The 72,089-nt window shown below is 37.5% G+C and overlaps 2 protein-coding genes across 5 annotated transcripts; both read right to left on the bottom strand.

Moving 5' to 3' along the window:
* Positions 1-42,025: 42,025 nt before the first annotated feature.
* LOC108986892 (UBP1-associated protein 2B-like) lies at positions 42,026-46,057 on the bottom strand. 3 transcript variants are annotated; one of them, XM_018959690.2, is made up of 2 exons: positions 44,472-46,057; positions 42,026-42,371 (listed from the first exon to the last, which is right to left on the bottom strand). In XM_018959690.2, the coding sequence occupies exon 1, from the start codon at positions 45,932-45,934 to the stop codon at positions 44,483-44,485; it is 1,452 nt and encodes a 483-aa protein (XP_018815235.2). In that variant the 5' UTR covers positions 45,935-46,057; the 3' UTR covers positions 42,026-42,371; positions 44,472-44,482. The 3 variants fall into 3 exon arrangements, with proteins under 3 accessions (XP_018815235.2, XP_018815234.2, XP_018815236.2); XM_018959689.2 differs by having other exon boundaries at positions 44,483-46,056; XM_018959691.2 differs by lacking the exon at positions 42,026-42,371 and adding an exon at positions 42,384-43,676 and having other exon boundaries at positions 44,483-46,057.
* A 13,404-nt stretch (positions 46,058-59,461) lies between these two features.
* On the bottom strand, positions 59,462-61,859 carry LOC108979456 (glutathione S-transferase T3-like). 2 transcript variants are annotated; one of them, XR_004799478.1, is made up of 3 exons: positions 61,738-61,859; positions 60,286-60,712; positions 59,462-60,199 (listed from the first exon to the last, which is right to left on the bottom strand). XR_004799478.1 is itself a non-coding variant. In XM_035687104.1 (3 exons), exons 2-3 carry the CDS (start codon positions 60,632-60,634, stop codon positions 59,675-59,677), a joined length of 894 nt encoding a protein of 297 aa, XP_035542997.1. In that variant the 5' UTR covers positions 60,635-60,712; positions 61,738-61,859; the 3' UTR covers positions 59,462-59,674. The 2 variants fall into 2 exon arrangements, 1 of the variants encoding a protein (XP_035542997.1); XM_035687104.1 differs by having other exon boundaries at positions 60,266-60,712.
* Between the last annotated feature and the right edge of the window lie 10,230 nt (positions 61,860-72,089).

Here is a 72,089-nt window from a genome sequence, read left to right as displayed (position 1 = left end):
TCTATTCACAACCACGTCTTATGTCACGTCATATAGCTCAAGACTACTCTCAAGCTACACCATGACCTTATCACATCACCTAACATCTCACTACGTCATTTCTACGCCAACTCCTAACTCATCACGAGTACGGTCCCTCACGTACTCCTGTCACATCGTGACATCTCATCACATTCCTGTTACACCATTTCTACACTAACTCCTCACCCATCATAAGCACGACTACTAGTGGTCATGTCACTTCGTGACATTCCCCAGTCATGCTTCCGTTGCGCACTCTTACACCTGTTCTGCTACTACAAGCATACTCCTAGCCATAAGTCCATCATGGTGACACTTGTCACCTCAAACTACAGGCTATGCCATAACTATTTCGGAATACTGTTCCACAGTTCCCAACACTATTTACCACACTCTATGCTCATCTATCACAAAACCATCCTTATCTCTACGACACGCCACACGGAGTGTTGCTGCCTCTTGGAGTACACTCCATGTATACTCCATTTCCACATACTACGTCACATCACCATTATGGCATACCTGCCATATGGTGCATCACTCCACCACATGGAGTACACTCCGCGTGTACTCCCTTCATACACACCACACCACATCACCATTATAGCATATCCGCCATATGGTGCATCACTCTACTACATGGAGTACATTTCACGTGTACTCCCTTCACATACGCCACATCACCACTACGGCATACCCGCCATATGGTTTTTCCCATTCTTAGCCATATCTTTAACCAATTCATATACTCATTCCTATCATCTCATATTGTAAACCCAACATCACTCTAAACTCCAGTACATCTTTAGAATCTAAACATTAAATCTTAAAAAGATTATCTCTTATAGTCCACAAAGTAAGCTTGTCGGATCTAAACTCTCTAAACCTCAAAATCTCAAAACTCAATCATAAAGTCTGCAAAATTTAAAACCTTAAATATTCACAAAATCAGTTATTATTATTTACAAATCTACACCTCAAATCTGAAGTTTCTTCCTAAACCCACGGATATACATAACTTAAATGTTTTTAGTCTGCAGAACTATCCTTCGGTCAAACTTAGGTCAACTTCAAAAGCTAAACCTTAGATCATTTCCAAGTCATGTCCTGCATTCTACAGAATAAGCCTACAGGATCTAAAACCTGATATGTTATAAAAATCATTTCTTAGAATTTGCAAAATCTAAATCCTCAAATCCCATCAAAATCAATCATAAGGTTTTTAGAATCTCAAACTTAAATATCCACATGATCATCCTTAAATTCCTCAAGTTCCTACACTGAAAATCCTATGAACCCACAGAAATCTAAACCTCCAAGGTTTATAGTATGCATAATTCAAACCTATCGCTGATACCAAATGTAACTCCCCAACCCCGGTTGGCCTGGAGAATTACTACCTGTCACTTAAGAACATGTTTCCCAATACAACTAAAATAAAACTCCAAAATTTTATTAGCAAAACTCAATCTCATGTACTCTAAATAACCACATTGAAAGCTCTACAAAGTCATTACTGCAGCAAAATAAACTAAGGAGTCCAAAATCTCACGGTAGTCATAACAAACCAAACTAATACTTTCATAAGTCTTACTAAACCCAAGCCCAAGATATAATTAAATCTAAAAGAGATTAAAGCTAAAGGACAACAGAATTCCTTCTTCTAACATTCTCTCCTCAGCTTAATCATGCCCACCAATCTAATTTAGGTCCTCAGTTGGACTCTTCACATCATCTGAAAAATATTATGAAGATAGGGGTGAGTTATCAACAACTCAGAAAGTAGAGGACATATGCTAGCGTGCAAACATGAACATTTACAAAGTATAGCATGCAGAACAAAATATTTTCTAGAGTTATCATGCAGAATAGAATATATTTTCAAAAGTAACAGAGCGATGGTTTTAAGACAAGTAAAACTCGTAATACTTTGGCATAACATAAATTGAGTATCATCATCAGATCAAAACAGAGCATCACATAGAGCAGAGACCATGTTTCACCCTCGTGGTAGGGTTGTGCTAACCCCGGTGGCCAAACTAGGCAGAGACATAGGTGAAATCTTTCCTTTATTTTTCTCGGAGCCCCGAGTGTGCACACAGGAAAGACCACAATAAAACCACTTTATTGCCAAAGTGGGTGCACTCAAAGACAGAGAAGTTGATACCAACCCAAACAGAGCAGAGCAAAGCAGAGACTGAGTTAGATACAAATACCAGTACACCATGCCAAAGGTTTTCAGCTGTTATATCAAAATAATACAGAGCACCAAAACAGAATCAGACAGTTTATACACACTGACAACAAAAGCCATAACATCTTTCTAAATAAATGCACAATTTTCCATATTTTCAATATCGCTCCCTTTTTCAGATTTCAGAAACCACATGATAGAATTTAGCTCATGTCTACACAATGCATGTCAGAACATATTTTTCCTTTTTCATAAAGATTTGATGAATAATACAGATAAGCGACCGAGGTTGATCTTTGTTCTTCCCAAGTTTCCATTACATCACAAAATATGCAAGTTTTTATAAGGTCAACCTCATTCTTATTAACTTGTATAAAACCTAATATAGGAACCCCGCTTACCTGGACAACTTAGCTTTTTAGAATTTTCCTCAAAAATGTCGAGTTGAATATAAATCGTCACCTATAAAAAATAATCACATAATTTCCGTAAGTTTTCAATCAAACACAGATTTCGATATTTAAGCCTAAACTTCTAAAATAACCTATTTTAATTTCTCAAAACTTAAAACCCTCATAATCCCAAAATATATCATCACTTCCTAAAAATCACCAATATCCACCATGGCCAACATCAAACTCAAAACACCAATATTTAAACCCGAAACAGCCAACAAATTTCATAGCATAAACCAATCACACAAACAACTTCATCATCCAATCCAACTAACCCCTTACTCCTCGGACTCAGTCCGACGCAACCAACCAATTCACAGTAAATATGAATTAGCGCAAAAATACATTTAAATCTTAAAAGTTCTTTGGGAAAATACTTACAATGCTATAATATAATTTTTGAAAGATCATGGAGGTGCTAGAAGCGGCAACACAACAACAAAACAGTGCCAAATGCACTGTGGCCGTGGGTCTCAAAAATTCACTTTTGAACAGGTGCAAACGAAGACCCGAGATTGATAGGGTAAGACTTAGGGATGTCAGTGAAGCTAGTGGTGGTGGTGGTTGGCCGTGGGTGGCGGCGTAGAGGGCGGTTGAAGGCTAAAATATCCAAAACGGAAATATTGATGGTGGGGCTTCACCAGTGACAGATCGGAGGTGGGGTTGGGTCTATTGGGTTGCTAGGAGGTCGAGGATGATGTGGTGAGAAGATGGTAGCTGGAGGTGGCGCGACGGCGGCGCAAGGAGTGCCGCGGCTTGGTGTGGTGCGTGGAAGCTATCAGAGGCGAGTTAGGGGCTGAAATCACAGGTGGGAGATCACCGGTCGAAGGGGAGGTGAGAGGGAGGGGCGGTGTCGATCACCGCCGGTGCACAGTGGCGGGCTGGGGGACGACGCACGAATGGAGAGAAGAGAGAGGGAGAGACGTGCATGCGAGAGAACCAGGGAGAAGGAAAGAAAAAAGAAAGAAAAAGAAAAGAAAAGATGAAAAGAAAAAGAGAGGAAAGAGAAAATGGAGGGAAAGAAATGAAGTCCAATCCCCACATCTTGGGTCACAAAAATAATCCAACGGAAACGATTTCAAAACAACAAGTAAAATAAAATAATTCAAACGTAGTGATTAAAATGAAAATAAATGATTAAACCCAACAATAAGTTAAATAAATATGAAAAACAATTTAAATGTATTACAATAATCAATTATAAGAAAGCACTTCAAAATAATTTTCACAAAATTAAAATTATAAAAATAAACCCACTAAAAATCCAACAAATTTTAAAACAAGAGAATAAATTTTTAAATTAATAACAAATACTCTTTCAATTATAAATACACTAAAATACGGGTGTTACAACACAGCACAATCCACAACACTTCACAGCGCACTACACAAAATGCCCAACACTTCACTTCATAGCACACCACAACACTGCGAACTCTACAAATACTAACAACATAGTCCACAACCTAATCAACTAATCAACATCTAACATAAATAAATAGGAATAGAGGGTTATACCATTGACGGGATAACCCATGCGTTGCTCACTGATCGTCACAACCGATGATGTCAAAATTGTCATACGTGGCGGCTAACCCACGTACGGTGACTATTTGGGCATTTGGATAGCTAGGTGTGGTCTTGGAAAGGCTCGTGGTGGCCTTGTGATGGTGGCAAGAACCATAGCACGATGGATCTGGATGTGTACAGTGGCGGTCAGCCAAGCGCAGTGGATGTCCATCACGTGCAGTGGCTACCCACCACATAAGGTGGTGGTTTGGACCTAGGGTTCGGCTAAGGGAGGTCAAGGGAGGCTGCTGGTGGTCTTCATGGCGGCTGGGGTGGCAGAGTACGGTGGAGCCGTGGGTTTCCCTTGGAAACCCGTGTGTCTCAAAGCATGGAATTGGAAGGGGAAGGCTTGGCCTATAATGGCTGGCCATGGAGGGACTTAGGGGTTGCTGGTGGAGCTCGTGGTGGCACTAGGGTGGCGCCATGGTGGCCTACGGTGGCGGATTGAGCCTGGGAAGGAGGGAGAGTCTGTGAAAGAGCTTGGAAGAGGGGGAGGACTTGGCTGGCATGGAGGAGCTCGGGGAGGAGCTAAGGCCATCGGTTGCCTTGAAGCCGTGAAAAACCCATAAATGGGTTTCTTGCGTGTGTACGATGGAGGGGGAGAGGGAGTTTCCCATGGCTTGGGTTCCATGGGAGGGGTTCACCGGTGAGAGGGAAGGCTGTTGGTGCCGCCAGAGGACGGTGCACGGCGGCGCAACAGCATCAAGCCCGTTCGGGCTATGCACTGTCGAGGGAGAGAGGAAGAGAGAGCGTGAGAGAGGGAGAACGGTGCGGGGAGGCTCACCGGAGTGAGGTGGTGCCAATGGTAGCAAATGTGAGGCTCATCGGCGCAAGGCGGCGCCGGGCTGGGCAATGTAGCATCGACAATAGAGAGGGAGGAGAGAGAAAGGGCTGGGGAAAAAGTGAGGGAGAAGGAAGAGGGGTCTGGGTATTTAACCCAGTCCCTTCATCTTGGGATCTTCAAAACGATCTAATGATAAGAGATTAAAACACTGATTTGAAAATGCGTAAATATTAACTTAATTAAAAGCACTTAGAGGAATTAAAGTAGAATATTATTTAAACTAACTTTAGTTTATAATATTCCTTCATCATTAATAAAATGATGAAGTCTTATTTAACATATTTAAAAGGATAAAACCATTTAATTAATTAAAGTTTTCAACATAATTTAAATCTCATAATATTTTAAATAACTGAAATCATTTTAATAATAATATTAAAATGATTTCCGACAATTATAATATTTTTGGAGCTCTTCAAGAATATTATAATTGTCGTATTTAAAATCAAGCTTAGTTCAATAACACTGGAAATACTCCTTATAAATATTTCCAGCACATTTAAAACCCTGGGCGTGCCCTAGAAGTCGCAAGATATCTTTTGAAACTCGCCATCGAGGTTCGGCATGGCTAACGAGTCTCGCAGTCGCTAGATAGGCAAACAAATCACATAATCTCTGCCCTCGGGATTGGCTTACGTCATAAAGGAGGAACGTACGTCAGAAAGAAGAAGCGTAAGTAAGAAAGAAGGACCAGGGTGTTACAGAGATATTGACTATTGTCAAATATCTTTTATACAGCAGAACCGTCAGTTACATTCTGAACTGTTCTTGACATTTCCTCTGACCTCTGGTTTTATTGAATGAGAGACCTTTGATCTCGACCGTCCATTTGTCATCTGGACTTGAAGAATGGTAGAGATGGAATGACTAATGGGACAAGGTGTGCACATCTTTGCAACTTGCCTTGGGACCAAACTGTAGTCCTTCTCCATATGAGAATCTCCTATGTGCCATTAGGTCATACTTCTAAGGTCATCCGTATTCCATCTTCCTAGGTGTGTTGTGATGTTCCTAATGGAGCATAGGCCTTGAGTATAACACTTGCTGCCTTCTGAGCTCCTTTGTGTTATCGGAGTGCTCCTAGCTTTGCACTGAGCTACTTTCGTACAATCAGCACACCCTTTGCTCGGCTTGTGTAAGGTAAACCTTCCTTCTTTGTCCTATGCTTTCTCACATCTGTTGGGCTCTCTAGAAAATGTTGCTCGCCTTACTTCTACCCAGGCTGCACATTGCCCTCCTAGCTACCTCTTTGTCTATAGCATTTTGCCCATGTAAAGGGATGCCTTCCCCCGTTTTGGCACAGTCCTTACAACTACACTTAGGGCTACAACCTCTTATGGCTCAACTAGAAGAAATGGTAGGTAGGTAGATGATATTCATGATTAAGCACCATCCATGATTCTGAGTTTTTATTTTTATCTTCATGCTTTGGTTCAGATGTGATTCTCGTAGTTTAAGGTTTATTTCTTTTGAGCATTTTATTGTCTTATGAGGATGATCAGCTAAGTTTTACAACTTGGATTGCGGTAAAAGCTTTCTTTTATCTACATTATTTGCTAGATTTCTATAGATTTCGAATTTCATACCTTGCTTTGTTTTGAGACCAAATTTTGGAAATAGAAAGTTGGATAAATCCTCTTGCTCTTATTATTGTTCTGTTGTTGACATAAGGCACAACAGACCCTTGAATTAATCAAGGTTTCTATTAGCCAAGTGTTATAGTGAGATTGGTTGATGCTTTAGTGAGGATATTTCGTGTTAACAATTGGCACACATACTTTGAGCGTATATTTTTTTTAATCTGTGATTTATTAATACCTTGATTGGGTTAATGAAAAACAAGTAGTGCCCAGAATTCTTGTGGAGTGTAGAAACAAAGGAAGCCTAAAACCGTGACCCAAGTGTTTGTTAAATCATTTCTTTGGAACTGCTATTTTCAGCTTTATATTGAAATCATGTTTGTTACTTGTAGGAATTAGAATTACAGTTTTTCATCGTTTGGAATATTAAATTTTCAGTGACTAGTTCTTTTATGATTTAATACATCTTTCTAAGAATTACAAACCCGAGATCCTCAAATCTCAACCATATATTCCATTTTCATTAAATATTTCTTTGTGAATATATTAACATCCATTTTGCTCATTGTTTATACATACAAAAAAAATACAAAAATGAATTTTACACGTCATTTTACTTCTTCACACTTCTCATACATCATCATACTTTCCAATTAATTTTCACAAATACTTTGATAAACATTTGTCTATGTGGAATACAATCCTGGACTTATCCTTGATACAACTTGACACTTCTACACTTGGAAGCACATTTGAGAACACGTCAAGTTTTTGAATTCTAATGAATTCTGGTTGTTGAGTGTTGCTTGACCCTGCATGAATTGTTGAAGTGTCACACTCAGCTACTAAATTGTATCTTCAAGTCCCTTTTTAGGTGCTTGAGCTAGTTGTGCATTGACTTGACAAATAATCAAAATACTCAAATGCTTCTTCTGGTTCTTTGTTAAAGAACTCACCATTACACATGGTCTCAACAAATTGTCTCATTTTTTGTTGTAAACTCTCATAGAAAAAACTTATGACACTCCAATTCTCATATCCATGATGAGGATATACATTTAATAAGTCCTTAAAATGTTCCCAGCAGTGATAAAATGTTTATACATCCTTTTAACCAAATTTCATAATTTGTCTTTTTAAGGCATTGGTCCTATGCATTGGGAAGTTTTTTAAAAAAAAAATCAGTTTGCATTTCCTACCAAGTCTCTATAGACCTTGGCTTTAAGGAGTTTAGCCAGGTTTTAGCCTTGTTCTTTAGAGAAAATGGGAACAGTTTTAACCTAATGACTTCTTCAGTGCATGTTCTATTCATGAAAGTTGAGCAAACTTCTTCAAACTCTTTGATGTGCAAATAGGGGTTTTCTGATTCCATGCCATGAGAATGTGGCAGCAATGGAATCATCCTAGGTTTGAAGTTAAAATTATTTGCATTCAAAGGTTGAATGATACAAGAGGGTGGACTAGTCCTAATAGGCTGCAAATATTCTCTAAGTGTCCTATTAGGATTTACCATTTCCGTATCATTTTGATCATTTTCAACCATATTGCTATGAGTGTCAAATGCTGAATTAGGAGAAACAGATACACCCGAAGATGAGGTTGATGATCCAATCCTAGCAAGTCTATATGTGCTATCTCTAGCCCAACAAGACATGCAAATTCAGCAAAATAAAATATAAAAGATAAAAGATAAAATAAAATAAAAGCAAACAAGTAAAATGAGAGGAAAATATATCATCCAAGCTGTGAAGAGGTTCACAAGTCTAAAAACACCCTCTCAAAGTTCATAAAAAATACTTTGATGACACCAATTGTCCCTCAAAAACTTGACGTGTTCTCAAATGTGCTTCCAAGTGTAGAAGTGCCATGTTGTATCAAGGATAAGTCCAGGATCGTATTCCACATAGACAAATGTTTATCAACGTAATTGTGAAAATTAATTAGAAAGTATGATGATGTATGAGAAGTGTGAAGAAGTAAAATGACGTGTAAAATTCATTTTTGTATTTTTTTTGTATGTATAAACAATGAGCAAAATGGATGTTAATATATTCACTAAGAAAGATTTAATGAAAATGTAATATATGGTTGCGCTTTAAGGATCTCAGGTTTGTAATTCTTAGAAAGATGAATTAAATCATAAAAGAAATAGTTGTTGAAAATTTAATATTCCAAATGATGAAAAACTGTAATTCTAATTCTTACAAGTAACAAACAGAATTTTGATATAAAATTGAAAATAATAGTTCCAGAGAAATGATTTAACAAACACTTGGGTCACGGTTTTAGGCTTCCTTTGTTTCTACACTCCACAAGAATTCTGGGCGCTACTTGTCTTTTATTAACCCAATCAAGGTATTAATAATTCAAAGATTAAAAAAAATATACGCTCAAAGTATGTGTGCCAGTTCTTAACACGAAATATCCTCACTAAAGCATCAACCAATCTCACTATAACACTTGGCTAATAGAAACATTGATCAATTCAAGAGTCTGTTGTGCCTTATGTCAACAACAAAACAAGAATAAGAGCAAAATGATCTATCCAACTTTCTATTTCCAAAATTTGGTCTCAAACAAAGCAAGGTATGAAATTTGAAATCTATAGAAATCTAGTAAATAATGTAGATAAAAGAAAGCTTTTACCGTAACCCAAGTTGTAAAACTTAGCCGATCATCCATATAAGACAATAAAATGCTCAAAAGAAATAAACCCTAAACTCCAATAATCGCATATGAACCAAAGCAGGAAAATAAAAATGTAAACTAGCTCCCTTCACCCAGAAATTCCTCTTCCTTTTATACTCAGAATCTTCTCTCCTTCTCTTTCTCCTTGACATGGATCGCAACCACTCCATTGTAATGGCGTTGTGGTCCCCAGCCTCCCGTGAGTTCCTCTCCCAGCTGCAGCACTTAGATGTGAGGCGTGCTCCATATTTACCAAGGGCTTCATCTCTCACATGGAAAAGGTTTTTCATATTCATGGGTTTCAGCTCTTGTACGTAGGTCTCATTGTGATGATTTCTTTCCAACTCTAACTCTTGATAAATCCTGGAACACGTAAATTATATGAGCCTATCTGAATTTAATTAGGGACAAGAAAATCATTTCACATGCCAAACAAAGTTAAATCACATTATATAATTAATACTCATATTTTAACACATAAAGCTCTTTTTAACCCAAATATTTAAGAGTATTAATACCGCATAATTGACCATTTATCACACCCCCAACTAACTTTTTACTAGTCTTTAGCAAATAAAGTGAATGAAATCATACAAACAGGAAGTTACCAGCTACAATTCCAATAAATCTGAAAATCACATGCCATGAAATAAACTTGTTGAGTTTAAGAACACTAGAGATTAATCTGGATTTTTGTATCAACTAGGAGATTTATACACCATTTAGTTAAACAACCAATGGAATTGAATGTAACAAAGTTTTCTTTCCTTCAAGTGCATGGGAATAAGGTTAGAATTCCAAGATTGACTACCAAGAGGCATTAACCATTTCAATCACAGCAACTAATCTGAGATAACCACATGGTCTTACTCTAATTCAAAACCATTGTAATGGCAGCTTTCACTCTATTACACTTTAAAAGACACCTACTCTTTTATTTAGTAAGGACCCCGGTAATAAGTAGCCTTTTCCAATACACAAATGTAAACCATGCATGAAAACCTTCTTTTTTCATTTGTTTTATCCAGATTTGATCCTTGGCTTGTCCATTTTCTCATTTAATACACTTCAGATTTCGTCTTAAGCCATTAGGATATAGGTCATTAGAGTCCCAAATAACCGAACTGTAAATCAACAAATAATGACCCAATGTAGTCTTTCTAAGCATTCTAGACATCTGTTGTGTGTTTTTGCAAAACTTTTAACATATTTCATTTGGTTTAACAACTAAATTAAATGGATAAGTCCCCTTTTTTATCTAAACTCAGATTTCACTACATTGAACATGTTCCATGACCTCAACAAATCATTTTCCAACATGTGAAAATTAGAAACAAGAAATTTTAAGCCAACATATGAGCAAGGCATGCAAAATAGAAAATAATAATAATAATAATTTCTCTGCCCCCAACTAAATTGTAGCATTTTCCTTAATGATGCAAGAGAAATGAAGAATTTATACAAAAAGAGAAATTAAGAAGCAAACCAGCAATAAGAACAAACTATTAAAAGAAAAGTGAAGGAAAAAGATTGCTTCTGAACAACACAATATAACCAACACACACATCTAGCACCCATCACCCTCCAACTAAGTATGCACATTTCCTCAATGTAAATGCAATAAGAACAAGAAAAAGATAAGAGGGAAGGAGAGTACCAGATAAGGGAGATGAGAGATAGAAAATCTGCAAGAGAGAGTCAAAAAGAAAGACAAGAAAAACAGCAATTGAAAGCTAATAGGCAATGGAAATGCAAAATGACACTATGTACAAAAACAAAAAATAAATGAGAACCGAAACAAGGTGGTTATGCAGTAGACCAAGTGGGCAGATCTTGCAAGGGAAGAGTGGAGTCCTCAAGTGAAAAGTGAGCAATGAAAGATTTAAGCCGTTGACCATTTACTTTAAAGGTATTTCTATTTTATGGATTGATTATTTCCACGGCTTCGTGAGGAAAAATAGTTTTCACCACATATGGACCACTCCATCTTGACCGCGGTTTTCCTGGAAACAATGAAGTTAAGAGTTATATAAAAGAACAAACTGATTAGGCTCAAAAGTCTTCCTGAGAATATTCTTATCATGCCAAACCTTCAAGCGTTCTTTGGACAAATTAGAGTTGTCATAAGCATCCCTTCTTAGCTCCTCTAGCTCATCTAGCTGCAATTTTCTCAAATCACCAGCTTGGTCAGAATTAAAATTGAGTTGTTTGATTGCCCAATAGGCTTTATGCTCAATTTCAACAGGCAAATGACAAAATTCTCCATATACAAGCCTATAAGGAGACATGCCAAGGGATGTTTTAAAAGTTGTACGATAAGCCCACAAAGCATCAACCAAACGTAAAGACCAATCTTTCCTATTGGGGTTGACATTTTTTTTTCTAAAATTTGCTTAACTCCCTAATAGCCAAGTCTGCCTGACCATTGGTTTGAGGGTGGTATGGGGTATAAGCTTTTTGGTGGATCCCATATTTAGTCATCAAAGCAAGAAAAGGCCTATTGCAAAAGTGAGTGTTACCATCGCTAATGATGACTTTGTGAATACCAAACCGAGCAAAGGAATTTTCCTTCAAAAATTTCAGCACTGTCTTATGATCATTTGTTTTACAAGGTATTGCTTCAATCCATTTAGAAACATAATCCACAGCAACCAAGATATACAAATAACCAAAAGAAATAGGAAATGGCCCCATGAAATCGATACCCCAACAATCAAAAAGCTAAACCACAAGAATTGGTTGTAAAGGTATCAAGTTACGACTTTTACACAATTTGTACACGACTAATATTAAAATTAATATTTTAATACTTTTGAATAGTTGATTGTCTAAAAATATGTTTGAATTAAAGTGTATCTTTTTTAATGCTAAATGTGTTAAAGTTGATTATACTTTTAAACTTATTATTGTTCTTTAGCTAGTTGCCTACTATATAATAAAATATTAGCGCTATATGTTATATTTGTCGATTGTCATGCGGATTATTTCAGTACAATAGAAATGGTTTTTTACAAGGAAAAAAATCCGTTGCAAAAAGTCTAATTTTCATTGTAAAAGAGTATTTTGCAACAATGAGATGTTATTGCCCTACTCTTGCAAATGCCACGATGGGGAAAGTCTATCCCAATGATTCTTCTTTTTCATTGCAAATAGTCACTCTTAGCCATGAGATTTTATCTTTGGAAATAAATTTATCGTCGTCACGATAATATGTACATTCATTGCAAATAGGATTTTCGTTGCAAATATGTTTATTATCAAGGACATACCTTTCGTTGTAAATAACTATTTGTGAAAAAAAAAAAAAACTATTTGCAGCAAATGTATCTCGCTACAAATAGTTTCACATAAGAGGGAAACAAAAAAAATACAATATCACACATTAGGGGCCACAAGTTTCCACAACTGTTGGATTCTCACATGTTATTATGGGCAGCCATAAACTGTTAAAAGAGCTGAAGCCTGGATTTTTTTGAGTCCTTAAAGCCTAAGGCGAACCAAGGGTGGTGTGTAATTGGTGACTTTAATGAAATTGCAACCAATGATGAGAAGGTGGGGGGAAATCCAAGACAAGAAAAACTGATGGAGAGATTTAGGTCAGCTTTGGAGAAAGGGAATCTTTCTGATCTTGGATGGAGAGGGAACAAGTTCACATGGAGTAATAAACATGAGGATGACACCTTTACAAAAGAAAGGTTGGATAGGGCAGTGGCCAATCCAAGTTGGGCACATCTATATAAAGATTACTGGGTGGAGGTCTTAGCAGGAAGATGTTCAGATCATAGGCCTTTGCTATTGTCTCCGAGTAAGAAAGGTAGAAATAACTGGAGAGGCAAGAAAGTATTTAGATATGAAGCTGGTTGGGCTAAAGATGAAGAATGTGAAGGAGTTATTAGAAGAGAGTGGGTTAGAAGGGAGGAGAAGGGTGAGCAGTCTATGAATTTCATGAATCTGTTGGATAATTGCAGGAAGGCACTTGGGATGTGGAATAACCAGAACAAAGTAAACAGGGTGAAAGTTATTAAAGAGAAAACAGAATACCTTAAGAAGCTACAAGATGATGAAGGGAGGCACAACTCAGCAGAGATTAAAAGGGTGCAAAGAGAGGTTGGGATTTTGTTGGAGAAGGAAGACCTGAAGTGGAAGCAAAGGGCCAAAAGGAATTGGTATGCCTCGGGTGATAGGAATACAAAGTTTTTTCATGCTTGTGCAAATCAGAGAAGAAGAAAAAACAGCATTAGTCAAGTGATGGATGATCAAGGTAGAGCCTTCAGGGGTCAGGTGGAAGTTGATGAAGCTTTCAGATCTTATTTTGAGAGGTTGTTCTCTACCTCAAATCCTAACACAGCTGCTATGGAGAAGTGTCTACAGAATATAGTACCTTGGGTGACAAGTGAGATGAATGAAAGATTAAGTAGACCCTTTAGCAAGTTGGAGATAGAAGTTGTTATCAAAAGTATGGCTCCTTTAAAGTCACCAGGTCCTGATGGTTTTGGTGCTTTTTTCTACCAAAATCATTGGGCAACAGTGGGGGATAAGGTGTGCTTGACAGTCTTAGATCTGCTGAATGGTAAAATCCCTTTCTCTTCAGTTAACCATACGTTTATTGTTTTGATTCCCAAGTCTAAGGATCCTAAGTTGGTTACTAAATATAGGCCTATCAGCCTATGTAATGTAATTTACAAAATGGCTTCCAAAGTGATAGCAAACAGACTCAAAGAAGTGTTGTCAGCAACTATTTCGGCCAATCAAAGTGCCTTTATTCCTGGTAGGATCATAGATGATAATGTTATGGTGGCTTATGAGGTTTTACATTCGATGAAGGTGAGCAAGAAGGGTAAAGAAGGCAGTATGGCTATCAAATTGGATATGTCTAAGGCTTACGATAGAATTGAGTGGCCTTATGTGATTGTTGTTGGCTTGGGTTCTGTGATGAGTGGACAAACTTAATTCTGAAGTGTATTAGCTCAATTTTTTTTTCTGTGTTAATAAATGGTATACCAGGAGATGTGTTATTGCCCTCAAGGGGGCTTAGACAAGGGGATCCTCTATCCCCTTATCTATTCATTTTGTGTGCAGAGGGTTTGAGTTCATTATTCAACAATTCAGATCTTAGGGGGAACACAAAGGGTATCTCAGTAGTTAGGCATGGATTGAGAGTAAATCATCTGCTCTTTGCAGATGATTGCATCCTGTTTGGTAGAGCCTGTGTGGAAGAATGGAGGAAGATGCAGGATTTATTGCTCATATATGAAAAAGCCTCGGGTCAATTTATGAATAAGGATAAGACAGTAGTGTTTTTCAGTTCTAATACTTCTTTGGAAGTTAAAAGGAAGATTCTATTGGAAGGTGGAGCTATCGTGCAAGGCAGTTATGATAAGTACTTGGGTCTACCTACTATGGTAGGTAGATCAAAGTATAACACATTTAGAAGCTTAAAAGAAAGAGTTTGGCAAAAGATTAGCAATTGGAAGAATTTCTTCCTTTCAGGGGTAGGAAAGGAAGTAATGATAAAAGTTGTTCTACAAGCAATTCCCTCTTATACTATGAGTGTCATCATGTTGCCTAAAAGGCTGTGCAAAGAGATCAATGTAATGTTGTCTAGATTTTGGTGGAAAAGTCAGAAGAATTCCAGTGGTATTCTCTGGAGGAGTTGGGAGAGAATGAGCCAGTCAAAAGAGGGTGGAGGTTTGGGTTTTAGAAATATGGCCAGTTTTAACACAGCACTCCTGGCTAAGCAAGCATGGAGAATACTTCAAAACCCATTCTCTATGGCTGCCACCATTTTCAAAGAAAAATATTTTAAAAGTTCTTCTCTGCTGGAAACAAAGTTAGGCAGAGCTCCATCTCAAATATAGAGAAGCATATGGAGGTCTTTGGACCTGCTTAAGGAAGGACTAAGGTGGAGGGTGGGGATGGCCAAAAGATTAATATATGGGGTCAAAGGTGGTTGCCAACACCATCTTCTTTCAGTGTCCAATCTCCTAATCCTTTTCTGAATACTTGTGTTAAAGTTAAGGACCTAATGATTAAGGGAAGGAAGGTATGGAATGAGGGTCTCATAAAATCAATCTTTTCTGAGGAAGAGGTTGATCTGATAAACAGTATCCCTTTAAGTAAGAGGGACGTGGATGATAGAATGATTTGGGGACCTTCTAAGAAAGGTATTTTTAGTGTTAAATCTGCCTACTACTTGGAGGAATCTAGATCAAGAGCCTCAATAGGAGAACCCTCAGAGCAGAAGGGCCTGGGAAAGTTTTGGAAAAGTATATGGGGCCTGAACATTCCTGGCATTACAAAAAAATTTCCTTTGGAAGGCAGGGAATAATCTATTAGCTACTAGGAAAAATTTGATGTCGAAGAGGATTGTGGAAGATGCTAGATGCCCTATATGTTTGCAAGAGGAAGAAACAGTTCTACATGTTCTTTAGCAATGTCCTGCTGCAAATGATGTATGGTCAGGATCTGTCAAATCAGTTCAGAAATGGAGGGTGGGAGAAGGGGATCTACTTGGTTTGCTGGAAGTGCTAGCAGAGAAGCTCTCACTTGCTGATATGGAGGAAATTGCTATAGTTATGAAAGGGTTATGGCTTCGGAGCAACACCTTTGTGTTTGAAAGCAAGCTTCTAAGTAACACATGTGATTAGTGCAGCTAGAGAGAGCTTAGAAGAGTATCAGTCGTCAAATTTGAAGATAACTGAAATTAGACAGCAAGCTAATAGAAGAGGTTTGGTTCAAAGTTGGAGTCCACCTAGTGTGAATTGGTTTAAGGCCAATTGGGATGCAGCTTTAGATGTGAAATCAAGGAAGGTGGGTTTAGGGGTGGTAATCAGGAATGATAGGGGGGAGGTGATGGCAGCTTGTTGTGAGTCGAAAAGCTTTGTGGAACAACCTGCTATAGCTGAGGGCTGGGCATTAAGGAAAGCAATGGAGTTATGTGAGGATCTAAGGTTTAACAAAGTGATAATGGAAGGAGATGCTCAGGTTGTTGTTAATGCAGTGAACAGTCAGATTGAAGACTTATCTTATTTTGGTAGCATTATTGAAGATTTAAAGGTTCAGATGAAGGAGTGGCCTAACTGGTCAGTGAAGTTTGCGAATAGAAATACAAATACAGCAGCACATACTCTTGCTAAAGAAGCATTACACATAGATTTAGAAAAGATATGGATAGAAGATATACCAGTTTGTATCTCAGATTGTTTACTGAGAGATTATTGCAATGTAAACACTGATATTTGAATGAATGAGGAGGTTTTATTTCAAAAAAAAAAAGAAATATGAGGGTAATTAAATCATGAGTTGAAAATCCTATATGAAAATATTAACATTCATATCAAACATCTCAATACAATTCAATTAGGTAGCATAGTCCACAATCAAGCATAATCATGCAATGATTTCACTACTCCTCGGACGTTTTTACCCCTGTTCCTAAAAATTGCTCTGCTAGGGTTCATTGGGATCGCAAGGCTTCATTGACGCTGCTGCTTCGATGAGGCTGCATGGCAGCCACTGATGGCCACGTTTCTGGTCGTCAGTCCTTTGCCGGAATGGCTGTTGTGACTCCACAGCCCCTGCCTGATATACATGTTGCCTCTAGTGTGCTGAAAGACATGGACGGGGAAATATTTTTCCAGTTTTCGAAAGAGGAAATCAATCGTTTGGTTGAACCATTCCATCTCTCCATTGTGCTCAAGTTCCTTCGGCAAAGACCCTCCATGGATGCTATCCGTGCATTTATCCACAGCCGTTGGGGTCTGTCCTCTACCCAGGTGGTTTCTTCCATGAAACTTCCCCGTAATGTTTTTGTAAGGATGAACACGGAGGCTAATTTTGTGAAAGCTCTATCACGTGAGTCATGCGAAGTGAATGGAGTGGCTTATCGTGCATTTCACTAGTCTCCAGTCTTTTACGAAGAGCATGAACCTTCTAACATCCCTATGTGGATCTTACTCCCTAGGTTACCGCCTAACTTCTACCAAGAATCATTCTTAAGAATTTTCTCTACACCTATCGGACGTTTTATACGCAGGGACAATCCCACTTGTTGTGTGACTTGGACGGATGGGGCTAGAATCTGTTTGGAGTTGGATGTGGCCAAAGAACCCATTCCTTATTTCTGGATAGGCACTCCTGGATTGCCAACTAGCCGGAAACAAGAAATCCTATATGAAACGCTACATGCATATTGTGGAAAGTGTAGAGTGCAAGGACATAATGCAAAGACTTGTCGCGTGGGGAAAATCATGCATGGTGAGAAAAAACGTGGCAGTAAGAAAGAAGAGCCAATTTCTGGTGGAAATACAAATGGGAACATGCAGGGTGGTGAGACATCAAAACCTGCAGTCCTTGAGAACAAGGATGGTGAGGTTGATGAACTGCAAGATGTCATTACTGGAAAACAGACTACCAAGGAGTTAATGTCCTCTGTTCAGGCGCTTAATGTTACGGAAGCAGAAATAATAGTTGAGAATGCAGATGGAGTGCTTGCGCCCAGTGATATTACGGATAGGGGGGATCTCGCGCCAAGTGCAGATGCAGGTAATATTTTAACTCCATCTTTTAGTTTCCCGAAGCCCAACCCTATGATATTGGAGGAATCTACTCGGGAAACTGACCTCTATTTGGAAGATATTACTATGCATGAGAATTAGGAATCCATGTTAGATGATGTAGCTTCTGAGCCTGATCCTAAGATTCCCCCGCAAATTCTACCTTAGGACAAAGATTATCACTCAGACGCTGAAGGCAAAACGAATAAAAAAAAAATCAGAGAAAGAAATTTGAGAAGGTGAGAACTTCTCTTCGGGTCCTTACCCGTTCCTCTACTTTGCCTTTATGAGTGAATCCATCATTGTTTGGAATGTCCGAGGCATTGGCACTTCTCGGTGTCATTTAAAAAATTTAGTTTGTAAGTTCACGCCTAAGCTCGTAGCGGTTTTGGAACCGTTCCAAACTCAAGACAAAGCTCTTCGGTTGATGAACTTCTTACATTTTGATTCTTTTATATCTAATGTAGATGATGGTGGTAAAATTTGGATTTTTTGGGATAATGTTCTTGACGTACAAGTGGTGCGGACAAGCTTGTAGTTTATTTCTCTTCGTGTGAATACAGGGTCTTATCAGTTCTTGTGTAATATTATTTATGCTAAGTGCAGCATGTATGAGAGGAAAAGATTGTGGGGGGAACTCAGTTCTCAGTCTATGGGCTCGGAACCTTGTTTATTTGCTAGTGACTTTAATATTATTCGTAATAATTCAGAGAGAACGGGTGGTTGTCCCCGTCCCAATGCCACTATGGAGGATTTCAATGTCTGGATCCATTAGGGTGGTTTGGTTGAAATGAAATCGAAAGGTAAAACTTACTCCTGGTGTAATGGGCAGTCGGGTCTTGCTCGATCTTGGGCAAAATTAGATCGGGTATTCATGGATGTTCCTTTGCTCTCTTCTTTCCCGAATGCTATTTGTTCCTATCTTCCACGCACTACTTCCGATCACTCTCTGATGGTTATTGAATTTAAGATGGATCCTTTCTCTTATGGCCCCTCGCCTTTTTGTTTTCAACAAATGTGGGTGGACCATCCACAGTTTTTACTATGTGTTCGTCAGGTGTGGTCTGCGACTGGTGTTGGTCATGGACTCACTAAATTGGCAATCAAGTTGAAAAATACTAAGGTGGCTTTGAGGGAATGGAATAAGCATATTTTAGGTCGTACCACTATGCATATTACTTCTCTTGAGAGTCACATTGAAGAGCTTGAAAACAAATTACATCTAAGTTGGGATGAATCAATGGAGAGGGACCTTCCTATATCGTCTTCGGAACTAGATATTTGGCTTCACCGTGAAGATACAAGATTGGCTTAGATTTCTAAGTTAAAATGGCAGATGGAAGGTGATCGAAATACGAATTTTTTCCATGCTTGCCTTGCCAATAAATGGCATAAAAGAGTGGTGGAAATGAGGTGTTCGAATGGGATGGTCTTCAATTCGCCGGAGAGTCTTCATCAAGGGGCAGTGGACTTCTTTTCTAATTTTCTGCAAGGCATGCCAAATAGACTATTACCTGATTTGTTGACTCTTATTTCTCCTGTTATTTCAGATTCTGATAGTTCTATTATGTGCTCTATTCCTACAATGAATGAGGTTTTCTTTGCTCTTTCTTCTATCCCGTCTAATAGTGCTCTGGGACCTGATGGATTTGGTTTGGATTTTTTCAAAAGTTGTTGGGAGGCAGTGAAAGAGGATGTCTTGGAAGCCATATCTGAATTTTTTGTTTCTAAACAGCTCCCAAGATTTGTTACAGCCTCCTTTCTTGTCTTAATCCCAAAGGTTGATAATCCTTCTGGGTTTGATAAGTTCATGCCTATTAGTCTATGCTCGGTGTTTTATAAAATATGTTATAAGATCATTGTTATCGCTTGACAGGTCTCCTCTCACGAATAATATCTTGGGAACAATTCGCTTTCGTTCCGGGAAGAAGTATCTTTGAGAATATTAGCATTACGCAAGAAATGATACATTCTATTAATAAGAAGGCCCATGGTGGTAATATCATGATTAAGCTGGATATGGCTAAGGCGTATGATCGAGTGGACTGGTCTTTTCTTATAGAGGTTCTTCGCTGTTTTGGCTTCTCTTCTAATTTTTGTGATCTTATCAGAATATGTATTTCGACTCCATGGTATTCTATTATGATGAATGGTACTACTAAAGGCTTTTTTCAAGGGGGCCGTCGCTTACGTCAGGGCGACCCCCTCTCTCCCTATCTATTTATTATTCTCCAAGAAATTCTCTCTCGACTCATCAAGCAAAGTGTGGAAGCTCATAATTTTGGTCAATTCTCGCAGGCCCAAGGTACGCCTATAATTTCTCATCTTATGTATGATGATGATGTGGTGTCTTTTTCTAATGGTAGCTCTAAAGCCATCAGGGAAATTTTAGCTGTGCTTCATAAATATGCAAGCTAGTCGGGCCAATGCATTAACCATTCTAAATCTGCCATTTATTGCTCTCAAAAAATTCCCTCAACTCGTAAGAGTCTATTATTAAGAATGACTGGATTTTCATAAGGATCTTTCCCTTTCAACTATCTTGGCGTGCCTATTATCTTGGGTCGACTCAAACATGTGTATTTGGACAATATGGTGTCTAAAGTCCAAAAGAAAATATCAGGTTTGAAAATGAAAATTCTTTTGGCTGGTGGTAGACTTATTTTATTGAGGCATGTTCTTTCTAGTATGGCTCTTCATCTATTTGCAGTTCTACAGGTTCCACAAGCCACTATCAAAACTCTTCATCATATGATGGGCACTTTTTTCTAGGGGGAGGTAAATGGTAAGAGTAAGAAAAAATGGGTGGCCTGGAATTCTATCTGTCGTCCAGTGGAAGAAGGCAGCTTGGCATTAAGAAATCTTGATGATATGCAACAAGCCCTTCACACTCGTTTTGCTTGGAATCTCATTCAAGGTAATTCTTTATGGGCCAATTTTTTTAAGGGTAAATATGTGGGTACCAAGCCTTGGACTCTAGTTGACCTAGCTAAGGGTACTAGGTTTTGGAAAATGATTGCTAAAACTCTTCCTGTGGTTTTGGATAACACTAAATGGCGTCTAAAAGAAGGAAATATTTTCTTCTGGTATGATAAATGGCGGGAGAGAGGTCCTTTAGCTAATGAGATCCCTATTGTGGGTAATTCAATCCTTAAAGTTAAAGACTGCAAATTATCTAATAATTGGGACGTGTATTTTATTCTCCAGTTAGTGGGCTTGGATAATCTAGATGGTATTTTAGAGGACATTACCAGGGTTGGACGTGTTGATATGGACAAAAAATGATAATGGACTGTTTTCTACCAAGTCGGCTTGGGATTGTGTTCGTATTAGAGGTGGCACTCTTGAAGGGCATTCTTGGATGTGGCATAAAAGTCTTCCCCTAAAGATGTCCATCAATATGTGGAAAGCTTGGTATATGGTCTTGAGCGTGGATCATCATCTTCGCCACATTGGCATTCCTATTACTTCTCATTGTGACTGTTGTGCTAATGGTCATTATGAAGACCATAATCATGTTTTGTTTGCAGGTGAAATTGCTAGCACTGTTTGGCGTCATTTTGGGGCTAATCTTGGCATTCTGAATGGCCGTAATTGGAAAGATACGGTGTAGACTTCGTTTCGCCGTGCAAAATTATCATCTCAAATTGGCATTATTGTGGGTTTTCTTCCGGTGGTTATTACTTGGCGACTCTGGCGGAGGCGTTGTCTGGCGTGTATGGAGGGACACTTTGAAACTGCCTCTAACATCATTCATTCTTATTTGTCGTGATATGCATGCTGGTTCTCACATCTCTGGTTTTGATTTGTAGGTACTTGAGAGTTTGCAGGTCCAGCCGAGTTTCCCTCCCATTCGGCGTTGCAAAGCTATTAAATGGCAAAGGCCTCCGGCGGGTTGGGTTAAATTGAATACAGATGGTAGTAGTTTGGGTAATCCGGGAGCCTCTGGCGTAGGTGGGATTATTAGAAATGATCATAGTAAGTTAATTCATGTTTTTTCTGCATTCACTGGTACAGGTTCTAATAATCAAGCAGAGCTTTTAGCTCTCCTTCATGGACTCCAGGTTTGTAGGTCTTTATCCCTCAATTATGTAGAAATTAAACTTGATTTTGTGATTGTTATTTCTTGGTGGAGAAGTAAAAGATGTGGGGTTTGGTATTTGGAGGATTTCTGAGAATAAGTTCTTGATATTATGAGTTCCATGACTTGTTCAATTCACCATATTTTCCGGGAAGGAAATCAAGTTGCAGATTGGTTAGCCAAGCATGAGGCTTCTGGTAGTGATTCAGTTCTCTCCCACTTGATGGAGACTCCCCAAGTTTTGCGTGGCCTTATTCACATGGACTACTTCGGGATGCCTTCGCTTCATATTATTTAGTCTCGTTTGTTTTTTGCTTGTGGTTTTGTCGATTTCGTTGTTTATTTTATTTGGTTTGGTTTCTTTTGGCATGTTGGGTTTAGTTTGTACCACAGATGCTTGTTTTGTAACCACGGTTTTCCTCCGCCATAAGTGAGGGTTATTAATAAAATTGGGGAGGGGTCACTATTGGACAAGTGACCCTAACTCTTCTTTAAAAAAAAAGAAAAAAAAAAAAGAAAAGTATAATCATGCAATAAAACTCACCTAAAGTTTATACACATGATAATTAATTAGCTTGTTGTTTTTGCACTTATGATTTCTGTTTCCTTCCACAACGCAATGGTTTAAGGCTGAGAATGGTGTCTCATTGGTGAGGGGCTTCAATAGAGGACTAGAGGAAGAGAGCAAAATTAAGAGGGTTATATAATTTTCGCTATTATGGCTGCTGTTGCAGAAATTCTGCTGCACTGCAGCTTGTGGTGGTTGTTTGAGGCGTAAACTCCTTGCTATAATGGTTGAGGATGCTAAGAATGGTGTTGATTTGGTGGGGCTTAAGAAGAGGTGTTGAGGAAGAGATAAAAAGGCGTTGAAGCTTGCTGTTTTGAGCTTGAAGGGGCCATAAGTTGCTGACCTGATGGCCTGTATAAAACAGAGAAGGAAGAGGGAACAAAGTGATATAAACATGGTCTGAGTAGGTAAGTTGGGGCTGTTTTTGGTTGTTGGCAGTAACAACAATGAAGTGGTTGTGAGTTTGTCTTCCAACACATATCTTATGCCTACTTTCGAACTAATGTAGCTTGAGGAATTATAAAGATCAAATAGAAGCCAAGGAAAAAGAGATAAGATCAGAAATTGATGCAACACCAAGGACTAGAAATTAACTGCTACAGTTTTGTTCAACATACAAGTTTTATCCACACACAACTTACATAACACATACAAGTCACTCCAACCCTCCAATTGAATCAATTTAAGCTCACTAAACAGCCCCTTGACTTCATAAATAACACGCCTATACACCAAGATAGCACATAATATAAATCTGTCCAAATGCGTAGAACCAACACCAAGACACACATTATCACTTGAACTCAACACAAATCCATCACACAAACATATAATAGTCATGGAAAATGCTACTTTGACACCTAAATTTGACACCTCATTTTGACACTTCCTTTATTTTAATTTTTTTTTTACTTAATAGTTAAGGAAGTAACTATTAGTGTATTGATATTTTTTTATATTTTTTAAAAATATTTTAAAATGATAAAAAATATGAATGAAAGAATTGAAAAAAAAATAAAAGTCAATTTGACCTAGCGGTCAATTTGAGCAGTGCTACTCTGCCGCCTAAGTAGCACCGCTCTAATAGTCATATAAACTTTATATTGCATTCAATATGCATAAAATGTAATGCCCCATTCCTGGAAGTCCAGAGAGTTATCTCTTGTAACCTAAATCCAACTTCCATAACATATTTAAATACTCCAATATTTTCAAAAAGTACAAATCCATTTATTCAATCCAAAATATATGTTCCTCTATCAGGACACCAAAAAATACCTCAATGAGATAATTAAAAAAAAAACTCCATAAATATTTCGAAATATCTAGGACTCCAAATATCAGATAACATAAAATCATAAACCTATTAAATACGACTCTCCAATAAACTTGTACCCTCTGGCCCTTATTCATCTATGATCATCAAACCTTACTCTTGACTTCCAGCTGATGCATCAAAATTATTTGAAAAATATTGTGAAAATAAGAGGTGAGTTATCAACAACTCAGTAAGCAGAGAACATATACTAGTATATAAATATGAGCATTTTCAGAATTCAGAATACAAAACAAAATGTTTACTTTCAGAATGCAGAAACAGAAATATTTACTTTTAGAATGCAAATAACAAAACATGTTACAAAAATATCTGAGCGAAACTTTCAGAAAAACATTCTTATTTTAAAAATCTTTTGGCATATCAAAATCTGAGACTTCATCTTCATCAATTAGAGTATCACATCGGGACAGATACCATGTTTAACCCCCATAGTAGGGTTATAAACCACCATTATAACCCGTGAAAGGACCGTATCCACTATGATAATCCATGGTTGGGCTGTATACCAACCCCTGTGGTAGGGTTATAAACCACCATTATAATCCGTGGAAAGGCCATATCCACTATTATCACCTGTGGTTGGACTGTATATCATGTTTAACCCCCGTGGTAGGGTTATAAACCACCATTATAACCCGTGGAAGGGTTGTATCCACTATTATAACTCGTGGTTGGGCCATATACCACTATTATTACCCGTGGCTGGGTCATATCCACTATTATCACTCGTGGTTGGGCCTTATCAGAATAGAACAAAACCTTCGGAATCAGACTTTAATCAGAATACACAATCAGAATCCCATGCCAAGGTTTTTAGATGTCACATCATATCAAAACCAAATACTGAATATCTTCAAATAATTTCACAAGTTCGAAATAAACAAAATCAAACATTTTCAATTATTTCTCAACCAAAAACTTTTAGATTTTCATATTCGATCTTTTTGCAAGATCAGAAATAGAATGCAGAAATTAGCTCATGTCTACACCAGTCATGATAGAAAATACTTTCCCTTATACAACTTTCATGCATATGCAGAACACATATCTGAGGTTATTTTTTTATTTATTTTCAAAACAAACATGTATATTTTCAAAAGCAACCTTGTTTCATTTTATTTTATGCAAAGTCTAGAATAGGAACCCCACTTTCCTGAACTTCCTAGCTTTTTTTTCGAAATTTCCTCAAAAAATGTTGAACAAATATTAATCGTCACCTATAACACAATCACATAAATTTCATAAATTTCCAATCAAACACGTATTTCAATATTTAAGCCTAAGATGCTAAAATAACCTATTTTAATTCCTCAAACACCTAAATTCACGTAATTCTAAAATATCATCACATTTCTAAATTTCATCGATATCAAATAATACTTCCGACTTATACATTAATATAATAATTAATTAGATCCAACAAAAATGAATATCATTTAACAAAAACCTTTATTTTAATATAGTTCAATATAGAAATTGGTATCTTCGGAATATAATTAAACACAGTTTAATTTAAATAAAATACCATTTGCACAAAATATAAAATTTTGAGACTTAAAACAAAGTGCATAAAAATATAACTCTGCCATGAATTTATACTAAGGATAAAAAATTTAATTAAAACTCTTGATAGTTTTATAATTGGAAAGGCAAAATTGTAAAAACACTTAAAAGGAGTATGAGCTTTGCTACGTATAAACTATAAACCATAAACAAAGCCTTGATGGCATTTTCGTAATTACAAGGAGATCATGAGTTATTTGAAACAAGCTAAAATTACGTAACAGGGTCATGCATACCCAAAGCTATGTGCAGCGGGGGCTTGGGTAGAACTCTACGGCGGCATAGCTGGGGGCATTGCAGGTCATGTGCGAGAAGAGAGAGAAACAAGGTGAGAACAAGAGAGAGAGAGAGATGGAGAGAGAGCTTGGCGTGCAACGGTCTGGAGCTGGGCGTCGACCAGGGCATCGTCCGAAGGTGGAGGCTCTTCCTCCGATGTCTTTTGATGGCAGTGGCATCGAAGTGGAGGGGGCTAACGACGTGGCTCACAGTGGGGATGCTTCCCCTGTTTTGGCATGCAAAAACAGAGCCCTTCACGTCCAAAGCTTATCGGTGGCTGAGTATGGAGGTGCAGGGCAGAGCAGTAGCTTTCACAGTGGTGGTGCATGGATGGCGATGTGGGGGGTTGTAATGCAAAGGCAGCCGTGACGCACACGTGTAGGCTTCCGTGAGGGTGTTGGAGGTAAATCGGGGTGCAAAGATAACTCTGTGTGTGGTTGTGCTAGCAGGTATTGGGAGGCAGTGACAGCGACTGCATGGAAGTTGTGGAGGGTGGCGGCTTCAGCGCACGAGGGAGATGGGGGAGGAGATGGCAACGCTATTTTGGGTTATCCTCATGCACGAAGGATGTGAATATATAGGTAATTGAACGACCAATAAAATAAAACCCTAGAGATGAGATAAAGAGGCATGCAAGTAGTGAAAAAGAAACGGAACGTGGAGTCTGATGAAAATATACACGGGTTTGGGCTTTTTCTTGAGTGGGTCATGACTCAAATTCTTAAAAAAAACAATCATAATCGATCAAAACAAAGATTTTAAGCCAGTAGTCTAAATAAAAAAAATACTTAAAAAAAATAACTAGGCTCTTCATACATATAAATCAAAAACAAAATTTTTATAAAACTATTTGTTGCTCGACCCGGGTGTTACATGCTTCCCCATTTAAAAAAATTTCGTCCTCGAAATTTGCTACACCTAAAGCAAAGTCCAAATATTTAATCCTTCACACTTATTTGCGCACATTGTATTGCACTTCAAAAGATCATATCTAAACTATAAACCTCAACAATGCAATTAAAACCTAAAACAATTCTGAACTCTCCACATAATCCATGAACCTCATACAAATAGCGAAAAAGACTCTCAAATTACCACATCACCAAAGCCACGCTCCCGCTGCGCACTCTAACAACTTATAGTCCTAAAAACATTGTATCTCAATCACATACATTGTATCTCACCAATAACTAATAGAGAACTCCCAAAATAATATTTAAAAGCTTCAAAATAATTGTACAATCAAAAGTTCCAAACTTAAGTCATGAGAAACTCTAATTCACAAATTCTCGAATTCTCATAAAATCTACTTTCAACCAAAAATTTTCCTAAACTTCTCACTTCCAAAACACATACTAACTCATCAAACACCTAAAGCTAGAGCATTGTAGAAATAAAATATTGGGTCTAATCCCTTTGAAAACCTTTTCAACCAAGCCTCAATATTCTAAGCTATACAACTAGATAGGTTCTATGCAGGCATGATTAATCTCAACCCAATTAAAACATAAAGCTTTTGAGGAAAAAGAGTGGAGTACTTGTGATTGCATTGTTATCATCCTCAGCATATTCAGCTGTTAACGCAAACACTCAAGCTGGTCCCATTCTAGGCTGATTGTTTCCCTGTGTCATCTGTCGGGGACCTGGAGGTGGGTTGGGCTTCTTGTTGTCTTCCCTCAATAATGGGCAATCTCTGATGAAATGACCAGTCTTATAAAACCGAAAACATGCCCCCATTTCTCTTCTGCACTCTCCAATGTGTAAGCGGTTACAAAACTTACAAGGGTTATTCGGTTGATTTCCCTGCATCTGTCTCTGACTTGAACTGTCTCTAAACATCACAAATATGCCATGCAGAGCACACACAAAAATGACAGGTGTATCTTCCAATTCTTTAGGTATAAAAACATGACAACAGACAAATAAGACAAAAACTTCAAGATCAACACAAAAATGGGGAATCAAAACAAAACCTTTCGAAATAATGTCATCAGAAAGAGCGAGGTGTGTGTGGCAGTGCTTGCAACTATAGATCCATTTCCTTCGAGAGAGATCACAAACAACCTTCCCATTTCTCCCAGTAACTTCTAACCACTCCAACACAAAATCACACTTTTTTTTTCTTCTCTATCCCTTCAAAACCACCAACATCGAATCACCAAGTTAGGAAACGAAAGAAGTGTTATGAGCCGTTGAAGAGGAACCCTAATCCTTAGGGTTAATGTCTGAAGCTTCGTGTGGACTGGGTTGTGTCAAATGGGCCTGACTGGGCCATAAGTCCTAGGATCTATGTTATTCATTGAGTCTAGTATTTAAGTCGTTGAATGAGTCCATTTGAGTGGTTCCAGATTATACTTAGATGGGCCACGTGAATCAGTATTTTATGTTCCATTATGAGTCAGTTAAGTCCATGTATTGAATCTGTTATTAAGTTGGTCAACTATGAGTTAGTGGGTCTCAGGTTGTTGAGTCCGTGGGTTATTATTTTGACTTAGTCTCATTTGTAGTTTATTTATATGTTCATGATGAATGAATGAGGAATTCAGATTTTCCAATACAATACGGGTACAAACTAGAGGCCAGGCCCCTCGAAGTGCCTACATATTTACACTGCAAAGTTTACAACATTCCTTAAACCATAAAAGTGGCATTAGAGCCGCATTCCTACACCATGGCTGAAGGTACACGCCACGCTCAATTGGCAGAAGCTGTTGCCACACTAAAAGGAGAGACTGTGCACCTGCATGAAGAACAAAGCAAACAGAAACATATGATGGAAGCTGTGTTGCAACAACTCAACAACTTAGCAGCCAGCTATGAGTAGTTAGCAGTGCAATTAGGTAATCCACACAAGGGAGAAGGATCATCAAATCCAAAAGGTCAGTTCAAAAATAATCCATTGTTTGAAGGGAATGGGGGCATACATGCTAGAACTCTTAGATTGGATTTCCCTAAGTTTGATGGGTTAGAGCCCATGGAATGAATTCTTAAAGCTGAACAATTTTTTGAGTATATTGAGATGCCTAATGAGCAAAAATTACAGATTGCCTTCTTCCACATGGAAGGGAAGGCACTGTCTTGGTATTCTTGGCTAAGGGATTCAGTTCCTATAGGAGGATGGGAGGATTTTATTGCAGCACTTAGGGTGCACTTTGGACTCTCCACTTATGAGGACCCAATTGGAGCATTCACCAAACTAAGGCAAACAGCCATTGTAGAAGAGTATCAAACTGAGTTTGAGACTCTATCTAATAAGATTAAAGGGCTTACAAAAGCATTTCGCATTAGTACATTTATCAGTGGCCTGAGGGATGATTTAAAATTATGGTAACCATGCTTAAACCTGATACAATCTCAGCGGCTTTTGGTTTGGCTAGGTTACAGGAGGAAGAAGTGACTAGGAGGAACAAAGGGATACAAAACAGAAACCAAAACCAGAATTTAACCAATCACCCGTATATTCCCAAGCTACCTGGGCCACCACCCATACTCAGATTACCACCACCACCACCAAGGCCTAAAAATAGAATTCCTATCAACACTTACAATCCAAATAGAGGGCCCACCATCCCCATAAAAAGATCACCCGAGCCCAAAATGTAGGAAAGGAGGGAGAAGGGACTTTGCTATTATTGTGATGAAAAGTTTCACCTTGGCCACAAATGTAGTAGACCCAAGTTGTTCCTATTGGAAGGGATAGAAAGGGAGGAAGGAGAGGAAACAGAGTCTAATGAAGGGATGTTAGTAGTCATAGAGTCTCAGGGAGTTGATGGAGAAGAAAACGAGATGGGTGAACTATTAAGTATATCATTACATGCCATGGCATGCCCATTATCTCCTAAAACCATGAGGGTTGAAGGCCTTATTAATCATCAAAAGGTTTTGATTCTTATTAACACAGGTAGCATGCACAGTTTTGTGGATTCGTATGTAGCAAGGAAGTCAAAACTACCAGTGGGAGAAAGCCAGTTGACAATTAAAGTAGCCAATGGGGATAGCCTACCTTGCCAAGGTTACTGTAGGGCAGTTCTTATAAATCTACAAAATTTTAGGGTTATGGCTAACATTTATTTATTAACTTTAGGAGGTTGTGATGTGGTTTTGGGAGTGGATTGGTTGAGGAATTTGGAATCAATTTTATGGAATTTTTTTGATCTTACTATGTAGTTTGATTTCAAGGGTGCTAAGGTTAAATTACAGGGGTTACAACCACCAATTAATGCATTGGAGGAAGAGAAACATGTTCCAAATTTAAAGAAAGGGTCTGTGAAAAGACTTTGGCTGCACTTGATTGGTGAAGAAAAGATGAAGGTTAAGGGGAAAAAGAGCCTGTTTTTAAACAGGTTATTAAAGGTTTTGAAGATGTGTTTGCTGAACCTTGTGGCTTGCCTCCACCTCGGAGTCATGACCATAAGATTGAGCTGTTGGAGGGATCAAAATCAGCTTGTGTATGCCCATATAGATATCCATACTATTAGAAAACAGAGATAGAAAAGTTGGTGACTAAGATGCAGAAAAGTGGGATAATTAGAGGAAGCCAAAGCCCCTACTCATCCCCAGTGCTGCTAGTGAGGAAGGCAGATGGAAGTTGGAGGATGTGTGTGGACGACCGTGCACTAAACAAAAATACAGTGAAAGATAAGTACCCTATCCCTAACATTGATGAGTTACTTGATGAACTTTATGAGGCAGAATTTTTTTCTAAATTGGATTTGCGTTCGGGATATCATCAAATTAGAATGCATGAAGGAGACATACATAAAACAGCATTTAGAACCCATGAGGGTCACAATTAATTTATGGTGATGCCTTTTGGGCTTACTAATGCCCCATCAACTTTCCAAGGTCTGATGAAGGAGGTCTTCAGGCGTTACTTAAGAAAGTTTGTTTTGGTCTTTTTTGATTATATTCTTATCTACAGTAAATCTTTGGAGGAACACTTACAACACTTGCATATGGTCTTAGAAACCTTAAGATCCCATCAGTTTTATGCAAAGAAGTCCAAGTGTGTATTTGGTTGTCGTGAAGTGGAGTATTTAGGTCACTTAATCTCCAAAGAAGGAGTGAAAGCTGACCCACATAAAATTTCAGCTATGCAAGAGTGGCCCCTGCCCAAGAGTTTGAAGGCCCTAAGAGGATTTATGGGGTTAACAGGGTATTACAAGAAGTTTGTAAGAGATTATGGTGCCATTGCATCTCCATTGACTGCCCTATTGAGAAAAAAATGCTTTTATATGGACAAACAAGGCACAAGAGGCCTTTGAGAAGCTTAAAACAGCAATGGTAAGCCCCCCTGTACTACGTTTACCAGATTTCACTAAAGAATTTATGGTTGAATGTGATGCTTCAAGAGAAGGATTGGGAGTGGTGCTTATGCAGGAAGGAAAGCCCATAGCTTTCTTAAGTCAGGGGTTAAAGGGGAGAACTCTCATGTTGTTTAGATATGAAAAGGAGCTTATTTCATTAGTGATGGCAATCAGAAAGTTGAGACATTACTTATTGGGGCACCACTTTAAGGTCAGAATAGATCAACAAGCACTAAAATATCTACTCGAGCAAAGAGTGGGTACTCCAGCTCAGCAAAAATGGGTCTCAAAATTGTTAGGGTATGACTTTTCAGTCGAATACAAGAGTGGCAAAACAAATAAAGTAGCTGATGCTCTCTCCAGATTACCCATCACAGAAAAACCAGAAACAGAAACCCAATCCACCAAACCAAACACCAACCCAACCACCCATAACCACCCACCAAAACCAAAATCCACCATCCACCAAACACAAACCCAACAAGCCAACATCCAAGCCATAAGCCTTTTACAAGCTCACTGGGTAGAAGAGTTAAGGAAAGCTTACCCCCAAGATTCCTAGTTCAGGAGCTTTTAAGCAACTGCCATTAGGGTCTCTTGGACCAATCCAAGTACCAAACCAAAGATGGCCTGCTTTTTTACAAAGGCAAGTTACACCTTTGGAATTTGGTGGCCTTCCAGCGTGAGATCCTGCAACAGTTCCACAGTAGTCCATTAAGAGGCCACACAGGGGTGTATAAAACATATGCAAGAGTCAAAAGAGTTTTTTTGGCCTAATTTAAGAAGGGATGTCAGGGCCTTCATCCGTGAATGTGATGTATGCCAGAAAAACAAAGTGGAAAACATCCACCTAGCAGGCCTGCTCCAGCCTTAACCAATCCCTACAATGAATTGGAATGACATAAGTATGGATTTCATTGAAGGTCTACCACCATCAAGAGGGCGTACAGTGATAATGGTGGTAGTGGACAGGTTGAGCAAATATGCTCACCCTTACACAGCAGCCATAGTGGTAAGGGTATTTCTTGATAACATATTCAAATTACATGGTTTTCCACTAACAATCATGAGTGACAAGGACCCAGTGTTTACTAGTCAGTTCTGGAGAGAACTATTCAAGATCAGTGGTACTAAGTTATTACTTAGATCAGCCTACCACCCCCAAACAGACAACCAAACAGAGATAGTAAACAAAGGGTTGGAAGGCTACCTGAGGAGGTTTTCAAGAGACAGACCCCGTGACTGGGCACGGTGGTTGGCTCTCGTAGAATATGCATACAACACCTCGAAACATACCTCTACCAAGATCTCACCATATGAGGTAGTGTATGGACAACCATCCCCAAGAATGATGCCATACGAATCGGGGTCAACAAAAGTTCAAGCAGTAGACGAAGAACTTAGAAATCGAGAGCTCATTAACAAGTTAGTCCGAGAAAACTTGAAGGAAACTCAAGAAAAAATGAAACTTTATGCAGATCGAAAGAGAACATATCGAGAGTTCCAGGAAGGAGACAGAGTTTACCTTCGGCTTAGGCCATATCGATAGATGTCAGCTGCGGTAAGAAGAAATCTCAAGCTATCACCGAGATACTATGGGTCGTACACGGTGGTGCAAAAAATAGGCAAGGTGGCGTATCGGTTAGATCTACCCAAGGAATCGTAGATCTATCCGATAATTCATGTTTCATGCCTCAAAAAGACACTCGGAGAACAAATTCAACCATTAGCAAAGTTACCTAGAGTTACAGCGGAAGGAGCTCTAGAACCTGAACTCGAAATGATTCTCAATCGGCGTTTACTCAAGAAAGGGCGGAAGGCAGGGGTTGAGATGCTGGTACAATGAAAGGGCATGGCGGGAGAAGATGCTACGTGGGTGGATCAAGAAGAGTTGCAGCGCTATTTCCTAGACCTTGAGGGCAAGGTCTTCTAAAGAAGGGAAGTATGTTATGAGCCGTCGAAGAAGAACCCTAATCCTTAGGGTTAATGTCTGAAGCTTCGTGTGGACCAGGTTGTGTCAAATGGGCCTAACTGGGCCATAAGTCCTAGGATCTATTTTATTCGTTGAGTCCAGTATTTAAGTCGTTGAATGAGTCCATTTGAGTGGTTCCAGATTGTACTTAGATGGGCCACGTGAGTCAGTATTTTATGTTCCGTTATGACTCAGTTAAGTCCCTGTATTGAGTTTGTTATTAAGTGGGTCAACTATGAGTTAGTGGATCTCAGGTTGTTGAGTCCGTGGGTTATTATTTTGACTTAGTCTCATTTGTAGTTTATTTATATGTTCATGATGAATGAAAGAGGTATTCAGATTTTCCAGTACAATATGAGTACAAACTGGAGGTCAGGCCCCTCGAAGTGCCTACATATTCACACTGCAAACTTTACAACATTCCTTAAACCATAACAGAGTTAACGATACATGATAATTTTCTTTTTGCGCATCAATGGCGTCGTGTGGCTGCCTACGGTGCATGTGGGAGGAGAGAGAGAGAGTGACAGTGACACAAGAACGGCTTGAGAGGTGGAGCGGTACTGTGGGTTGTGACGGAGCTGGATGACGACACTTCAAACGGAGGGCTGAGTCCCTAGATTCGCCGCGACACAAAGGTCGAACACAAGTCCCTAGATTTGTCGACCCTCGCGCTAGCAAAGCTGAGTCCCTAGACTCTTCGTGACACAACGATCGAACACAAGTCCTTAGATTTGTTAACCCTCGCGCTAGCAAAAACGAGTCTCTAGACTCACTGCGATACATTGGTTAGGGCCAGGGCCTTCTGAGCTCTACCTCATTGACAACTAGACAAACACAAGTCTCCTGACTTGCCAACTTTCGTGCTACAAGCCCAGTCTCTGGACTTGCTACGATGCATTAGCTAGCGCCAGGGCCTTCTGAGCTATGCCACATCGACAACTAGTTCGACACAAGTCTCTTGATTTTTTTACCTTCATGCTACAAGCCGAGTCTCTAGACTCGCCACTATGCACTAATCCGACTAGAGCCTCAGGGCTCACCCACACGACCAGTCAGACACAAATCCCTAGACTTGTCGACTTTCGTGTCATCAAGCCAAATGTCGCACTCGAGCCATAACCGCTACTAGCGGGTTACCTCCGGGAATGACCCTTCGAAGTTAACGGGCCTCCGAGCTCCACAACTGCTTTGCAAGGGTTACCTTCGGGAACAAGTCGATGGGTTTGGTAACTGCCTAAGGTGGACCCAGACGATAGACCCTCTAACTACTTTGTGGGGGTTACTTCACACAAACTCCAACACTAACAGTAAATCGAAAACAAAACATTGAATGAACATACACTTCTCAATAACAAGAAACATCCGAGCTCCATGCTCGCATCACACGTGGTCAAGTCCACCTCCCGCCACGTTCGAACTCCACACTCGCATCATATGTAGTCGAGTATACCTCCCGCCACATTCGAGTTCTGGGCTCGCATCTCAGGCTGTCAAGTCCACCTCCCACCACGTCTGAACTCTGCACTCGCATCATACACGGTCAAGTATACCTCCTGCAACATTTGAGCTCCGTGCTTGCATCTCACGCAATCGAGTCCACCTCCACCTCCAGCCACGTCCGAGCTCCATGCTCGCATCATACAAGGTCGAGTATACCTTCTGTCACATCCGAGCTCCGCGCTCACATCACACACGATCGAGTCCACCTCCCCCCACATCCATGCTCTGCGCTTGCATCATACGTGGTTGAGTATACCTCCCGCCACATCCGAGCTCCGCACTCACATCTCACACAGTCAAGTCCACCTTCTGACATTTTCGAGCTCCACACTCGCATCATAAACGGTCGAGTATACCTCCCGCCACATCTGCACTTGCACCGTAAGCAGCCGCACACACCTCCCACCTAAATTCGCCCCCGTAGGCATTTATTGCTTAACACAAGCAGAATGGAGAATGAAGAACCCGTTTCTGAAATTTGTTTTTCTTACTGACGACCTTTGTTGCATATTTTATCTTAAGGATTCTCAATGTCTTTGTTGGAACTAGTCACCCTTAAGAATCGCAAGCATCTGTAGAGAATAAAATAATGTTGAAGGCTAGACCCAGCCCACCAAGCCACACTAGAGGACAAAATGGAAAGGAAGGAAGTAGGAGGCAAGAAGTGACCATAGGTGCAGGAGGTGTAAGAGGAGGGTGTTAGAAGGAAGTGGGAACAAGAAGGGATGCTCAAACACGCCAAGGGTCAGACCTCACCTCCGCTGACAGACACGCAAAAGGATCAGTCACATCATGACAGGCAGGCATGCGCAAGGAGGGGTGAGATAAAAGCAAGGGACCAGATGACCAAGGACAATCTCTTCTTGTTCTTCTTCAACCTCTCGAGGAAGAAATCTTCTCTAGCAAAAAGATCTCTAGTTTTTTTTGTACAATGAGAAATGAGAGGTTGTGAGAGACTGTAAACAAGTATATTATAATAGATTTTTCCTCCTCAAACACCCGTGGATATATGCAACATGCCGAACTATGTAAATCTGTGTCCCTTTCTCTTATTTTCTTTGCACTTGTTTTCCATTTACCGCCATGTACGTACGTATCGACATCATACAACCGCACCGAAACACTGACAGGGCTCCAAACAACACTAATCAAGCCCAAGTCGACCAGTGGGCCGGGAATGACTCTTTCTCTCCTTTCGGCCTGTTGTACGACTTTTCTCGCATCAACAGAGGTATATTCTCTATGTCAATGAGGAACATCTTCAGTACAATGCAAAGCATCTTTAGCTAGCAGGTTTGCTGGGGTTACTGGGCAGCTTCTATTAGATGACCATAACTGCTCCGATTGATCTTGTTGGTCCTCTTGGTCCAGACAACTTGTAGAGCAATATCCCCTCCAACAAGTTCTTGGAGCCCCAACTCTCAACCTCAAGCATAAATAGGGGTGAAAAAAAAATCGGTTCGATCCAATACTGGTTCCATTTTTCTCAAAACTAGTCGAAACCAATCCGGTTTTGATTTTCCTTTTTCTAGCACTAGACCGGTTCATACATATATATATAGATATATTTTTAAATTTTTTATATGATTTTCTATATTATATATAATTTTTATATTTTTTATATATAATACATATAATTATATATAAAATAATATTATATTATATGCTAAATTGATAATTAAGATAACATTAAATTTTAAAACCCTATTATTCATGTATAATATAAAATTAATATAACATTTAATATAACATAAAATTAATCTTATAAATCTTAATATAACATTTGATATAAAATTATCACTAAAAGTTTTAATTTAATAACATAAAATTAATATGACATAAAATTTTAATTTTAAACATGAACATTGGATCATATGTTATTAATATAAACTATATACATATTAAGGATAAATACATTTTATAGCATAATAAATTATAATATATTTCTTTTTTTATAAATACATTTCTATACATTTGATTAGATACACTCATATAAAAAATGTATGTAACCATCATATTATCACTAACATACATAATCAAATACACTATATGATACTATTATATATATATATATATATATATACTAATAGTAATAGTAATCCACTATATATAAATAACTATATAAATCATTGTAGTATTAGTAGTTATACTAATACTATATCACTATATATTATAATATACTATAATATATCACTATACTATCACTATATTATTATATACTATAACATATATAGTATATTATATATAGCATATATATATGTCAGTGTATATATATATATATAATATACTGGAAAAACTAGACCGAACCAAACTAATATCGATAAAATCGGAAGTACCGGTTTAAGGGTGTAATTAGTGCGGTATCAGTTCTTCAAATCTTAAAAAGAGTGAATACCGGTTCGGTTATAAAATAATTCCAAAACCGAATCAAACCGGATCGATTACACCCCTAGACATAAAAATACTTGTGTCAAGCGTTGCCTTTGCTTCTGCCACCACTGCAATGCAATATGCAAGTACCCTTCCTCATTGTAGCTATGACTTCCCCTTTCGAGTCCCTATCCTCCTCTTCTTTGGTCTGTTGCCACATCCCAATTGGCTTTATAGTAAATCTACGTTAGGTGCCATCCACTTCTGTCCATCCAGGTTTTATCTGTGATCATCTGACCTTTGTCCGCCATTGGCATCTTGGAATTCTCCAAGTGAACCTTCTGCGTTCTTTCTCAGTAGTACATTTGGTTCCATGAGCTCGCCACCAAACACCGTGAGAGTTTCTTCCAGCTCTGGCTGCAGCATTCCTATACTAGGTTGATATTTTCACACCGACTATTTTGTTTTGTATTTTCCTGCAACTTGAGCCCCATATATCTTTGATTGCCGCGTAACGTGTTCCACTGTTTCCGATTCTAGTCTGCAGACCGGGCATGTGTCATCCTTATGATTGGCTTTTTAGTAGCATTATTAGCCACTTTCTATATAAATGTTCTCACTGCTCTAGCCTCTAGGAACTGTATGTATAGAGAACGGTCAAATGATGTAGGTGTGGGTGACTGAATAGCTTAACTGAAACAAAGGTGTTTATCTACTTTATTTGTGCTATTTATTTACAAAATCTTAAGCAAATTTATATTATAAGAAAATTTATTGTTAAACTAATCTGTTTGGATGGTTCAATGGTTAAAATTTACTTTAGAACTTATAACTCTTTAAATAAACTGCTATTAAAAATCTAATTTTTCCAAAAAAGACTTTTAAAAAAGGATTTATGAGATTTTGTAGAAGTCATTTGACATATTATAAATAAGTTTGAATTTGAGATGTTTTTATTAGGATTTGAAAACACAAGGCCCATTGAAAGAATAATTATATTTCGAAGACTTTATACCACACACCACCATCCACGACATAATTTAATTTGGAAGATCAATTTTAAAATTTAAATCTTATAAATCAAATTATGTCATGTAAATAGTATTTAGTATAAAGATTTTCAAATAGCACTGCTCGAAAAGAATAATATTAAATTTTTTGTTAGATTTTTTTTTTTTTTTTTTTTTGAATTTTGGGAAAATTCTCTCAAGTTTAAAAATTATAAAAATATTGAGATAAGACATCTTAACATTTGAAATTGTTTTGGTATAAATATAATTGAGTAAAATTCTGACTAAAATTATTAAGATTGCCAAACTCAATAGCGGTAGGCTTTGACCGCTGGATCTTAGGAAGAGAATTTAAGATATGATCTTTAAAATCCAAATCTCCTACTTAGATCATAAACTAAAACAAATTTATAATTTCACCAAATCGAATGTAAATCATTTCCTTGAAATTACAAGATGAAAAAAACCCTAACTGAAAGCTCTCTCTCATTTTTCTCTCCAAAGAGTCCCCAGTAAAAACCCAACACCGAGGGAAAGGGAGGGGGGGCATGGGTGTGGTGCTTCGGATCCTCACTCCCTCCTCCCATCTGGTTAGATAAGAGATTGTGTAACTCTTTATTTTTCAATTTTTGTTTATTTTTACCCTCTAAAGTATGACAAAACGCCAATCTGCTATTTTTCAAAACCTAGCGACCACCACGCGCCCCTTCGCAGGATTTCCAAGCTGCCGATCCTTCGAACGTCCGAGGCTTTTGCGAACGGAGCGATGCGTGAGTCACACGCGCGGGTCATAAAAGTATGTGAGATCCACACACCACCGCACCAGGAAGCTTCTACTGCCGCCATACAAGGCGTTTCTGGGACCAGGAACCTCAGTTTCTTAGATTCAACTGACCGCCACACTCTTAGCATGGACCAAGGACGCGCCACCACAATCTTTTTGTTTTTTGTTTTTTGTTTTTTGTTTTTGCTTTCCTTCAAGTTGAAAATTCAAATCTATAGTTACAATCCATCATTTTCACATCTATTTTAATGTTTATTGTTATTTTCTTTTGTTTAGGTAAAAATAAAAAATAAATAAGAACTTAGACATTTTGTCCATAAAATGAAAGTCCCCTGCTCCTCTGAAGATGGGGTTTGAAATCTCTCCTTTAGACATAATATGGTCTCTCAAACCAATTGTTTGTAGAGAATTATAGAAGTTAATACCATATCAGCAACAAATAAATTTGTGCACTGGTAGACCCCAACCTTAAGTAATTAACTTGTAATCTAGAATTTTTCCGATATATATAAGGTCACAATTGTAATTTTGCATTCATGAACGAATGAAATCTATTTCCTATAATAATAATAATAATTAAAAAAAAAACCCTTAAAATTACAACACCAAGGACAAGACAATTTAGGTGAAATGGAGGGAAACTAAAATGCATCAAAACTAAAAAATTTAAAATCAATAAAGTTTGTAATTTTAAAATCCAAATCCATTTTTTTTTCCATATGCAATATAAAAAAATAAATAATAAAGCAACTAACGGCATTAATTCTCTGTAACATGCCCTAATAATAAATGAGAACAACAAAGGGTTAATTGCATTAAAAAAGGATCCGTCTCGATGCCATTCCGCAAAATGTATTCTGGATTTACGTTCCACAAATCCAAACCATTTATAATTGTTACATCTATGAATACGGTAAGTAAGGACTCGTTTGTTTGTTTTTACATATGAATTGAAGTGAAATAAGATAAATTGAGATAAAATTAAAAATTAAATAAAATATTGTTAGAATATATTTTTTTAATATTATTTTTATATTAAGATTTGAAAATGTTAAATTTTTTTATTTTATTTTATATAAGAATTTAAAAAGATTATAATGATTAGATGAGATGAGAAAGAGAAATTTTGTGAAAGTGAACAAGGCTTAAATAATCCCATCAAATTGTTGCATGTGATACGGTATAATTGTTCAGTTTTTCTGCAATTGTTTTCTATCACAATACATCCCTATATTTGAAGAAACTCAATTTGATGCCCTTTGCTTGCATGCTTAAATGCAGAGTGATAAAAATGCATGTGCCAACACTGGCATTTCAATTCCTCGCCAGTCTAGCCGTCACTCCATTAAAAACCAACGAGACATGTAAAAACATTTGAGGCAAAACGTGTTAAGAAAGGCCACAAAATTAAAAAGATAATATTAAGACAAAAATAAAAAGAAAGGAATAAAAATATCAAACAATTAAAAAGAAACAAGTTACCAAACAAACAAGTTACCAAACCATTCAAGACATGTTTAAATGCGATCCTTCCATACGCTAGAAATATAAGAGGCGGAAGACACACAATGAAGCAAAAGAGCAAATCCCTTCTAAAAAACACAATGTCCTAAAAGAAAGGCATGGAACATAATAATCCTACTTTCAGATGGACCAAAAAAGTGTAGGATAAGGCAACAACAATATATCACTGCCTAAAATCCGCAATACCAAGTAAACTATTCAAAAAGCATAAAAACTACTAGAGTTACGACACTGCCATCAAAAAATTACATAACTCAACTTATTAATTTGTCTCGTGTTCCCTAGGACTTTGAAAGTAAAATGAATTCTATTTTAATACGCAAATAATCTATTTCGAAAATTCCACAGCAGAAAGATGTCGTTGATACCCAAGGAAATTCCCAACTAAAAGAGACCCAGGTATCTGATCCCAAAAATCAACAGCCATTCCAGAAGAATACACACACAGGCACAGGCTAATCGTGACCTCCTCCTAGTGCAACAGCTGGATTTTTGCTTCTCACCAAGGAAGATCATGGAAGTTGGCTAATCCATCAGTAGGTTGCTACAATCAGAATATCAATGCTATATAGACGCACACCTCCATCAAGTCCTTGCAAAGGTTCGATGCTTGTACAAGCCAATCCATCCCTCTCAAATCAGAGAAGAGTTTCATATTCCCGGAATGCTATGCATATGTAATGGCCAAAAGAAAGTATTTCCATATGTAAGATGATGTTACAGGAAAAAATACTGCTCATCCACCCAATGGCAGGCATGAAAACATGTAGGACTTCTTTTTGGTCTGAAGGTGGGGCAAAAAATCTAAGAGATCTTGGAAACAAGAAAGATATCTCTAGAACAATCCTAAAAAGAATGGGATGAACTCATTAGGATGTAGCAAATTCAACGGGTCTTAACCCACCTCACTCTGCCACCTCACTCTGCTCCCATTTTTTATGAGAGAACAAAATACAAATTGAGCAAGAACTCATTGGCTGTAGAGCTCAGATAAACGAAATGTGTTTATTTTTGGCTCAAACCTCATTCCAAGTTTTCTAGAAACTCTTCTAATGCGAATGAAGTTGAGCAATTAAGAAAATGGTCTCTGACCTTGAAAAATTCAGTAGATTGCAATTTAAAATAGTTGTAAATTATCAAGTGATAAAGGACTTGGGTTTGGGGTATGCTCCCCCCATGTCTAACAAATCCGCTTGGGTGCAAACAATTTCTAGGGGCTATCAGACAGGGAGATTTTCCCCTTGAATTACCCAAAGTGCACTTGCGGGTAAATCCTTGTCGAGGGTTTGTGCACCCCCGGGATGAGTCGGGACTCTGTTCCCATACACCCAGTGCCAATAAAAAAAAAAATTATCAAGGTAATAAAGCACCAATGATTCCAATGATCATTCCATGAGAGATTAAAAAAAAAATGACTAACATAAAGCACATGATAAGAAAACATGAGATAGTTGTCAAATTCTTGCAACTATAGCTACTTCCACTGCACATAAAGGAGAAAAGAATACACAAAATTTACTGAAATCTTGATTACCTTGTCTAAATCCAAATTGCACTTCCTGGCTTCACAATACCCAATATAATCATATAGAGCAGTGGCATCAAACCACTTGAAAACGCTTTCCAAAACAAACACGACTTGCAAAATATGATAATTCATGCAAATAAGACATGGATGCAATCCTAAAACATCAGAAAACCTCACAATAAGAAAAATAAGAATATCAAAAAATGTCTTCCAAACCATGATGAAATTCATCAAGTAACCAAAAAGATGTTTACATGCTTATTATGATGTCAAAGAGGAAAGTAACCACAAATGCTTGAATTTGTCAATCCAAGGAAGCAATAATTGGGGAAAAAAGTGTTTAGTAACAAACTTAAAATCATGAAGACATGATGTTCTCTGCCTCAAGAGTTATAACAGTACCCCAACACATTTTAGGAAGCAAGATATTGGAACCAATCATAGTACATTGTTTTGAAAATATGTGAAGGGGAGAAAAGTACTAAAATAGAAAGAAAATACAAGTTTAAGATTCTGGTCTTTTAGTAGGCAAATAATATCTTTCCAGCACAAATTTAAAGATGCCGTTTGCAAGAGTGCCAGGAACTTCAGAAGAATCACCAGAGTCCAAAACAAAATATTTGATGCATCTATGAGGGGATCTGCACAATGAATACATAACGCATAAAAAGACTAAATTCAAAACCAACTATTTACAGTGGAAGAGGACATAAAAATAAACACTGAAAAAATGATAGAAGTTGCTCGTAAGACATTCTTGTGTTGTCCCTTATTCTATTCAATTAAAATTTAATTTTGCAGCAAAATGAAGCATTGAAATAACATGATTTAGATGTCATTATGGAACAATGGATTGATAATAGTTAGAAAGCAATCTTGGGAATGGAGTTAAAATTTAGAAACGGCCATTGCTAAATAAAAATTGATTTACTGCTATGCGAGGTAAAACTAAACAAAAAATTTATATAACATCTAGAATCAATTTTCCAATTCAAAGCAAATAAGGTGAGAAATCCAAAAGAGTTAAGATAAGGTCAGAACGACAGGTTAAAAAAAATCTGGTTTTCTATATATGCTAAGGACTGATATGGGACCTAGATCTTGATCAGTATCTTTAGTGAGGTATGAATCATATACACAACAATGAAAACGTGAAAGACCGAGTAGATGCACTTGCAGAGTTATTACAAGTCATGTTTCAATGCAAATGTAAAGTAGCTGTAACTGCAGGACACCAAATCTACATGCTGGTCGGTAAATAAGAAAAGATGAAGAGATCAATAGTCAGAAGAAATGATGGGTCAATAAACTTCTGCAATGTCAAAATCACTTTTACCCCCACAAAAATAACCTCAAGTGAGAGACCCCTCACACGGATAAACCTCAACCAAACCCCAATAAGCAAATAGCAATAATCTGAACACAAGATACAGGTAAGTATAAGACAATACCGTAAAGCATGAATAAAAGGAACAAGGTAAGACATCCAATGGGTTCAGAATGATTATCATCCCATAAACATTAGGAAAGGCCACATAGACAATGAACACTACCTTGCAGAAGAGAGCTGCCACACATTACATCCTTAACCTACACAACTACGGTCCACATATTGAACCAACATGATCACAAGGGTTAAGAGGACCATGCCTCAAACCAATACAATTGATTTATGCACATGGATGACTATGTATACAAGAACCATCATAAGGACTACATATAAATGTAATATCAGTATCATGTACAAAGGTCTCAGTTACAAATACCAACAATGTTCTAGTTTGCTATGCAAGATTCAAAGACCTATCCCAATGATTAGCTACCCTTCCATTCTTGACCAAAGTGACTTACAAGTTATAAGAGATTTACCAGGTTTATACAAGTTTCTAGGTTGAATCAAATAAACCCCTCTCATATATCCCCTCTCCACATATCCTCATCCTTCCCTGTACGTAATTCAGGGGGAAGAAATAAATGTCTAGAGGACAAAATTGTGCATTCTCAGGAGCAATTTTTTCTCAAGCCTCCACCTTCTCCCTCAAAAATCTCAGCCAGTAACAGTCAATGTTATATATCCTTAAGGTAAACAGAAGGGCAACATGAACTTGTAGCATGAAATTAAATCAAGTACGATAGGCTATTACAGTCATGAGACCATGACTGTAATAATTAACATTACTAAATATAGACATTAAATCCAACATCCTAAGTAAAGATCTTATTGAGCCTAGCAACCGTAGCCAATGAATTTTGGAAGCCACAATTTACAGAGCACCAGAAAACATTAAGACAGACTTGGCATATTTAGAAAATCATTTATACAAGTAAAACTAGATAACATCCAAACAGTTCAGGAGGGCACAGTTTTCATGTGCATTTTATAAATTAGTCCAAAAACTAATAACTGATTGAATGCAATTAGAAGCATTTTAAAAATCTCAACAAACGCACTTTATTACAATACATCTAAGTTCTAACGGTCCCAAAATTACTCTGTTTCAAGGAAATTAAAACAACTTATCCAAGTAGTTATTTGCAGGATAAAAAGTTGTTGAAACGTGCCCCCACAACGTTATATTTCTTTATTTCTCAACTACATAACATATTACCAGATTAACAGCTTACGCTGGTATATTCTCTTTCTTCACAATCACAAAACCGAAATCCACAAGATACTGTCAACTTAAATAGATCGTAAACAAGTAGCACAGGTAAACGAGAGAGAGATTCTACCAATGTACCTGATACTCACCTAATGACCCATGTATGGTGGACCGCTGCCCGGGTGAGGCCTAACAGCACTGCTCTGCCCCATTTGTGGATTATGAAATCCACCCTGCATCAGCGACTGGTTCCCATAGCTCCCTCCAGCCTGATTCCCATATCCTGCTGGTGGCCCCGCCGGGTTCACAGGGGCGCCACCGAGACCACCAAGCAGATTACCGAGCCCCAAACCAGCTCCCTGGGTAGCAAGCAATGTAGACAAGGCCTGACCCAGAACCGGGTTCAGTCCCTGTGGATTGAACCCTATCGCGGGGCCTGACGGTGCCATCAAATGCCCATGGCCAGGCCCACTCGCACCGGCCGAGGAATACTTATTCTTCTCCTTTCTAGAATGGTAATGCGAGTGCTGATGATGAGGAAAGGGTGGTTGTTGGTGATAATGTTTTTGTTTAGGACCATCTATAGCCTTCTGGCAATGCAATGTATGCCCCTCAAAGTTCTTATGCGGCTCTTCCAAAGCCTTCTTCGCACTATCTGCGGTCTTGTACACGAAAAGAGCGAAACCCTTAGGCTTCCCAGTCTGCTTATCGAGCCCCAGTGGGCCGTCCTCAATCTCCCCATACTGCTTAAAGAAGTCGAGCAGCTTATTAGTATCGACCTCGGCCGATACATTGCTCACAAAAATCTTACGCTGGGTGTACTCCGAGACCGGAGGGGTTACAGGCGGTGGGGTTGGGACGGGTCCTGAGGAGGCAAGCTGGCAGGAGGTGGTGCGATTACCAATCTGCTTCTGAGGCTGCCGGAGGGCCTTGCGGGTTCCGCTGCGGTGCTTAAAAAGGATAAATGCGTAGCCCTTGGATTTGCCGGAGACGCGGTCTGTGACGGCCTTGCAATCCTCGATCTCACCGTAACTGCCAAAGACAGAGATTAGGTTTTCAGCCGTGGTGTCCCAGCCGAGGCCGTGGACGAAGATCTTGCGGTGGGCCGGATCGGCGTCGGCCAGCTCGCGCACGCCCTCGATCAAGTCCGGGTGCTTGTCCACTGCCTTTTTAATGAGGGTTAGAAGTTGATCCTTCGAGAAGGTATCGAGAAGGTTCTCCACAGGTTCCTCGTCATCTTCTTCGTCGTCCTCCTCCTCTTCGTCCTTTACCTCGGTTCCATTTGCTGTTACGGTTTGGGCTTCTTTTAAGGCATCCAGGTTTTCGTGCTCTTCTTGCTCTCCTTCCAATTCTTTTCCCCCTACTTCTTTTTGTTCCTCTTCCCGGGGCTCCTCGTGTTCCTCTTCTTTGGAATCTTCCACAGCCATGTCCTCTTGTTGCTCCTGGGGCGCGTCTCCTCCCTGGATTTGCTCTGGCTCGGATTGTAGTTGTTCCTCTTCTACAGGGACAGTTGCCTCCTGTGACTGTTCTTCTTGCGGCTCGGCTTCGGGGGCTTTGGTGGGCTCGGGGTCAGAGGGTCGCAGCTTGCGCTTCTTGGCCATGGCGGAGAAATTAGGGGATTTCTTTCTTAATTTAGGGTTTGAGATGGGAGGGGACAGTGGAGCGTGTTCACTCTATCATCACTGAGCAATAGACCCCTGTTTGGATTTTAAAGGGTCGGATCGGACTGAAATCTTTGAGGCTGTCTTTCGATTTTGAGTTATTTTGAGATTAATTATTTTTAAGACTGCTGCTTACCACTTATTTATATCGTTAGTTATTTTTATAATTTTTATAATTTTTTTATTCATATTTTTTAAATATTTTTAAAAAATAAAAAAATATACTAATACAGTAAAATCAATTTCTTAATTATTAAATAAAAAAAAGTTAAAAAATTTATTTTTTACGAAACAGTCAAATAGAGCGGTCAAATTTGGTAGACATAATAGCTTTTTTCTATATATAAATAATAATAAATTGAGATAGTAGAATGAGTTTTATATAAATTTATATGTATTTAAATATTAAGATAAATTTAGATATATTTATAAGAAATTAAAAAATATATGAATTCTACTAATAAGTTAAAAGTTATTGTAATGATTGAATAATTAATTTATTAAATTTGTTACTCATAAATAACATAAATCAAATATAAATTTTCTCAATACATGTAAAAAAATAAATTTCTCCTACTTTTTGTATGCAAAATTTTTCTTATTCCAAATTTGTAAATACAAAATAGAATAATTATCAATAAAATTACAACAGTATCATGCCCATACTTTATTCCATTATTTATTTACATATTATTTAATTAGTAGTAAAAACATTATAGACTCAGTGGGAGAAAAATAAAAAAAACTCACCCACATGCACAATATAGTTATTTCACTCATCATTTTTAGTAATAAATAAAAACTATCAGGACGCAAAATTTTCCAATACAAAAAAAAAAACTACATTCCCACATTTTATAATGCCCAAATTATTTTAATTTTAATTTCTAATAAATAGTAAGAGCACTGGTACGAGTAAATTTGTAAAAACTAATATTTGATTTTGTACTTCAAGTTTAATTACGATGCAACAGCAGATGCATTTCCAATAAAAAATAATATCTCTATATTAATTATCGATATATGTAAATAAAGTGTCCCCAATTTAGGATCTATTGTTCGATGCTAACATGAACAAAAACATTGTTACACCATGTTGAAAATTAGGTGTTTCCTTATTGTCCAGTACTATGCACCCACATAGATAAATAGCATCCCTGGTTGCAGTTATCACCTGTGCCGATGCAGTCGACATGTCAAGAATATGAGATTGTTCACTGGTGCTATGATCAGCATTCATATCTGGGTAGTCATTGGGATCGCTATATGACACAAATAGCTCATCATCAGGTATAACCGTGCGGATGAAGTTATGTATCATACAACATGCAACAATAAGATATCGTTGCCGAGTTATTAGGTATGGGGCCATTAAATTTAAAATTTGAAAACATCTCTTCAACTCACCGAAAGTTCGTCCAATGACATTCCAAATGGATGAATGCCGATAATTAAATAGATATTTATTTCCTTGAAAGGTACGATTGCCATAACTTTCAGATCTATAGTACCTCACCCTTAGATACGGCGGCATAAATCCTTCAGTGTAAGAAAATGCAAAATCTACTAAATAATAACAACCTAAGAATTTAGTAAAACATTAATCTTTTATAAAGATGCTATACATAAATTACCGCAAACTTGGAAGGTACAAATTAAATAATGTATACAAATATCATTTGGAGGCCTTGAAAAATTGTTTCCCGGACACCTTAACGCATTAATTAAAATGCAAGTATCATGAATTGTACCCCCCACCCCGTGTATAAAATGTGAATTTCATATTGAAATCACAGAAACACAATAGATTTTGGGCAACCCGGTGATATCGATTTAGATATGCGTTAGTTACTAAAGCGAGCACAGATGCGTCGATCATGACCCTATACATTGCACCAAGACATTTTTGCAGATTTTTGTTAAATTTGCATAAACTTTCAAAATCGTGTATTGAAAACATTACGACATTTGTAAACTGCACTTCCCACTCATTAACCTACAAAAGTAGCTCATGTAAAAAGAATTTATCTCGAACCATAGATAATGTTTGGGATTTCTTTGAATATAAGGTATTACCTCAGTCATCTGAGTTGGTGGAATCACCTGGCGCGATAGTCGACAGGCATTACTACATATACATGTCAATTTACGATTTCAATCAAATGTTGAAACCGATCAGCCACATTTTGTTGAACCACACCATGTCTGACAGTGTAGCAAAACATTCATAAGGCTTCCTCAACAGAGACCTCTCATGACGAATCATGCAAGCTAACACCTCTACGTAACCAATTGCATAAGGCTCAAAATGCATATACCTCCATTCAGAACATCTCATAACAGTTGTTAGGATGTCCATTTAAGATTGCGATGATGTACCCCCTTCCATGCAAGCCAATGTTATGTTATGATCAAGGCATAAGAGGTTGGGCATAATATTGCTGATTCGCCACGACCATGCTTAGAATGGCCACCTGTTTGTATAAATCAGCATCATGGCTTCTCCATGTGTCTCAATCTGCCCATCTATTTGCATCAAATGTATTTGAAGGGTTACTACTAGAGCCCTCCTTATTCTCATCGGTGTTTACCTCATCATTCCACCAACTATCATTGTCTATTCTACACCTTTCAAAAGAATGTCGACGCAAACATTAAACACAAATAAATATTATATTTGTTTAACATACTACAAACAATAAAATAAATATTTTTATCAACTTAGCAAGTACTTTCATTAAACGCAGGCCAATGTTTGAACTTAAATTAGCAAATATGAAATAAGTGTTAGCAATCAACTCAACTAATAATACAACGAAAATAAAATCAAGCAACGCACTAAAATTTGAAAACTACAACTTATTAAAATGTTTCGATAAAATAAAAGTGGGGGCCTGAGATGTGTGGTCAGTATAGCGACCAGACCCACTATAATCTCAACTCTGGAGTCATGTGCTGGAAGGCAGTTAGAATATTAGGACCCATAAAAGTTTCACTGCACGAAGACGAAGGTTCGGTGGTAGCGGAGGGGTAATTTCTTGCAAAATTTTCATACACTATGCAATACTATTAAAGGTTGCATCAAACCCATTATTTGAACCCTCGCCTCTACTGCGTTTCGAACTGCATGTAGCGTACATCTTAGCATCCAACTATGTCCGTGCCGCAACACTGGTGGCAATTGTTTGCAAAGCATTGCTAAGCTCTGGTGAGATTGACGGCCCTGCCAATTCCCTATGTTGCCTACAAGAATTCCTCGGCTACGACCCCCTCCGTGAGGCAAGCCAGTCATGTTGATGTCATCCAGATCAATGGCCGAGTTTGTGCCAGTGCCTATGCCAAACACAGGCCCCTAGACCCTCAATTCATCATCCAGCCACTACTCCTCCTCTCTAGGGGGGGGTTCCTGCGTTGAGGAATAATGCAGAAAAATCGTGCAAAGGACATCGTAGTTCTGAAAACCGTAAGTCTTGAACTTTTTCTACTGTTGTCAAAACATAACAATTACCTATACTGTTTTTAATATAAGCAATGTAGTTATTTTTCACAAATGCATGTAAATAGCAATTATTTTAGAAACCATTTGTCAAAGAATTAGATAAGTTTCCAAAGATACTAACAAAAGCTAAAGGTAATACACAAATCAAGCAGTCAATTCTACTACAAATTTTCTTTAGTGCCCAACAGAACATATCTTTATAACCATAAACAGTCTATTTTAAATCTGGAAAAATAGGAATAACTATGAACAAGACAGCAAAGAACCACACTGACTTAATTCTCTTTCTCTCTAACTCTTTTCTTCTTTTTATTGTATTATATCATATTAGTCAAATACACCTGCTTCTTCAACTATCTAACTATCTCATTTTTCTTCATCAGTTAAGTTTAAAAAGATCAAACTCAAAAATGGAAGGAAGTTGCATAGATGAGACAAAAATAAACGCAACCATATAACAGAACGAGCCATATAGCATATAACTTCCATGTAACTGAATGGGATGGATATATTTGGTCAATGAAATTAGACAGAAACAGACCCAAGCATATCAAAGAAATGGAAAATCCCCTAGATGTCCAACAGAAACAGACCCAAGCTTCATTTTCTTTAGTGCCAAACAGAAACAGACCCAAGCATATCAATGAAATAGAAAAATGTCACCAAATAAGTCGTAACAAACCTTTACAACCCTGAACTATCAATAACTATCAAAATCCAATTTCCTTCCGTATCTTCGGTTGGCCTACCTAAGGTGGTAAATTTCTGGTCACCGTATCAACACGAAAAGTAGATGGCAATATGCAATTGAAAGAGTAGAAAAATATTTGCAACTCTCTACGTATACAACACACTCTACACAGTTAACAACTCAAAATCTGATTAGCAAGGGTAGGGGGGGCAGTGACTCGAAATGCACTCCACATGTTTGACAAAATTCTTATAAAACATTGTACGGTGAAATGAGATGGGATTGAGTTGAGATCGTTGCTTATCCGGTAAGAGCGCGTCATCAGAGCCGTGATTGGTGATCTCTTGATGGTAAGCCTTCGGTCGTGAAGCTTGATCGCGGAGGAGCTCTGCTTCCGTAGTAAGATGCTGGTGGGGCATCTTGATTTCAGCATGGTGAAATTATATAGGAAACATGTCAGGAAAGAAACAGATGGGGGCACCACAGTCTAGACCTGCAGAGGAGATGTTCACACAAGGGTTTACAGTAGCACCTATGAGTTGAGAGATTGGAAATAAAGTTGAGTGCAGACGGGCAGAGGATCAGTTTGCCAAAGGGTAATGCACTCAGATATCTGCTATTTATTTAGCACGCCGATTGCAGAAGCCAGAGGGCTGCAGCCCTCCTCAGACGACAATTACTTTGCTGTCTTCAGGCAATGTTGGAGCACGAGGGTTGCAGACGTTAGAGGGGTTGACGGTGGGAAGTGTTTCCGTTGACACAGTACACCAGTCGTAACATTGACCGTACGAATCTCCCATTGAAGCTATCGACTGTGGAGGACGATTGTGTTGACCGATTCTTACTCATGAAGACGTTCGTGAGTGGGAGTCTATCATCTTAAGAGTCCTTTAAGTGGTCAACACTCCTCCATCAATTGAAAAACTGATCTCATGAAAATAGGATCACGTGGGACACGTAAACCCGAAATTTGATGGGGATTTCGGCTATAAATACATGTGTTTGGTCCCCAAACTCACTCACTCAATTCCCTTCGGTAATACACCATCTAAATAGAGTAGAGAAGAGTTTGGAAGAGCCAAACACAGTGAAAACTGAAACTTTTACAGTGAATTGTATCAATGGCTGGAGGTAAGATTCTTGGCATTAAACCCTTTAATTCTCATTTCTAAAGTGTTATTCCGCATTAGAGAATTTTATTTAAGTCTAACAGTTGGTATCAGAGCATTAAAATCCTCTGTCTTGATGTTTAAATTCAAAAATCCGAGTTCCTCTGTTTTTGGCCGTGAATTGAAATTTTTTTTGGATTTTGATTTTTGGACGTTTTTTATTTGAAAGAAGTTTAGAAATCATAAAGAAATATTTTTTCTAAGCTTTCTGTGATTAAAACATGTTTTTTGACGTGAAAAAATACTGTAAAACGCGAAAATCGAGCTGCGTCTGGAGGTAGAAGACGACGCGAACGACATGTCGTTTTCAGGCTTGTTGAAAACGACATGTCGTTTTCAGCAGCTTTGGTTTCATTCGGTACTGCTAAACGACAGGTCGTTTTCAACTTTGATGAAAACGACATGTCGTTTAGTATAAGGATTCTTATTCCCGTATACCACTAAACGACACGTCGTTTTCAATTTAATGAAAACGACATGTCGTTTTACTTCGGAGCCCGTTCAAGTGTAATGACAAAAACGACACGTCGTTTTTCAATTGATGAAAACGACATGTCGTTTTATTCAGTGGTCGTTTATCAAACATGAAGATAAACGACATGTCGTTTTGAGTTTCAGTAAAACGACATGTCGTTTAAGAGCTGTGTCTGTTTTAAGGATATGGGGAAAACAACAAGTCATTTTTTCCTTTTAGAAAAACGACCTGTAGTTTACATGGTGCAGTAAAAAAAAAAAAAAAAAGGAAAATTTTTTTTTCCCATTTTTAAATGGGTTGAATAGTGGGTTTTTGGGTTTATGCCCATTGTGCTTATATTTTTTTATTTTTATTTTTAATTATATGCAATGAGGATATTTGTTTATTATGCTCATATTTAGTTTGCATAAATTGATTAATTTTTTGCTTTTTACATGCAATTTTTTATGAGTATATAGTTTAGAGCATGAGATTAAATGTTATGCATAATATTATAATCTAGATTGTGCAATATTTATGCTTATATTATGAATCTTTTGTGCATAGTTATAACATGTGAGTATTAGTTAAAATTATGTAATTCATAATATTAAGCTAGTCTTATGCAATTTAAATGTCTAGTGATCCATATAGTTTTATGTTAATTAGAGAATAGCCACAGCATCTTTAATTAAGTAAAATTATAATGATTGATTAGGATCACATAAGGAATATTAGACATTAATTGTAATTAATTATACATAAATATAATAAATTTTATCCCACAGGAATTTTTATTATATTTATATTATTAATTAGGATAAAATATCAAGTTATTCATAAATTACTCACAGGAATTATGAATGAAGTAAATAATTTGATAGTTTTATCATAAAAGTCTAAGATAGAATACACATCAAATTCATAATATATCCTTCAGAATTATGAATTAAGTAATTATATTGATAAAATTCTATCATATAGATTAATTGGATCTACTGGTATTAAAAATTTAGCCCACAGGCAATTTTATATCATTAGATTCAATTTTTAAGCATGATTTACATTGGTAAAACATGAATATTTATTTAGGCCTCAATTTTAACATAAACATGTAATCTATATGCAGTTTCACAACCTACAAATTTCTCTGATATTCGTTATGATATCCCTGAACTTAAGAGAGATAACTATAAGGTCTGGAAGGAGAGAATTCTTCTTCATTTAGGGTGGATGGACATAGATTATGCTATTAGGAAAGACGAACCACCAGCTGTAACTGATACCAGTAATGCAGCAGACATCGCACTTTATGAGCCTAAGCATGATGTTCATTAAGACTAGAATATCAGCTGGTATTCGTGGTTCTGTCGATCAGCATGAAAATGTCCGAGACTTGCTAAAAGCCATTGATGAACAATTTGTCACTTCAGACAAGGCTCTAGCAAGCACCCTAATTATGAAGTTCTCATCCCTAAGACTCACTAGTGTGAAAGGTGTGCGTGAGCACATCATGCAAATGAGGGACAATGTGGCTCAATTGAAGAAACTCGAGGTTGAAATGTCGGAGTCCTTCCTAGTGCACTACATCCTGAACACACTCCCGCATCAATATGGACCCTTCAAAATCTCTTACAATACACATAAGGATAAATGATCAATTAATGAACTCATGACCATGTGTGTTCAAGAGGAATGGAGACTGATGATGGAACAGGGTGAAAGTGCAATGCTGGCAACGCATGGAAAGGGCAAATATCAAGCCAAACTGAAGGGAAAAGGCAAAATACCTCCCCAAGGTGGTATTAAGAAAGATTCCAAGTGTTTCTTCTGTAAAAAGAAGGGACACATGAAGAAGGAATGCGCCAAATTCCAGAAATGGCTTGCAGACAAAGGTAATTCGACCTCACTTGTTTGTTATGAATCTAATATGGTTAATGTCAATATTAACACATGGTGGATTGATTCTGGATCAACAATCCACATTTCGAATTCCTTGCAGGGTTTGCAAAACCTAAGGAAGCCAGTGGGAAGTGAGCGAAGCATCTTAGCAGGAAACAAGATGGGCTCGCATGTGGAAGCTGTTGGAACTTGCTATTTAATTTTATCTAGTGGTTTTGTTTTAAAGTTGGAGAAGACCTTTTATGTTCCAAGTTTTTCTAGAAACTTGATTTCAGTTTCAAGACTAGTACCTTTTGAATATTCCTTTAATTTTTCAAATTCATCATTCAGTTTATTTTATAAATCTGATTGTGTTGGGAATGGTACTTTGTCTGATGGTCTTTACTGCATTAATTTACAAAATAATACCACTTATGATTCAATGCATGTTCACACTGGCACTAAAAGATGTGTTATTAATGAGGATTCCTCTAAATTATGGCACCAGAGATTAGGCCATATCTCCATAGATAGGATTAAAAGATTAGTAAATGAAGGGGTACTTAATATTCTAGATTTTACTGATTTTGAGACTTGTGTGGACTGCATAAAGGGAAAGCAGACCAACAAGTCAAAGAAAGGTGCCAATAGGAGTTCAGACATATTAGAGATCATACATACTGATATATGTAATCCAGACATGGACTCATATGGTCAGAAATACTTCATCTCTTTTATAGATGATTACTCACGATATATGTATCTCTACATGTTTCATAACAAGAACGAAGCATTAGATGCCTTTAAAATCTTTAAGGCTGAAGTAGAGAAACAATGCGGTAAACAAATTAAGATCGTGAGATCAGATAGAGGTGGAGAATATTATGGTAGATACACTGAGAATGGACAAGCACCTGGGCCATTTGCAAAGTTTCTTCAAGAGTATGTGATTGTTGCCCAATACACCATGCCTGGTTCATCGGACCAGAATGGTGTAGCAGAAAGAAAAAACCGAACATTATTGGACATGGTGCGGAGTATGCTTAGCAGCTCCAATCTTCCTAAATCATTGTGGGCTGAAACACTTAAGACGGCAGTGTATATATTAAACCGAGTTCCAACCAAGGCTGTTTCTAAAACGCCATTTGAATTATGGAAAGGTTGGAAACCAAGTTTGCGACATATGCGCGTTTGGGGATGCCCGTCTGAGGTGAGAATTTATAATCCACAAGAGAAGAAACTAGACCCAAGGACCATTAGTGGGTATTTCATTGGATATGCTGAAAGGTCTAAAAGTTATAGATTTTATTGTCCATCTCACAGTACTAGGATTGTGGAATCAAGAAATGCAAAGTTTCTTGAGAATGACTTGATCAGTGGGAGCGATCAAACCAGGAACATAGTTTCTGAGAATGATCATTCAGAATCTCAACCTTCCACTTCAAGTGATAGATTGGTTATTGTTTACAACACCCCTCAAGTACCAACTGGTGTTGAACTACCAATCATTGATGTTCCACAAGTTGCTGACGACACTCTAGTAGATCAGGTAGTTCAAGAGTTGCCAACAACTTTTGAACAACAAGTTGAACCACATACTACTTCTCAGGAAGATGATGGTGCAACATTAAGAAGATCTGTTAGAGCAAGAAGATCAGCAATTCCTAGTGATTATGTTGTGTATCTGCAAGAATCTGACTATAACATTGGAGCCGAAAATGATCCCGAGTTATTTTCACAAGCCATGAGTTGCAAAGAATCAGAATTATGGTACAATGCCATGAAGGAAGAGTTGAATTCCATGAAGAGTAACGAAGTCTGGGATCTTGTTGAGTTGCCTAATGGTGTAAAAGCCATTGGATGTAAATGGGTCTTTAAAACCAAAAGAGACTCATTAGGCAACATTGAGAGATACAAGGCAAGACTCGTTGCTAAGGGATTCACTCAGAAAGAAGGAATCGATTACACGGAGACTTTCTCTCCCGTATCTAAGAAAGATTCCTTGCGTGTTATTTTGGCATTAGTAGCCCATTTTGACTTTGAATTGCAACAAATGGATGTGAAAACAACATTTCTCAATGGAGATCTAGAGGATGAGGTTTACATGAAACAGCCTGAAGGATTCCCCTCTAGTGATGGTGAGCAATTGGTTTGCAAGCTCAAGAAATCCATATACGGTTTAAAACAAGCATCTCGCCAATGGTATTTGAAATTCCATAATGTAATTTCTTCATTCGGTTTTGTAGAAAACGTTATGGATCAATGTATATACCAGAAGGTCAGTGAGAGTAAAATATGTTTTCTTGTTTTATATGTGGATGACATTTTGCTAGCAACCAATGATAAGTGTTTGCTGCATGAAGTGAAACAATTCCTCTCTAAAAATTTTGATATGAAGGATATGGGTGAGGCATCTTATGTCATTGGCATTAAGATCCATAGAGACAGATTTCGAGGCATCTTGGGTCTGTCTCAGGAAACCTATATTAATAAATTTTTTGAGAGATATCGGATGAAGGATTGTTCACCAAGTGTAGCTCCCATTGTGAAGGATGATAGGTTCAATTTGAATCAATGCCCAAAGAACGACCTTGAAAGAGAACAAATGAAGAACATTCCATATGCTTCTGCTGTCGGAAGCCTAATGTATGCTCAGGTCTGTACAAGACCTGACATTGCATTTGCTGTGGGAATGTTAGGACGATATCAGAGTAATCCGGGTTTAGACCACTGGAGAGCTGCAAAGAAAGTAATGAGGTACCTTCAAGGGACCAAAGAATACATGCTTATGTATAGACGAACGAACAATCTGGAAGTAATTGGCTACTCAGATTCTGACTTTGCTGGCTGTGTTGATTCACGCAAATCAACATCAGGATACATATTTTTGATGGCCGGTGGAGCTATATCATGGAGGAGTGCCAAGCAGACTTTGACTGCCACTTCTACTATGGAAGTCGAGTTCGTCTCTTGTTTTGAGGCTACTTCACATGGTGTATGGCTTAAGAGTTTCATTTCTGGGCTTAGAATTATGGATTCAATCTCTAGGCCATTGAGAATGTATTGCGACAATTCAGCTGCTGTTTTTATGGCTAAGAATAACAAAAGTGGGAGTCGGAGTAAACACATCGACATTAAATATTTAGCCATAAGGGAACGTGTTAAAGAAAATAAAGTGGTCATTGAGCACGTAAGCACTGAATTAATGATCGCTGATCCTTTGACTAAGGGCATGCCACCGTTGAAATTCAAGGATCATATAGTGAATATGAGACTTGGTTCCATTATGTAGTTTTTCATTGTATGAACAATGTTATTTTTAATGAAATTCTTAATCATTTTGATGTTCTTTTCTCATATTAATGTGCACCTTAATTTATTTTTGAAAAAATTTATCTGTATTGGACCAAGAATAAACATAGGGTTTATTCATTAAGAAATTGTTCCCACATAAATTGTAAAGAATGAATACATAGTAATACATGGAAGGTAATACTTGTCATTAGAGGACCTATCGCCATGATTCATGTATTTATTACTTAAATGAAGATTATTGATGGGTTTAAGATCAGGAGTGTTGACCAAGTGAGAGAATGTTGACCGATTCTTACTCATGAAGACGTTCGTGAGTGAGAGTCTATCATCTTAAGAGTCCTTTAAGTGGTCAAACACTCCTCCATCAATTGAAAAACTGATCCCATGAAAATAGGATCACGTGAGATACGTAAACCCGAAATTTGATGGGGATTTCGGCTATAAATACATGTGTTTGGTCCCCAAACTCACTCACTCAATTCCCTTCGGTAATACACCATCTAAATAGAGTAGAGAAGAGTTTGGAAGAGCCAAACACAGTGAAAACTGAAACTTTTACAGTGAATTGCATCAATGGCTGGAGGTAAGATTTCTTGGCATTAAACCCTTTAATTCTCATTTCTAAAGTGTTATTCCGCATTAGAGAATTTTATTTAAGTCTAACAGATCGAAGTTAGAAATTGGCTCCGATTGCGAACAGATATTAATTAGGTGCATATTGCGATGCCAATTTCAGTGGGTGTCGTGAAGCTGCCTTTGTTACCGTTCGAGATGGCACGATGATGGAACGGGAAGGCTGGCTTGGTTACAGACGGCTTGGGGAAGAAGGACGAGAAACAGGGAGGGAGAGACAGAGAGAGGTAGGAGTTTTTTTTTTTGTTTTTTTGAGAAACAATTTCTTCATTGATGACATGAGTATTGGTAGTGGTTTATACATCTTCTCATACAAAATCATCATTTTTGAAGAATAATTTTACATATGAAAAAAAACTCTCATATTGATTTATACATCTTTGAATTAAATAATAATAAAATATTATTATTTTTTTATTTTTTATTTATTTTCTAAAATTATTTTTTATATATATTTTATAATTAACATCTACTTTGTATTATCCATTTAATACAAATTTTATATATCAAAATTATCTTAATATAAATTCTATAATGTTGATTTTAATGAGTAGGAGAGAGAAAAAAATAATAAATTAATATTTGAAAAATAAATTTAAAAAAACACTATTTATAATTATGTAAAAATATATAAATTAATATAAATAAATTTAAAAAAATATTTTTAAAATTTAAAAATAAAAATAAAAAAAGAGAAGCCACAACCAATGCTATAAGAAATGTTATGTAAAGTGTCGTTTGTTTATTACTATTCTTATAACATCTGATAAAACATTGGGAGGAATCTCTGTTCGATGTCAGGGACGTGTTACATCATGCTACAGTATTAAAATTAGCTGTTATTCACGGATGCAAACCCATTCGTGTATGCAGGCTAGAAAGAGCATTTTCGTCGCTTTAATTAAATTTTTTTTTTAAATTTAGTTAATATTATATTTTTTTTATATTAATCTATTTTATTTAAATTTAATCTTTATATTAAATTAATCATTCATTTTCTATATAATAAAAAAATATTATTAAACTAATAATTTTTTTATTTAATTTATTTATATCACATTTTATAATTCTACTATTTTAATATTAATAATAATTATATTCTAATTAAATTAATATTAAAAAAATCATATTTTCAAATGTCATTTAATGCTAATAACGAAAAATTGAAATTAAACTTATCTAAATTTTTATCTAAATTTCTTATTCACTAATCAAATATCTAAAAACTTATCTATTTCTGTGTCAATAAAAAATCTGCACCTACAAGACCTTTTAAGATCCAACGCCATCTTAAATTACAAAAAACAGAGACATAAATCTGCACTTCCAACATTTGATCAATTAGTATCTCTAGCACTTCCAACATTTGATAAATCTTTACTTACTATGTCTAGCAACATACTAGTATTCATGTATATATCTTAATTTCCCTCACGTATATAAAATAACACTACCAGGTGTTTCCATGAACGGGCCACTTCACATTTTGGACCACCATACCAAACAAATGGCTGTAAAACTGAAACACCCACAGCAAATTAAGCTCAGGGAAAAAGAATACCATCAAGCTAGGGGAAAATTAAAAGGGTTGTAAAATAAATTCAAGTACTTCCTTTGATGCGAAAATCACAGCTGATCTATGTACTCGATTTAACAACATACCATGTACAGCAACACAAAAAGAAACCCCTAGATTAACAGCAGTTACAAAAAAAAGCAACTCCTTCCACATGAGTTGTTACATACATTTGCTATGCTAAACCCAAAAAATATACATATGTCATGAAGTTCCAAAAAACATCCACATGATGAGTTACAAAATCTATCCACAAAACTGTTACTAGTATTCAATAAAACTCAGTAGCAAAATCCAAAATGAGTAGTACCCACAAAAAACACAGAATTAAGCTCAGTATTAAGCAATATTAATCTCAGAATTGACAAAAAACAACAACTACAAAAAACAGCAAAATGAACAATATATTACCAGGTGTGCACAAACAACAACTCTTTGATTCACTTCTCCCTCCTCTAGCAACTACATTTGATTCAATTCATTCCTACATTTCTCTATGATTTCCATTTGAAGTGACTTGAAGTATTCTCGCTGCACCGCATTCATGTTATCAACATTCATACTTATAATTTCCATCTCCATCTTCTTCTTAAGTTCTATAATCTCAGTCCTGTCCCTATCAGCCTGACTTACCGCCTCCCGTCGCTCAATCATCGTTATCTTCCTATCACTTTCCATGTGGCTTAACCTTGCATCAAACCTTTCATCAAAGTCAACATGTGAAGATTCTTTACGTTTTCTTTTTATTTCCCTTTCTTTTTCAGCTTTCTTGCCTAGTGGCCTCTCCAAATTGATAGACATGCTCTCACAAACCTCTACATCCGTGGCATTAGTAGCTGTAACGGTAGAGCAGCCTTTCTTTCTCTTTGTTGGCAAATTATCCATATGCACTTGCCACTTTGGTTGGTGCCTCAATAGGTTCCAACAATGGTCCAAATTATAGTTGCCTTTTTGTGTCGATCGGTACATTAACTTTGCCTTCTCAATCTAAACAACAATCATAAGAATATTAATACATATTACAATCCAAATTTATGATAATTAGAAACATACATTGTCTTGTTCATTAGTACCGCTTGGATGTATTGATTCGACTTGGGCCAAGCAACCACAAAATTTGTTTGTGGCTTTTTGGATGGTTGACCATCGATTAGTCAACAACGCCACAGAACGTTCAGGCCAATTAGGTTTTTTATAAGTATTGAAGTACTCATGGATTCTTATCCACAATTGGGTGGACTTTTGATCAGTCTCCATAATAGCGTCTATGCTAATGTTGAGCCACCCTGATACAATGAGGTTGTCTTCCTCCACGGTGAAGGACACACCCCATTGGGATAGTTTAGTTCGTACCCTTACATCCCCTTCGGGTTGTGTCACGTCAACGTCGACCTCAACATTATCATGCAAGACACTAGCCATGGGGGGTTATTAATACCTTCTCCACCACTTTGCAAGAGTGTGGTGAAAAAAGGATCGTCCAATAAGTGTGAATCCATCCTTCATAAAAAGTCAGCAAGTAATAAAGTCAACACAACAATTTAAGTAGGGGAGACAATCAAAATAGTAAGCAAGAATGAGATGACACAAGAAATTACATATTACATATTGAAATGCAGCAAGTTCCATAAAAAAAGGAAAGAGTTAGGACCCACAAAAGCCATATAAAATAAATCTCATTCTATGCTTTGTGTAATTTCTTTGCAATTGCATCATCAGTGATTAACTACTTTCATATATATATATATATATATATATTTGACTCTTCTTATTTAATATTTTTTATCTACACCAAAATACAAGTTGAAGTCAGCTGAGTCCATTATGCAATCATGGTTCATACATTTAAAGAGTCAGGACCCACAAAAGTCAGGACCCAACTAGCACTTGCTCATTTCTACAAACACTGCCTGTGCATTCTATTATTCATTCCACGCATCACCATTTCCATTTTACACCAGCCACGGTAGAATCACAAGGATTCATTACAAACTGCCCTATAGCTTGTCAAGAGTACTCTACCTTCACATGACTAGAAAAAACTGCCCTAATTGCAATAATATTGTTCCGTTCTGTGTAAAGTGTAAAAAGACTTTGGTATGATGTAAAACTTACTCCAACTTGGCTCAGTGAGAAGAACCAACCATGATGTTACACAACACAAATGTAGGAAAAAGAAAAAGAGTAAAGAAGCGACAAGCGTGGGCATGGTTTCATACATCCTAGCCACAAAGAAGCATCATTGTAATTTCAAGCCCTCCTGTACACCCACTATATAGCATCAAAACAAGAGAAGAGCATACACGGGGGGAGAGAGAGAGAGTGGAGTAAGAAAAATGGAGAAGAAATTCATAAGAAAAAAATCGTGGGTAGGAAAAAAATTGAGAAGACAAAAAGTCGAGAAGAAATTCAATCCCAAAATCACTTCATTACAGATCGAGAGTGGGAGAGAGAGAGAGAGTGGAGTAAGAAAAATGGAGAAGAAATTCATAAGAAAAAAATCGAGAACAGCAAAAATAACTTACAGATCGGAAGTGGGAGTGAGAGAGAGAGAGAGAGGTCGTGGAGGGGCGCAGCCATGGGTTGTGGAGGGCCTGCGAATCAGGAGTGGGAGTGGGAGTGAGAGAGAGACAGAGAGAAAGTGGAGAAAGAGTTGCGGGTGAGAAATATTCCCGCGTTTTGTTGCCATTCCCGAGTGTGTAGTTGGAGTTGGAAATTATTATTTTAATGTTTGATGAATCAACTGTGATTTTTTATATTTGGTCAATTATTATAGTAAAAATTTAAATTATTTTAGAGATGACCAATTCAATATAGAGATTTTTTTTTTATACAAATTATCTAAATTTTAGCTAATCTCCTCATTTGGCGAAGCCAATGAGGATGCTCTTAGAACAGATCTAAATTTGAATCGATCTTAGCTAAGCTGAGCGCAGTCAAGGCATCAAACGAGTCCTGAAGCTTGGTTTGTAAGATTAGATGAGATGAAATGTGAATAATAATTAAATAATTTGTGAATAATAATAGAATAGTTTAAATTAATATATTTTATGAAATTTTAGAAAATGAGAGAGAAAAGTTTAATAAAAACGTGATAAAGTTAAAATATTGTTAGAATATAATTTTTTTAGATTCGGAAAAGTTGAATTACTTTTTATATTTTATTTGGAAGTTTGAAAAAGTTGTAACGATTATGTAATGATTAGATAAAAATTAAAAATTAAAAATTAAAAAAGTGTTTGTGTTTGTAATGTTTGGATATTGAGATGAGATGAAATGAGATTAGATAAGATGAAATGAGATGAGACTTACAATCCAAATGGGGCCTTAATTATAATAGAGTGCCCTTTGTCCTTGAGTCACATCCTAATAGAGTGTCCTAACCATATAAAATCCAAAGAAAAGGCCTTGAACGCCTCACTTAGGGATGAATCTAAATCTGAATCTGAAAAATGTGACGTATTTTCTGATGGTGCAACATAATTTTCTTGCTTTTGGTGCATCATTTGATTGTGATTCATGCTTAGATAAACTTGAATCATCCATGGATTAATCCATGTCCTATAAAAGTTAATTTAGTGATGATGAAAATGAAGAAGGTTTAGAAGACCTGCAAGATGTTATAATGAATTGTTTGAAGAATTATCTCTAAGCTGAAAAAATTGAATAAGAAACTTTTGAAAAAGTTGAATGTTGTTGATCTCGATAGAGAAGGCTTGGTTGCAAAAGTGAATGAATCACATGTTTTAATTGAGAATCTTGAGTCTGAAAATACTATGCTTATTGAATAAAATAAAACACTTGAGAAGAGGCTTAAAGAGTGCCTCAATAATTTAAACAAATTCTCAAGTGATAAGCTCGACAAGATGGTAAGTGTTCAAAAGTGTAATTGATGCCTAACCTCCTGGTTCAATCTCTCATCGAACTCAAGAGTCGGGCCAATGTAGAATCGCTCTACAGCGTTGGAATCACACCAACAAAAATTCGAAAACCTCGAATGGGCAACATCCACAATTGCCTTCCTCATTTTTCATTACTTCCTTAAGTATCAAATCAACATTACAATCTTCCAACTCCAACTAGGAAAGCAAAAAACTAGGAAAAATAAACTAGGAAAGCAATAAACTCGGACGAAATAAACAGAATTGACCAACAACAGAATCTGAATAATTAGACTTCTAAAAACGTAAACTTCCAAAACTCCTCTGCATAGCCGAACATCCACATCAGCTCCGTTGATTACGGATTTAAATTATCCCCTTCCAGATTTGCCTCTGCATCAATATCCGCATCAATATTTCCCTCCTGATTTGCATCAATTGCCAGCTCTCCTAAAGAACTTGACTCCGGCAAGTTTTGCTGAATGTAAGCAGCAAATAGATGTGGATGTAAACGCTTGAGTTCCGACGCTTGCAACCAAACAAAGTCCGAATTCGGACGATTCTTCCACTGGATTAAGAACTTGTAGTATCCTCCCTGACGTGTCGAAACAAATTGATGGTCAAGAATGGCAGCAATCTCATCTTGTGGTGCTGTATTTTCTAGTACTCGTAGAACTGGTGTTACCTCTGGAACTGGTAATGCAGAAAATTCATTGACATCACCTTTGAATGCAGTAAGGTCTTCTATGTTAAACACAGGGCTAATACCAAAATCAAAGGGTAACTCAATAACATATGCATTAGTTCCCAATTTCTTGGTAACTTTAAAAGGACCTGCTCGGCGCGCATGAAGCTTGTTAAAACTCCCCGGAGGAAAACGCTTCAGCCTTAAACAAACAAGAACCATATCACCTTCGTTAAATTGCCGATCTTACGTTTTGAGTTTGCTGAAGCTGCATAGGAATTTGTATGGAAACTAAGGCGCCATTTGCATTCTTCGTGAACATTTCGCATATAGCTAGAAAAGTCGAAGGTAGCCTCGCTTGGCCTGGGTGGCAACGGTAACGAGTTGATATCAAGTGGAGTGCTTGGTCGAAATCCATAAACCACTTCGAAAGGAGCACAGCCTGTTGATTTGTTAACAGAGTTATTAAAGGCAAACTCGACGTGAGGAAGTACCATATCCCAGCTGGTAACATGATCCGCGACAAGACAACGTAATAAATTCCCTAAACTCTTGTTCGTTACCTCGGTTTGGCCATCAGTTGTGGATGAAATGCACTTGAAAACATCAACTTTGTCCCCATTTTCGACCACAAGGTCTTCTAAAAATAACTTACAAATTTGACATCTCTATCAGACACGATGAAAACCGGAATACCATGCAAACTGACAACCTCCTGCAGGAATATTGCTCCAACCTTGGATGTGTCAAATGTTTTATGACATGGAATAAAATGGGACATCTTGGAAAAACGATCTACCACCACCATAATTGAGTTGTGTTGCTGAAGAGTTTTTGGCAACCCAAGAACAAAGTCCATACTAATATGCTGCCATGGTTTGTCTGGAATGGGAAGTGGCGTATAGAGTCCTGCCTGATGCTTGGTTCCCTTATTGAGTTGGCAAATTTGGCATTGATCAACCAATGTATGTACATCCCTCCACATCCGAGGCCAATAGAACCGATCAACCACAATAGCACAAGTCTTATCATACCCGAAATGTCCAGCTAAACCCCCGTTGTGGAGTTCCAAAATTAGAAACTCCTGAAAGGACCCACGCGGAACGCATAGGCATGACTTGAAGAATAAAAATCCCTCGTGCAACATATAATCACTACCAGATGGGCGATCATGATTGGACAGATCACTCCATACATTGTCGAAATCTTCATCATTGGCATACTCTGTTTTTAGACTTTCGAATTCTGCAGCATTAGTGGAAGATATTTGTAACAAATGAGGTCTCCTGCTTAAGGCGTCAGCCACCTTATTCTCAATCCCTGACTTATGCTTAATAACAAATTCAAATTGCTGCAAATAATCCATCCAACAAGCATGTCATGCATTTAGCTTGCTTTGAGAATTTAAGTGTTTCAAAGAATCATGGTCTGTATAAAGAATAAATTCTCTATGGATTAAATAGGGTTGCCAATGCTTAAACATTTGTATTAACACATAAAATTCCATATCATAAACTGAATAACGTCTGTGAGTGTCGTTAAGCTTCTCACTGTAAAAAGCAATGGGATGGCCTTCTTGACTCAAAACACCTCCAATTCCCACATGCGAAGCATCACAAACTACTTCAAAAATTTTAGAAAAATCTGGCAACTTGAGCACTGGTGCTTGCCCCATCTTTTCTTTAATTTCAGTGAATGCTTTGGTTGCTGCGGCACTCCAAACAATTTTTTTTTTTCTTTCAAACACTCAGCGATCAAAGCCATTATAGTGCTAAAATTGCGAATAAATCGCAGATAGAAAGTGGCCAAACCGTGGAAGCTTCTGACTTCGGAAAAATTCTGGGGCATTGGCCATGTCTGGACAGCGTGTACCTTTGTGGGATCGGCCTCAACTCCATGATCTGAAATGATAAAAACCAGGAACTTGGCACTATTCTTCATAAATGAGCACTTCTCCTTATTAATAAAGAGTTGTTCAGCTTTCAAGACCTTCATTACCTGCTCAACGTGGCTCAAATGATCCTGCACACTTCGGCTGAAAATTAATATATCATCAAAGTACACAACAACAAATTTTCCCAAACATGGTTTGAGAACTTGCATCATGACACGCATGAAAGTGCTTGGCGCGTTGGTTAATCCAAAAGGCATAACTAACCATTCAAACAAACTATCTTTTGTCTTGAAAGCCGTCTTCCATTCATCACCCAACCGTATATGAATTTGGTGATAACCACTCCGTAGATCGATCTTAGTGAAAATAGAAGAGCCATTTAGTAAATCCAACATGTCGTCAAGACATGGAATGGGAAATCGGTATTTCACGATTATTTTTTTGATTGCGCGGCTATCCACACACATCCTCCAACTACCATTCTTCTTTGGCGTCAATAAAACTGGGACAGCACAGGGGCTAAGGCTTTCTTGAATAAACCCTTTGTCTAGCAACTGCTGAATTTGTCGGCTAAGCTCTTCATTTTCTGTTGGACTCATTCGGTAGTGTGGTACATTAGGCAAAGTCGAGCCAAGGATCAAGTCAATAGCATGTTGTACCTCTCTCATTGGAGGTAGTTGATTCGGCATTTCATCTGGCATGATATCCTGGAATTCTTCCAGCAATGTCGAGAGCTCCACTGGAACATTACCGTCCCCTTGCTTTCCCTCACGTCTGACTACCATTAACACCAGATTGCCCTCATGCATAACTCGAGTGAATTGTCGCATCGTCAAAACTGGGCAAGCTTCCTTCTTTGTCTCAAATTCCGAAACCTGTAGAGGATCCAAAACAAATTTTTTACCTTTAAAATTAAAGGAGTAAGTGTTAGCATACCCATCATAAAGAACCTTCCGATCATAGAGCCATGGGTGTCCCAATAACATGTGGCAAACGGTCATGGGAATTACATCGCACCAAGCTTCATCCATATTTTTTTCCCAATGAAAATTTAATCAATCAACATCGCTTCACTAGGACTGAATCAGGCCTCGTTTGTTTTGAGAAAACATCTCATCTCATCTCATCTCATCTCATCTAATCATTACAATTTTCTCAACTTCCAATATAAAATAAAATAAACAATTCAACTTTTTCAAATCCCAAAACAATAATAATATTAAAAAATATACTTTAATAATATTTTATTCAAATTTTTAACTTTAATCTTATCTCATCTCATCTCATTTCCGAAAACAAACGAGTTAGTTTCATTAACCCAACTAATCCGATAGGGAGTGGGGTGCTTCTCTGTTTTTAGTCCCAAACGTTCGACAACAGTTTCAGAAATCACATTCATACCACTCCCATTATCAATAATGACATTCAAAGCTCGACCATTATGCTCCATTCGTGTGTGAAAGATATTGGTGCGCAACGAATCGAGATTGGCTTGGAGTTCTCTTTTTGATCTCGTCAATACTCTCTTGATCACGCAGCTGGGTAATTCCGACGCATCCAAATGCTCTTCTTCACTATGATTATCTTCATTGGACTCCTCCCCCTCTGTGTCTTCATCAGCTTCCACCACTAATAACTCATTCTCACATATAAAGGCTAGTTTCTTATCTCTTGTAGGACACATGACAGCATACTGTCCAAAGCCTTTACACTTATAACACTGGGGTCCTTCACTGGTAACTTTTGTTTTCCCTTTCAAATCCCCACTCCCCGAGCCTCTAAAGTGATCTTTCGGAACTAGTGCTCTTTGGAATGGAGGTGGAGTAACATGTTCTTGTCTTGCATCTGTCGACATCATTTTCCTCTCGACTGTAGAACCTGTTTGTTTCTCAATACGAAGAGCCAACTGGTATGCCTCCTATACGTTGATTAAGCGAGCAGTCCACATTTCTCTAAGTAGCTCGCTCCGTAAGCCAGTGCGGTATCGAGCTAAAGTTTGTTGTTCAGTTTCCATGATCTTGCTGTGGACAGTCAACTCATGGAAGCGGTCCGTAAATTGATTGACACTCAATGACCCCTGCCTGAGCTGCAACATCTCTTCAAACATCATTTGCTCATAATCAATGGGCAAATACTTTTCCTTCAGTCGCTCCTTCATCTCCTCCCAATTGGAAATTGCAGGACGTCGAGGACGACATAACTGTTCTTCCACACTTCCCCACCATGCTCGTGCATGCCCCTTCAATTTCATCCGAACGTAACGAACCTTCCTATCCTCTGAAATAGGGAACCAATCGAAATAATCCTCGATTGCTGTTAACCAGTCCTCGAAGGCATTGGGTTCTAACTTCCCATGAAAATCTGGCACATCCATCTTCATTCTCTTGGTCAGTTCATCAAAAGGTTGATAATTTGCACCATGTTCGGCATGTCCTCGGCGAAAGTTCCGCCTATGATGTTGGACTCGCAACCCATGATTCTCAAGCTCCTGATATTCTTCTTCGTCCCCCTCTTCCTCCGCATCTCCTTCACTCTCGTCCACTCTTCCCCCATGAACTGCTCCACACCCTCTTCAATTGAAAAGGCCATACTCCTCTCGCACGTAACGCTCATCCATAACATCAAGCCAATGATTGATTTGCTCTACGACTGTGGTGAGTTGGTTGATTTGGTGCTGCAACTGGGGCTGGTCTGTGTTTTGGTTGATGGGATTTTGGTCGTTTGGATTTGGGTTGTTCGGGTTTGGGTTATTTGCCATGGCGTATGAAGTACCACTGCGGGTTACAGGCATGAGACGAAGAACTTCGTAGTGAAGGAACCTTTCTCTGATGCCAAAATGATGTCTAACCTCCAGATTCAATCTCTCATCGAACTCAAAAGTCGGGCCAATGCAGAATCGCTCTGCAGCGTTGGAATCACACCAACAAAAATTCGAAAACCTCGAATGGGCAACATCCACAATTGCCTTCCTTATTTTTCATTACTTCCTTAAGTATCAAATCAACATTACAATCTTCCAACTCCAACTAGGAAAGCAAAAAACTAGGAAAAATAAACTAGGAAAGCAATAAACTCGGACGAAATAAACAGAATTGACCAACAATAGAATCCGAATAATTAGACTTCTAAAAACGTAAACTTCCGAAACTCCTCTGCATAGCCGAACATCCACATCAGCTCCGTTGATTATGGATTTAAATTATCCCTTTCCGGATTTGCCTCTGCATCAATATCCGCATCAATATTTCCCTCCTGATTTGCATCAGTAATCAAGACACGTAGGCTTGGGATTTCAAAATTCTGTTTGGCCTATTCCTTATTCTTCACATATTGCTCTTAACTCTAATGCAAAAGTTTTATTTCTGAAGGCTATGGAAGTTGAGGAAGCCAATGCCAACGTGGCATGCATGGAAGAGGGCAAAAGTATGTGTTTAGATGCTTGTGTGATGTCCAAGTCCATGGCTCCTCCTAAGAAACAAACTCAAGCCAAGTTTGATCCTAAGTGTCACTATTGTGGAGTTGTTAGGCACATGAGATCAAATTGTTTCAAATTAATATCCCCTCAAATTTGGTCCAAGAAAGGTGCACCCTAAAATGAAAAAACTTATTGTTGAAAATCAAGTGATAGCTTTGACTAAGCAAATTAAACTCATGGGTACAAAGTTTCATGAGTTGTATACTTCTCTTACTCAAGGTAAGAAAATAGAAACTCAAATAATTGGTGACCGACCTAACACCACGTACACTCGAGTTCACCCAAGTTTAAGAGACTTTGGGTGAAAAAGGAGGGTTCAAGATAGAGTCCCATGGCATGCCTAGGTTGCACTTCATGCACATTCATTTTACCTAGGATATGCATTTTGCATTTTATTTTATTTTGTATTTTTATTTTACTGCATCTTTTCTAAATTATTAGGATTGTAAAAAAAAAAAATTTAAAAACTAAACGAATAGACCGTCCCGACCCTGTTTTGATTCCTAGGAACCGAAATTGATTGAGAATTGATTCGGTGCCGATTGTCATGTTTTGAAAGCCAATTTGGACTGAACTAAACCGAAATATATATTTTAAATATTATATGCTATATATATTATGCATATTATAACACTGATATAACATGAAATTTTAATATTATTATTTATGCTTCCTAGATATAAACTCTCTTAAACATGAATATTAATATTAAGTTATTAATATGTTACTATTTATCCTTATATATTAAGTGACATACTTACATAGTATACTTATAAGAGTACACTTTTGATATATATATATATATATCAAGGATAAATATGTTTTGATAAGTACATTTTTATTCATTTTTGGTATAATATAAAACCAAACCGAATTGGACCAAAACCGAAAAACCTAAGTTCCGATTTCCTATATGAATCAGTATGTATCGGTTTTCATAATTCCAAAACCAACTTAGACTGGCTCGGTTTCAAAATATGTTCAAAATTAGACCGAACCGAACTGATTATACCCCTATTAGTTATGTCACATGTTTATTAAAAAAAAATATATAATTGGGCCGACCTATTTACTAAATCTTTAGATGGTCTAATGTTTGAGTTACTTAGGAAGGCCATTGGAGTGTGTGCGTCATACTAGTTGGTCATATTGGATATTTTCCATTCAATTGTCCAATATCTCTTCAACTTCTATGTTTTTTTGTTTCCCATATTTATAAAAATAAAAAATTGAAGAGGATGTAAAGTCGAGTAGCACCATCTTGAAGGAGAGCAAGGAAAGATGACATTGTATGTACACTTCTCGAGTCCTCAAGTTTACTTGCATTGCATGATCATCTAGATTCTTATTCCTTGTTATCTATGTGTACATGATGCCTAAAACTCTTTTTATAAAAGAGCAATGCATCCATTTCATGAGAATTGAGCGATTTAGACCATGGACTTTTCTTACTTATATGCACATTAAATGATGATCATTAGTTAGCATTCCCTTCTAGAGTTAGTCCTTGATGGGTCATCACATATGAACTTTCAATGGCATCCATCATCCATATCTTAAATTGACTAATCACTAGTTGAACCTAGGACTCAAATTCATTCATTCACCTCTATTCTAATGCCCAAACATGTTTAAAAAAATAATAAAAAAAAAGAATGGGCTGAAAATCGTCATGTGTCCTTATAGAAAAAATAAAGTGTTTATTCATTATGGAAAAGGCAAACACTTCAAATGGACAAAAACACTTGTGCTCTTGTAGAAAGTAGGGCTAGGTGGCGGGCCTCCGCATCCGGCTGGCCCTCTCTCTAGGTGTTATTTAGGGTCAATCTTTTGGTTGTCTTGTTTTGCGTTATAATTCATATTTATATGTCTATTCCATTGCTAATATTGGACATGAGTTAAAATTGGATAAATAATTGTGACATACACCTATTCACTCCTCTAAGTGTTATTTAGGGTCAATCTTATAATTTTAGCGAACAAAGGGTAAAAAGTTGTGAGTGAGAGAGAGAGAGAGAGAGAGAGAGAGAGAGAGAGAGGGGGGGGGGGGAGATTTCCAATGAGAGGAGCAAAAGAGCTCAAAGCTAACCAAGGATCATATCGGCTCTCATTCAACTTCAATTTATTTTTGAAGGATTCCATGGGACTTTACAGATTTCCTATTGCCAACAACTAGGATCGTGAATGTCTCCCCTTCCATGACCTTTTTCATGTTGTAGAAACACCACCATTCAATGATAGATACAAACATACATCATCCGTGTCATGGTATAGAAATACTATATATTTTAATTTTTCTACCATTATATTTCAGAGATTAAGTATCCAAAAATAAACATTCAATAAATATATATATATATATATATATAGAGAGAGAGAGAGAGAGAGAGAGAGAGAGAGAGATGTAACACACCCTGATATGAACCCGCGGGAATGAAATCCCTTGAACCCACAATCAATTTGAAAACTCCCCAAGAAAGCCAAAATCAAGTCAATGGATGGAGAACCTAGACCCGATGAGAACTCGTTTCAAGAACCTAGATTATATTAAAATCTAGACCCGCTGAAGAACCCGTCTCAAGAACCCAGATTACAAAGGAGGAACGCCACAAAGGTTGTGATTTACCTTTGATAAGTTCAAAAGTTCAATTAAGAACAAGAGGAGTAAAACTCAACTCACAATGAATAAATTCATCAAATTTCATAAACTTCATAATCTGATTAAAATGTGGCCACATAGAGTATTTAAAGCAAAACATAATGAAACCCTAGCCAAAATAAACCCCCCCATCTTCCAAAAGTGCCCCTGGATGAACAGTGCCGCGGCTACAGTACAGAGCTACAGTAACTCGCTACAGTAACCCTAACCCTAGTTCAATAAAATAATAACTTTCCCAATATGCCCTTGCATAGGCATAAACCCAATTATTCTAAGCAAATAA

The sequence above is a fragment of the Juglans regia genome, unplaced genomic scaffold, assembly GCF_001411555.2.
Source record: "Juglans regia cultivar Chandler unplaced genomic scaffold, Walnut 2.0 Scaffold_674, whole genome shotgun sequence".
In the NCBI taxonomy this organism is placed as follows: Eukaryota; Viridiplantae; Streptophyta; class Magnoliopsida; order Fagales; family Juglandaceae; genus Juglans; species Juglans regia.
Note: the sequence above shows the minus strand (reverse complement) of the source record. Positions and strands in the feature narration are given on the sequence as shown.

What these genes read in the sequence shown, in the direction of transcription:
- LOC108979456 (XM_035687104.1), bottom strand. Translation starts at nt 60,634, where the DNA reads ATGGCTAGTGTCTTGCATGATAATGTTGAGGTCGACGTTGACGTGACA. An exon ending in GTACTAATGAACAAGACAAT is followed by an intron (nt 60,200 to 60,265) that starts GTATGTTTCTAA and finishes ATTGTTGTTTAG; the next exon opens with ATTGAGAAGGCAAAGTTAAT.
- LOC108986892 (XM_018959690.2), bottom strand. Translation starts at nt 45,934, where the DNA reads ATGGCCAAGAAGCGCAAGCTGCGACCCTCTGACCCCGAGCCCACCAAA.